The 72,089-nt window shown below is 45.4% G+C and overlaps 1 long non-coding RNA gene across 1 annotated transcript; it reads left to right on the top strand.

Moving 5' to 3' along the window:
* Nucleotides 1-24,357: 24,357 nt before the first annotated feature.
* Nucleotides 24,358-35,626, top strand: LOC137368679 (uncharacterized). The gene is made up of 2 exons (XR_010974802.1): nucleotides 24,358-24,466; nucleotides 35,102-35,626. It is a non-coding gene; the product is annotated as an uncharacterized lncRNA (long non-coding RNA).
* The last annotated feature ends 36,463 nt before the right edge of the window (nucleotides 35,627-72,089 follow it).

The following is a 72,089-nucleotide window of genomic DNA, read 5'->3' on the forward strand; positions in this document are numbered from 1 at the left end:
AGGCTGTTCAAACTCAATGGATCAGTCTGGCTTGGATTTGAATCCAGGGCTCAATGGTGAAAGACCAATGCATGACCACTGCACCATGCGATTCCCCAATAGATTTCAATATTTACTGCATGTAATGCAAAGGGAAACACATGCCATTTTTGGGACTTACATAATTGTATAATGCTGTCCCTCAGTGCATTTAGACTGCGCAAGGCCTGACATGAGTCTGAAGGGAGTCTCACTCTGCTTGGTTCTAATGTCAAGTGAGTCTGTATTTACACTGTAACTATGGTGTCTGTATGAAGCTACCTGCTTCTTCCAAAGTTGTAGTATGATTGCACGCACTCTTAACAGTGGTGGGGATCTAATACTGCTTCTTTTTAATGCAATCGATGGTACACTTTTAGACTGATTTAAAATGAGATATTGCATGTTCTCCATTTTTCTCCAAATTTGTTGCAGTAGAAAGAAATATTTGCTCTGTATCACTGTCTTGGGGAAAGTAGAGCTCTTTGCATGCTTGCAAACCAACATGTGCAGAGCTTCACTCACCAGCAACAAACACTGGTTGAATTTTGGTGTTAACAAAATGCTGAAAGGACAATTATCTCTCTATTAACTTTAAAGAGATTACAAATGTAATTTAAAATAGGTTTTACCATGGTTGCACTTATACTATTAGCCAATGTGAATTGAAATGGTGCATGACAATCTGCTTGAGGTGGTTTCAAATTACTTGCCAAGATGATGTACATTCAGTTGAGTGATTTCAGTCCTCAGTCATAAGGCTGAAGCTAAAATCACTCAATGTGGACACAAATGTGGAAGGTAACTGGCCTATTAGATTTTTGGACATCAGTGAAGGATACTGAACCATATTGTCATCCGTAGGGACAAGAATTTTAACAATGTAGAACTCATTCTCAATGCTATCACAGCATGTCAACGGATAATAGTCTTAGGAGATAGTAGTGGATATCCACCAAACTACTTCAAAATGTCAGGAGCAGTATAAGTTTTAATATGATAGAATTGTCGGCGTTTTTCAGCTTGCAGGGGGAACATGAAAATCTGTGAAGAAGCTGAGTGTCATTCTACTCTTTGTATCCACTTCCAAAATGACTTAACTTTAAATTATTTAAAAGTCTACATTAGCTATTTATGGGTTAAGGATGCACCAGATTTAAATAAATAACTGAGGTTTGCAAATTCTACTTGGATGTGCTATATTTACACAGTTTGAAAACTAATCCACTTTGAAATTGAAATTTGAAAATATTGCCCTTGATGTTTTCCTTTCTTAACCCTTCATTCATCAGATTGCTGCAAACTTCTGCTGGGGTCATAATTGAGCAGAGCCACTGTGTCTCCTCCAACTGCTATGGACTTTCCTCTTTGGAGGGAATTAAACAGGGTTCCTTTAAGGTTGAGTTGGCTACAAGATGACATACGAGATTGGGGCCAAGTCATCCTCTGTGACAGACATGGCAAACCAAACCCAAGCCAGGTAAGTCTACAATACTCCAGGGTGCACCTGATGATCAAGTAACGAGCCCGGTTAATTGATGGAATTCAAAGTGCAGCATCTGTCTCTAGGGTCTGTATTGTTCTCACTTAGCTCCAATAAGTCTTTCGCCAATATCATAACCAGTATAATGATCCTGGTTGGACAAGCAGTGGGAAGCTTGCCAGTGCTTTGTTGTGCTCCAGCAATGTTTTCCACACACACATATCCACGCACACATTGTGGCGGAGAATCTTAAGCCTTGACTTTTGGTAACGTACAAAAGTCCTCTGGACTTAAATATGTTGTGACAGAAATCTTCATTTGAGTCGTTTTAAACAGGCTCCAGAAGCTGGCTTGAGCGTGTCCACCCTGAGGCATAGTGTGGCTTTTGAGCAGAGAGATCCACCATTGACATGCTGTTCTCCCTTCGTCAGCTACAGGAGAAATGCCGTGAACAACAGATGCCCCTCTACGTTGCTTTCATTGATCTCACCAAAGCCTTTGACCTCGTCAGCAGACGTGATCTCTTCAGACTACTAGCAAAGATCGGATGTCCACCAAAGCTACTAAGTATCATCACCTCATTCCATGACAATATGAAAGGCACAATTCAGCATAGCGGCGCCTCATCAGACCCCTTTCCTATCCTGAGTGGCGTGAAACAGGGCTGTGTTCTCGCACCTACACTGTTTGGGATCTTCTTCTCGCTGCTGCGCTCACATGCGTTCAAATCTTCAGAAGAAGGAATTTTCCTCCACACAAGATCAGATGGCAGGTTGTTCAACCTTGCCCGTCTAAGAGCGAAAACCAAAGTACGGAAAGCCCTCATCAGGGAACTCCTCTTTGCTGACGATGCTGCATTAATATCCCACACAGAAGAGTGTCTGCAGAGACTCATCGACAGGATTGCGGCTGCCTGCAACGAATTTGGCCTAACCATCAGCCTCAAGAAAATGAACATCATGGGACAGGACATCAGAAATGCTCCATCCATCAATATCGGCGACCACGCTCTGGAAGTGGTTCAAGAGTTCACCTACCTAGGCTCAACTATCACCAGTAACCTGTCTCTCGATGCAGAAATCAACAAGCGCATGGGAAAGGCGTCTGCTGCTAAGTCCAGACTGGCCAAGAGTGTGTGGGTAAATAGTGAACTGACACAGAACACAAAAATCCGAGTGTATCAAGCCTGTGTCCTCAGTACCTTGCTTTACGGCAGCGAGGCCTGGACAACGTATGTCAGCCAAGAGCGACGTCTCAATTCATTCCATCTTCGCTGCCTCCGGAGAATCCTTGGCATCAGGTGGCAGGACCGTATCTCCAATACAGAAGTCCTCGAGGCAGCCAACATCCCCTACTGAGCCAGCGGCGCTTGAGATGGCTTGGCCATGTGAGACGCATGGAAGATGGCAGGATCCCCAAAGACACATTGTACAGCGAGCCCGTCACTGGTATCAGACCCACTGGCCGTCCATGTCTCCGCTTTAAAGACGTCTGCAAACCCAACATGAAGTCCTGTGACTTGATCACAAGTCGTGGGAGTCAGTTGCCAGTGATCGCCAGAGCTGACGGACAGCCATAAAGGCGGGGCTAAAGAGTGGCGAGTCGAAGAGACAGCAGTTGGCAGGAAAAAAGACAGAGGCGCAAAGGAAGAGCCAACTGTGTAACAGCCCCGACAACCAATTTTATCTGCAGAACCTGTGGAAGAGTCTGTCACTCTAGAATTGGCCTTTATAGTCACTCCAGGTGCTGCTTCACAAACCACTGACCACCTCCAGGTGCTTACCCATTGTCTCTCGAGACAAGGAGGCCAAAGAAGAAGAAGACGGAAATCACACCTGCCAAATGGAAAGATATTAATTTTGTCATAAGGGACACTGCTTGAAACATTTTACTGGATATTACAAATGACTTTTAAAAAAAAAGAAAAGTAGAACTGAACAGCTAAAAGATGGCCGCACATTTGCATTCTGAGAAGACAAGGACTAGCTGAGAGACAGTTGAATAGAGAACAATGGGACTGCTCACTGATTCAATTCGTGAGATGAGTTTTGTCAATAGTGATGATCAAAAGACATCGACAGCCTTTGACTTTGTAAGAGACAAAATTCCAGCCCCCACCAAGTATGTCTGATAGACTGAAATTACAACAAACCTCCAAGAAGTTGCTGTGTCAAACAGAGATGGTCACATAACTTACCTGCTGGTAAGATTGGAGCTTTTGAATTGTGCCTCACAGAAAGAAAACAGACTGCAACTGGACTGGCAGAAGAAAAGTGTCTCTCTCTCTCTCTGTCTCCCTCTCCAGCAAAGTCTCAGGGAAACCACTGTGGCAGCTTAAACTTCAAGACTGCAGAACTTTACAGATGACAACTTAAATGACAGAAAAGCCTCGCTTCGGCCTTCTGGTACCAGAGAAGCAAGCCGGGAATTATGCACATGGCCCCAGCAAGGACTCCAAACCTTAACTTCAATTGAGGACATTGTACCAAGAACATTAAGAACCGTATTTGTATTCCATTTATAACAAACTCGACTTCAACACCCCCCCAACTCTTTCTCCCCCTCTGTGCCTATCTGTGTGTGTATGTCTCTTGTATGCCTGTGAGCATGGATGTTTCGTGTATTTTAATAATTTTAACTTGATTAGAGTGATAAGGCTAATAAACTTACATCTTTCTTATTTAAACTCAAGAAAATCTGTCTGATTGGTCACCTTATACTCAGACACCAGACCAAGAGGGACAGCTGGCATCCTTCCATATCTTCTTTTTTTTCTTCAAGAATTAGCAAGTATTTGGCCAAAGTATTCTTTTCTTTGTCTTCTTTTTGTAACAGAGCTTTCAGAGAGAATTTCTTTATATTTTGCAGTGTGTGTGTGTGTGTTTGTGTGGGGGGGAGGGATTTTAAAAGGGAGCTTTCATATTTCATCTGTGTGTTAATGCTTTGCTTTGTTACTGGATAAGTCTTTATAATAAGAATACGTTTTATAATAAACTGATAATGTTGTTGTTTATTAAAGAAACCTAGTTGGTGTATTTTATTCTGGGATAAAGAGTAGAGCTTATGATTAACTGCATCGGTAATTGTGTAAACATTTAAATATATGTTGTGACCTGTGGATAAGTGGAACTAGAAAAGACAGTGCACTCCTCCCACCTTAGCTGTAACATATATTTGGGGGCTCTGTGCAGGATAACCCAGAAGCCAACAATGTGCAATTGTAAGTGGAGAAACAATAATTGAAAAGTGGTAAAGGATAAACTAGGTTTCTTGTGCATTAGTGTAAAGTTTACATTACCAGAATGTCTTATTCAGTTGCTATGACCTTTCTAGAGAAGAAGGACTTATCCCTGAGTGATCTGAGAAACCTAACCAAGGTTAAGCCAATATCATTGGCAGCAAAATTGGAGTTAGAGTTAAAACCAGAAGCTAAAAGAAGGCGTAATTGAAGTAATAGCACAGGATTTGAAATTGGAAGAAGAAAAAGGTGAGCCAGATGATAGAGCAGTTGAATTAGCTAAAATTCAGTTGCAGATGAGGCAGCTTGAACTTGACAAAGAAAAAGAAATGAAATTGTAAAAACTTGAGCTTGAGCAGGAAAAAGAATTGGGAAAACTTAAGCTGGAGCAGGAAAGAGAACAGACAATTAAAAAACTTGAACTTGACAGAGAGGAAATGGCAAAAGAGAAAAGCATTTCAAAGAGAAAGAGAAGAAAGGGAATTCAAAGTTAAAAAGCTGGAAATAAGTCAAAAGGGTGGCCTTGGCTCCAAGGAAAATTCTGGTGAGGAAAGATCTGACTCCAACAAAAGACACAGTGGAGAGCTGTTTAAATTTTTGCAAGCCCTCCCAAAGTTTGAGGAAAGGGATGTAGCGGAATTTTTTATTTCTTTTGAAAAAAATAACCAGACAGATGAAGTGGCCGAAGGAAAGCTGGACGCTGCTTATGCAAAGTAGATGGATGGGCAGAGCTCATGACATTTATGCCATGATTTCTGAGGCGGCTTCTGCAGATTAAGAGATGGAAAAAAAAGGCTATTCTCGCTGCTTATGAGTTAATCCCTGAAGCAAAAAGGCAGAAAGTTCAGAACCTCCGGAGACAGCCTGAGCAGACTTATATAGAATTTGAGAGGGTAAAGCAAATTAATTTTGATCATTGGATGCAGACACCAATGGTAGAGGCCATGTATGACGACCTTAGCAATTTAATTCTCTTGGAAGAATTTAAAAATTCTCTCCCTCCATTCGTAAGAACCCATGTAGAGAACCAGAGCATTTCAAAAGCCAGACAAGCAGCTGAAATTGCTGACAATTACGAGCTTGTTTACAAGCTCAAACACTTTGTCCATCACCCCACAAACCCAAGAAGGTTAGAGAGTGGGAGGGTGAAAGGAAGGCCAAGTAGCCGGGGGCAAAAAGGCACAGCTGGGAATGCCGCAGGATTTCCTCCTCAGGGCAGAAAGGAAGATGCTAAGGGTGGAAGTGAGGGCCGCAAGACTAAGTGTTACCATTGTCACAAGGTGGGAAACCTTAGTGCAAAATGCTGGAAGTTGCAGGGATAAACCATGGGACTTATTGGGGTGCACAAAGCCAATGCAGAGAAAGGGACCCTGACTGAGAGTACAACAGACCAGGCTGTAGCTCTGACTGCAGCTATAAGGCCAAGTACAAAAACCACTGTGAGTGCAGGGGTCATGAATAAGATACCTGAGAGTTATAGGGAATTCTTATGAAAACGAAAAGTAACTCCTTATCCCTCAAGTGAGGCAGGTAAGCCTATAGTCATACTTAATGATACAAGAGTCATTCAAACTCTTTGCTGGTGAAAGGTATAACTTTTCCACCAGAGAGCGCACTGAATGCCAAGGTTTTAGTGAATGGCATCAGTGTGGAGTATATACCCGTACCTTTGTATCAGGTGCACCTAGAGTGTGACCCAATGTCTGGAACGGTAACTGTAGGAGTTGTCCATAGTATGCTTGTAAATTGGAGTTGACCTACTCCTGGGGAATGATTTGGCTGGAGCAAAGGTAGTAGCTTCTCCAGTAGCCATGGAAAAACCAAGTGAAGTTAAAGAGACAGAATAGTTGCAGGAAAAGGTTCCAGGAATTTTTCCTTCATGTGTAGTGACCTGAGCAATGGCTAAACATGTTCCATTGTCAGAAGTAAAAGTGGCACCACAGAAAGATAGCCGAATATTGGAAACTTTCTTTCAGGATTTTGATAATCCAAAGAAAATGTTCAATAAATCTTCACTTATCAAGGCCCAGCAAGCCAATCCAGAATTAAATAAAATGGCACAATCGGCTCTAACTGAAGCTAAGGCAAAGAGAGTTCAAGAAGGCTACTATATTAAAAGTGGGACTCTGATGAGGAAGTGGAGACCTCCTCACAGACCTGCAGACAAAGAATGGACAGTTGTTCACCATATAGTGGTACCACCCAAGTATCGCTGGGAAATATTAAGGATAGCCTAAGAAATTCCTATAGCGGGACATGTGGGGCTCCAAAGACCCAATCACTATAGGTCGACATTTTTACTGGCTAGGTCTTTCCAAGGACGTGGTGCAGTTTTGTAAAATGTGCCATATGTGTCAGATTGTGGGAAAACCACAAACTGCCATAATACCGGCACCTCTAATTCCCATACCCATTTTGGAGAACCATTTAGTAGGGTGTTGGTAGACTGTGTAGGACCTTTACCGAAAACAAAATCAGGACATCAATATAAACTCATTATCATGGATTTGGCGACTCGGTTCCCAGAGGCCCTTGAGAACAATTTCTGCTAAGGTAATGGTAGAGACGTTAACCCAGTTCTTCATTAGGTATGGATTACCGATTGAGATTCAGTCAGATCAAGGTTCCAATTTTATATCTAAAATTTTCCAGGAAGATGTCAATAATTTGAGTATAACACAGTTAAAGTTTTCAGCATACCAGCACTTTAGAACGGTACCATCGGACCCTCAAAACGCTGATCAGGGCATACTGTCATGAATATCCCCATGATTGGGATAAAGGGTTGGAATTTCTTTTGTTTGCCATTAGGGATTCACCTAATGAGTCTTCCAGTTTTAGTCATTTTAATTTAGTTGATGGACGTGAGATAAGAAGTCCTATAAAACTAATGAAAGAAAAATTTTTAGAACAGAGGGACAAATCTTCTGTCTTCCGGGAGTGGCTCACGAGAGCCTGCAAAGTGGTTCAGGAACACCTGAAAGCTTCCCAAACAACCATGAAGAAATGGGCAGACAAGCATGCCAAGAACCGAACATTTCAACTAGGGGATGAAGTGTTAGTATTACTGCCTTTACAGGGTGAACTAAAAGACTGCTTAGGTTGGGAAAAAGAACCCGACCCGAACCCGACCGATCCACAGCAGATCTGAGCCCAACCGGGCCCAAGTCTCTCCAATTTTGCCCCAAGCCCGATCCAACCCGAGCCTGACTCGACTCGACTCAACCTGAGGCAGACCCGACCATCCCTTTACTTACCTTCCGACTTGAAAGCTCCACATAGCTGCAACGCATGCGTGATGATGTCATAGTGACATTACTCGCTCACTGCGCAGACTCCGTTTCGTCCTGGACTCCCAGCTCAGGTAAGTTTTTTATTTTTAACACTTACCGGCTGAGCAATTACCGTGTGTGTGCGGCCTGACCCAACCCGAGCTGACCCGGACTCGGCCCGATCCGGCCCGAGCCCGAAAGCCGGACCTGGAAGAGGGGCCCGACCCGACCCAAACCCGACACATGTCTTCAGGTCCCATCGGGTTCAGGTCGGGTAGCAGGCCTTTAGGGTGAACCACTGATAGCATGGTTCAGTGGTCCATATAAAGTGGTCAAAAGAACTGATAAAGTAAATTATTTGATTGACACCCCAGATTGCCAGAAAAAGCATTGGTTGTGTCATATCAATATTTTGAAAAAATATCATCGCCGGGAGGAGGATAAGCAAGCACAGGTATGTCAAGTAATAGCAACAGTGAAGGATGAAAGGGATAGTGAGGATGAGGCAGAAGAAGACCTAGACAATTCTCAAATTGAACCTCCTACTATCCGGTTAGCGAATACTGAATTGTTAGCGAGATTGGACACTATGTTTTCATTTTTAGATGCAGAACAATGAGAAGGCTACTCATGGCATTTAAACGAATCTGTAGGGACAAGCCAGGATGTACAACCTTAGCCACACATGATGTGGATGTAGGGTTATTCTTTCCTATAAAACAGCATCCTTATTGCTTAAGTCCTAAGAAACAGGCACAGGTAAAAGCAGAAATCCGATACATGCTGGAAAACCGCCTAATTGAACCCAGTTAAAGCAGCTAGAGTTCCCCAGCCATGTTAGTGCCTAAACCTGATGGTTCAACTAGACTCTGCCTAGAGTACAGAAAGGTTAATGCAGTAACAAAGGCAGACTCCTACCCAATTCCTTGCCTGGAAGACTGTATTGACAGAACCGGTAGTGCCACGTTTTTTACAAAAATAGATTTGTTGAACGGATACTGGCAGGTTCATTTAACACCCCGAGCTAAAGAAATATCAGCCTTTGTCACACCAGATGGTCTTTTCCAATGCTGACTGATGCTATTTGGGCTAAAAAATGCCCCAGCAACTTTTAATTGACTAATGAACCAAGTGGTAGCCAGTGTTCCTAATTGTGTGGTATACCTTGATGATGTACTTGTATACAATGACAGTTGGAAGGAACACTTGGAACAACTAGAAGCTCTGTTTAGAAAATTACAATCAGCTGATTTAGTGATAAACTTTGTCAAAATTTAATTTGCAAAAGCTAGAGTCACCTACCTCGCACAGAGAGTAGGGCAAGGACAAGTTTTACCAAGAACAGCAAAAGCACAATCATTGGTGGAGTTCCCTACCCCATGACTAAGTGAGAACTCATGAGATTTTTGGGTATGTGTGGTTTCTACTGAAAGTTCATACCAAATTTTAGTACTATAGCTGCTCCACTGATGGATTTGCTACAAAAAAGAAAGCCAAAGTAGTGTGGTCAGGAGAGTGCCAAGCATCTTTTGAAAGCCATTTTGATTAATGAACCAGTGTTGGCTGCTCTAAATTTCACTAAGCCCTTCAAGGTAGCAATTGATGCTCGTGATCTGGGGGTTGGTGCAGTCCTGTTACAAGACGATGAATCAGGCATAGAAAGGCCAGTGGGATTCATTTCCAAAAAGCTAAATCAACACGAAAAAAAGATATTCAACAGTGGAAAAAGAAATTCTGAGCTTATTGCAAGCTCTTAAGCATTTTGAGGTCTATGTCCGGCATGACTTCAGTGGCGCACTGTCATATACTGATCATAACCCCCTAGTCATGTGGAAAAATTCAAAAACAAGAATGCCAGACTATTCCGATGGAGTTTACTATTGCAACCATATCATTTAAAGATTATCCACATTACAAGAAAAAATGATGTAATTGCGAATGCTTTGTCCGGGATTTAACTTTGCTTTGAGTTATCTGAGTACAAAGATGGTACAAAGCAGCATTGTATTAGCTACAGGTAAAGAGTGAATGAGATTGAGTTTGTAAATGTGTTTTAGTTTTTTTTCATCTTCTACATTCCGCCAAGGATGGAGGTGTTACAAAAGTGCTTTCATTTTTGTTTAATTTTTTTCAGGACTCATTTAAATGTTGGAAATGGATTCAATTTTGGAAGGCTGAAGATTTCCTAGATGCTGGACTTTGCTTAGTTGTTGACAGTTCACTGAAAAGACAACTATATGCGTTTGAAAACAACCTTTACTGGCTATCACATGCCTTATGATAAATAAACAACAGAAATCTTGGTGACCGGGGGAAGATGTTTGCAGAGAAGTGACATGTTAAGATTTTTGAGGGCCAGGTGCTTCTGACTGGCTGTTTGTGGTTTCGCTTCTGAGATATTATTTTGCTTCAGTTGGCATGTTGACAGCGTTTGAAAAGCAGTTGAAGATCAAGCTGCCAAGAAAGAAAACCCAGCTCATCTTTCCTGCACCTGTCTAAGAGACACTGAGAGGTCCAGTGTATCAGCTCCTCTTTCCTCCTGTCTTTGGAAAAACCCTGCGAAACCAGAGTGTGATAGCGGAAGCCCCTGATGCCACATATCTCCTGGAAGGCCAAACAGACTATTTCTCGACATCTCAAGAATGAACTGCTTCTGAAAAATCCCAGTGACCCGTCACCATATAGCCAGATGCCAGACCAAAAGGGACAACTGACATCCTTCCATATCTTCTCTTTTTCTTTCAAGAATTAGCAAGTATTAAGCCAAAGTATTCTTTTTTTTTGTCTTCTTTTTGTAACAGAGCTCTGTAGAGAGAATTTCTTTTTTTTTAATGTGTGTGAGTTTGTGGGTGGGGAATTTTAAAAGGGAACTTTTATATTTCAATCTAAAGGCCTGCTCAGGTCAGGAAAAAGAACCCGACTCGAACCCGACCAAACCACAGCGGACCCGAGCCTGACCCAGCCCGAGTCCCTCCAGTTTTGCCCCAAGCCTGACCCAACCCGAGCCCGACCCCGACTCGACCCGACCCAACCCGATCTCGACCCGACCATCCCTTTACTTACCTTCCAACTCGGAACCTCCAGAAAGAAGCAGCGCATGCGTGATGATGTCATAGTGACGTCACTCGCTCACTGCTCAAACTCCATTTCATCCCGGACTCCCAGCTCAGGTAAATTTTTTAATTTCAATACTTACCAGCAAACCAATTACTGTGTTTGTCCGACCCGGACTCAGCCCAACCCAACCCAACCCGGACTCAGCCCGACTCAAGCCCGACATTTGTTATCGGGTCCTGTCGGGTTCGGGTCAGGTAGCAGGCCTTTATTTCAATGTGTGTGTTAATGCTTTGCTTCGTTACTGGATAAGTCTTATTTTATAATAAACTGATAATTTTGTTGTTTATTAGAGAAACCTGGTTGGTGTATTTTATTCTGGGATGAAGAGTAGAGTATATGATTGACCGCATCGGTAACTGGGTAAACATTTAAATATATGTCGTGACCTGTGGAGAAGTGGAACATAGAAAAGACAGTGCACTCCTCCCACCTCGGTCATAAGAGTACTTTCTGCCTGACAACTAGTTTCTATTTTTCTCTCTGCCTCCAAGTCACTGCTAATACTCTCTGCAGCCAACCACCAGAAGATGTTAAGGATTACCCAGTTAAAACTCTATGATTTCTGCCCACCCACTCCCCCTACCCACCGCCACCTTTGTTGAAAGAAGATGTCACAGCCACAGTTCAACACCTCCCACTTGACACAGTTCAGGTGTTTAACTGAGCAAAGTGAAGATTAAACCTAAGACTCAGCCTCCTTTTTTTGTATTTTGGCAAAATGAATTATATTGTTTTTGTATAAGTTTAGGAATACAGTACCTGCTACTGATTATTCTTAATAGTGTTTAGTCTTAATGTAAAATATACATGTCCCCACATTGTTAGTCATAACTGTAGCCAGATTAGAATGCATTGGAAATTCAGTAGGATTTGCTTATCGTATGCCACTAATGGAGGAAACTAATTTTTAAGTTAAATCAATTCATAAATTACAATCCCATACAAAGGAATAATCTTGCTTTTAGTCAGACAATTAATCTGTTAAAGATTATAACTGAGAAATTCCTCAAGGCTTTTCCTGCTCTACTGTAATTATTTTGCCAAAAATGCAGCTAAAACCCCGTTTTCCCTGTAAATGAGGTTTCCACATCACTTGTAGCAAAGTAATATTAGTAATCTCCTGGCCTGTTGTAAAATGAAGTTGTAACAACCCAAAATCTCCTTTTGAGAATCAAATTCATCACATTGAATGACAATCAGTGTTTAGAGTTAAATTGCTATTTACTCCTGCTCTCCTTTTAACAAAGACATTCTTTGCAGATTTGGAATCAAAGCTTTCCTCCAGTGAAATATCAAAGGTTCATGTGTAATTGAATATTATGTAGGATTGCAGTGTGCTAATTCCGCATTGATCCAAGGTTTGGCCTCAGCATCTACCGGGCAAAACTTTAAACATGGTTTTTGTTTTTTATTTTTATTTTGGAAATCCATGCATGAGGGAAAAAATGATTGCAGTGCTGTGTATAAAATGTATATGAGAGACTGCATGTAGATGTTCTACAGACACTCATATTGACACAATTATATCCACAAAACAAGAAATTACTATTGTTCTTATGTAAATAAATGTTCAGTTGATGACTTATACGAACATACGAATTAGGAGCAGGAGTAGGTGACTCAGCCCCTCGAGCCTGCTCCGCCATTCAATAAGTTCATGGCTGAATGGATTTCTCCACATTACCACCTACCCCCGATAACCTTTCACCCCCTTGCTTATCAAGAATCAACTCTGCATGAAAATGTTATTGTACAGCACTGAGCTAGTCAAGCTTTCATTTTCATTAGATATCTGAAATATTGAACTGTTTATCATGTACTTTTCAGTACTTTATTAATTCAACTATCTTGAAAACAATGGCAGTAAATCTATAGAGGGAAATTGCACTATGAATATAGTGCAAAAAAGCGAAAGTGCTTCAGTCACCCGATTCACACCCCACCTGATTTTCTATTCCATTGTAGTCAATTTAATGGAATAGAAAATCAGCCCTCATTAATGTCTCTTTTGCACTGATAGGGCTGGATTTTATGGAGCCAGCGGAGTCCCAACGCGGGCCCAAAAGATGAGGGGAACCTGCCTCGGCACTCTGGAGACCACCCTACCTGGCTCTGTTTAACAGTGCTTCGCCAATTAGTTGCCTGGCGCTGGGGTCCTCATCCCTTTAAGGACGGGGATTTCACCTTGAAGAGCTGCCAACCAATCAGAGGGCCAGCAGCTCAGACGTATTGGCTGCACCACTGGGAGCGATGGCCACTGCTGATAGTACAAGAGGCTCAGGACCAGTGCTAGAGCCCCAGACCCCAGGTAAATATGACAGGGTTGCCGGGCCCAGTCCAGCAGGCCCCAGCCAGGGAGCAGGGTGGTCATTGAGGGCAGGGGGTATGTGAGCGGAGGGCAGCCTTTGCCTTCGGGGGCCCTGACCTTGGAGGAGGTTCCCCCCTGTCATGTTCGCATGGAGGCTGCCTTGTTTTACTCATTAGCCCATCAGCCGCTGGTAAAATAACAGCAATGGTAGGAAGAGGCACTTAAATGGCCATTAATTGGTCGCTTCTGGGCAAGAAGGTTGTCTTTGGCCTTTCCTGCCCCTGACAAAATCACACGGCGTCGGGAAGACAACAGGCACTGCAGCTGCTACCTTCCCTCACTATTTTATGGGCCTCTCCCTTCCCATCCTGTCTCCCAAGGGCCCATAAAATTCAGTCCATGATGTTGAATTTCGTAACCGAATGATCAGAAAGGTATTTATCTTTTGCTTTTCTCTTTCTCTTTTCTATCTTTTGTATGTAATATGTAGAAAGGAAGTTAGATATTTTTAGTAGAAAAACACGTTTTAATATTGTATGTGTGGCAGACAATGACAGAAAATATATTCATTTTCTTTGACAAATTTGTTTTGGAGATAAGGGGTTAATATTTAAAATTATTTACCCAAAAGATTACGTTGGGGAAGAAAAACATTGTCTATATTTTATTGTATGTATAAATTTAAAGCTGGTGATTTTATCAAACTATCATTATAAATGTCAGTAGAATAATTTCTCTTTACAAATAAAGCCAAATATCACCCAAATCCTCTACTCTTGATCAATAGGAATGCCAGTGGGTAGAATGGCAATTGAATTTTGATTTGGCTCTTAAACACTCAAGGTTTATGACCTCCTAAACTGAACTGTGAATTCTAATCCCCAGCGCTTGGTAACTCAGCCAGTAGGAGGTGCTCTTACCACAAAATAAGGCAGCTGACAAAATTCATTGTACAAAAAAATTGGTTGGCAGATGTGAGTGCCAGCTACCACAACAGTTTAAATATGTAACCCGAGCTGTATGAAGTGAGTGAGTGCCTTGACGCACTGTTATCCTGGGGCAGAACAGTGAGAGTGTTAGTCACTTTCACAAAAGAAACTTGTCTGCCTTTCCTTAAATGGTATGTCCTCTTGCCTTTTGGGAGGAAAATGGATGTATTGCCTGAGGGGGTTCTAAAATATGAGATTTGACACATGGTTTTGAGGAATTCTATAACTGATGCTGTAGTTAAACAAAGCAAACTTTTTGTGATTTATAGAATGAAATGGTTGATAAAGTGAGTAATAAGAATGATTATACTTGCACTGATAATGTAAATGATGATTCTGCACAAATAATTGTGGCTATGGCCCAATCAATGATAGTGGTATTTTACTGTGGATTGTGACTTTGGAATTTGACAATGGAACTTTCTGAGAAAATATAAGACTCCCAAGAAAAGAAACTAGTGAGATAATTGATTACACAACTTTGTTCTCTAGTTTATAAGTGGTGGTTATCATCATAAGTTCTAAATGATTAGCTGTTGATGATAGATGCATTGAACTAGGGGAATATTGAAAATTGCTGATCTGTGCTTTTTCTGCTTTCACTCTTACAGTGCACAATGTTTCGCTTGTTACATGCCTTGGAGCAAAAACCCAATGTAAACTAGCATTTAACTTTAACTAGGATGTCCTGTATAAATATGTTTAACAAATATATACAAACAACAATCAAGTTGAATCAGGCAAGTGAATGTGTAAGGCAAGTAAAAGCAGATAAAGAGTCAGTCTGCTTAATGAATAACAACATCTTCTGAAATGTAATTGCTTTGTACCAGATTGTCCTGGTTCACAGACTACATACTATAAATTGGATGTCTTTCTGGACTGTTCACTGACCCATTTATCAATGTCTTACTCCAGGGTAGATTAATCACATTGAAATAAGACTCACCTTCTTGAAGCATCCAAAACTTCTGTCACATTTTCTATTCCATACTCAATTCTATCAAATATTATATTGGCATTAATCCTTTGGACACTGCATTCTGATCAGCTGAAAGCGAATGTGAAGTGAATGGTATGGTTTATTTTTGATTTCTTAGTAAGAAAATATGGGAATTGATGTAATGAATTGTTATTTCATGGTGGAGAATTAATTGATTACTTTGTCAGTAGTAACTCCTTCTGATGCTTAGAACATTTTTTGCATCCATTCAGGCCTTATCATTACTTTTCAATTTACAGCTTCTGGGCAAGAAGGTCGTCTTTGGCCTTTCCTGCCCCTGACAGTAAGGTGGTGGTCAGAATTTCAAATGTTAGCAACCAGCCGAGAGAGACTGAATGTCCATCAAGTGCCAGAAGGATTTTGCTGTATATAGCAGGAACTGGAAAGGAAGGAGGGGTTAGGCATAAGCAGCAAGAGATAGAGGTAGCAGAGATTCTTACAGTTGGAGCCTTCCTTTTATTGCCGGTCACATAATTGGGGCAGTCACTAAATATCCTTTTTTCAGGTCTTAATGAGCCTAGCACACAGTTGTGTATGCAGGCTCACAGCACTTTTGCTGTTCAATCTACAGGGGATTTAAACATGTTGCAGGCTTCTGTGCTGGAAACATGGGAGTACCCACCCATGATCACATTATGATCACATTGTATATAGAAGAAAGCTCTCCCACCTAAAACTTGTGCTCAAAAACCTAGTAGTTAATTACACATCACAGTACATAGCATAATGCAAATCGGAACTTCATGAAAATTATTCCAATTTTACAAGTCAGTATTAAAGGACCTAATTCTTTTTGTCCCATCTGTGTCTAATTTACATAACAGTATTGCCATTAATTAGAGTATAAGATTGAATATATAATATCTTAGATGATGGAAATGTGATAAGTAGACATTCGTCTTATTGAAACCCTCCACAAAGGATCTCTGTAGGAAGTGCATTTAGCCTCATTGGTCCTTGCCTTCCTGGTGGATGTCATGAAAAGTTATTTTCTTTTTGCTAATGACACTGACCTCTGCAGAATAGTTAACTCCCCAGCCGGAGAATAAGTAGCGAATGAATTGCTGTTGGCAGATGTAGATAGAACAAAACAACAATCTACATAAGATATATTAACTTCAGTGTTGAAAAGATCAAATTAGAAACTGCTGAGAAAAGTATTGACAATGATGCTCCTTTGTCTCCTTTGCACTATAGGTTGTCTTTGACAGCAAGCGCGTAAAGGATATTACTGCCTCTAACAACACTAATGTAAAAAGAACCCAGTAGGAGGTTTAGCCAAGTTCTTTCAGTAGAGATTGTGACTGGTGTCAAAGCTAAATAATTTCCTCTGGAAGCTTTTGAAGTAGAGTGCACTGCCTTGGCTGCGAGTAATGGATGGATTTAGATCTTAGCCCAGCATTTCAACACTGGCATCTATTCGTCAATGTGGAAAATTGCCCAGGTATGTCCTGTGCAAAAAAGGACAAATCCAAACAGGCCAATTACCATCCTAGCAGTCTACTTCCGATCATCAGCAAAGTGATGGAACAGGTCATCGACAGTGCTATCAAGCGGCACTTGCTCAGCAATAACCTGCTCACTGATGTTCAGTTTGGGTTCTGCCAGGGCCACTCAGCTCCTGACCTCATTACAGCCTTGGTCCAAACATGGACAAAAGAGCTGAACTCCAGAGGTGAGGTGAGAGTGATTGCCCTTGACATCAAGGCAGCATTTGACTGAGTATGGCGTAAAGGAGCCTGAGCAAAACTGGAGTCAATGGGAATCAGGGGAGTCATACCTGGCACAAAGGAAGATCATCATCATGGAAATCATAGGAAATATACGGCACAGAAAGAGGCCACTTGGCCCATTGTGTCTGTGCCTGCCGAAAATCGATCCACCCATTCTAATCCCACCTTCCAGCATTTGGTCCTAGCCCTGCAGATTATGACTCTTGAGGTGCATATCCAGACTCCTTTTGAATGAGTTGAGGGTTTCTGCCTCAACTACCCTTTCAGGTACTGAGTTCCACCACCACCCTCTGGGTGAAAAAAGGTTTTCTCATCTCCCCTCTAATTTTTCTACCAATCTCTTTAAATCTATGCACCCTAGTCATTGACCGCTCCGCTAAGGTAAATAGGCCCTTCACCTCCACTCTATCCAGGCCCCTCAAAATTTTGTACATTTCAATCAGATCTCCCCTCAGACTTCTTTGTTCCAAGGAGAACAACCCCAGCCTATCCAATTTTTCCTCATAGCTGCATTTTTCCAGTCCTGGCAACATCCTCATAAATCTCCTCTGTGCCTTCTCTAGTGCAATTACATCCTTTCTGTAATGAGGTGACCAGAACTGCACACAGTACTCAAGATGTGGCCTAACAAATGAGATATGCAGTTCCAGCATAACCTCCTTGCTCTTATATTCTATACCTCGGCTAATAAAGGATAGGATTCCATATACCTTCTTAACCACCTTATCGGCGTGTCCTGCCACCTTCAAGGATCTGCGGACATTCACTCCAAGGTCCCTCACATCCTCTACACTTCTCAGTATTTTCCCATTAATCTTGTAGTCCTTTGCCTTGTTTGACCTCCCCAAATGCATCACCTCACACTTCTCCGGGTTGAATTCCATTTGTCACTTTTCTGCCCATCTGACCAGACCATCAGTATCCTCATGCAGCCTACAGCTATCCTCGTCACTAGCTACCAGACGGCCAATATTTGTGTCGTCTGCAAATTTCTTGATCATGCCCCCTACATTTACGTAAATCATTAATATATACCACAAATAGCAGGGGATCCAGTCCTGAGCCCTGCGGAGCGCCACTGGAAACAGCCCTCCAGTTGCAAAAAACCCCGTCAACAATTACCCTTTGTTTCCTGCCACTAAGCCAATTTTGTATTCACCTTGTTGCATTTCCCTGGATCCCATGGGATTTTTTTTTAACCAGATGGTTCTGGTTATTGGTGGTCAACCACCTCAGTCCCAGGACATCACTGCAGGAGTTCCTCAGGGCAGTGTCCTAGGCCTAACCATCTTCAGCTGCTTCATCAATGACCTTCCCGCCATCATAAGGTCAGAAGTGGGGATGTTTGTTGATGATTGCACAATGTTCAGCACCTTTCATGACTCCTCAGATACTGAAGCAGCCTATGTCCATATGCAGCAAGACCTGGACAACATCCAGGCTTGGACTGATAAGTGACAAGTAACATTCACGCCACACAAGTGCCAGGCAATGACCATCTCAAACAAGAGAGAATTTAACCATCTTCCCTTGACGTTCAATGGCATTACCATTACTAAATCCTCCACTACCAATATCCTGGGGTTCAACATTGACCAGAAACTGAACTGGACCAGCCACATAAATGCTGTGTCTACAAAAGCAGGTCAGCGGCTGGGAATTCTTTGGCAAGTAACTCACCTCCTGTCTCCCCAAAGCCTGTTCATCATCTACAAAGCATAAGTCAGGAGTGTGATGGAATACTCTCCACTTGCCTGGATGGATGCAGCTCCAACAACACTCAAGAAGCTCAACACCATCCAGGACAAAGCAGCCTGCTTGATTGGCACCCCATCCACCACCTTCAACATTCCCTCCCTCCACCACCGATGCACAGTGGCAACAATGTGTACCATCTACAAGATGCTCCACAGCAACTCACCAAGACTTCTTCGACTGCACCTTCCAAACCTGTGACCTCTACCACCTAGCAGGACTAGGACAGCAGATGCATGGGAACACCACCACCTGCAAGTTCCCCTCCAAGCCACACACCATCCTGATTTGGAATAATACTGCTGTTCCTTCACTGTCGCTGGGTCAAAATCCTGGAACTCCCTTCCTAACAGCATTGTGGTTGTACCTACACCCCAAGGACTGCAGTGGTTCAAGAAGGCAGCTCACCACCACCTTCTCAAGGGCAATTAGAGTTGGGCAATAAATGCTGGCCTAGCCAGTGATGCCCACATCCCAGAAACTAATATTTAAAAAAATCATCACTGCTGACCTGTAAGGACCATCATTTGACATAAGGGAAGGTCTGAGCCAGATTAACAAACTTGAAGAGACAACTTTGTACCAAATTCATTTTCTAAGTTTTCTAAGTCCACTGTGCACTTGCAAATCTGATGCATGCACAGTTGCTTAGAATTTTCCAAATCTAGCCCACATTAAAAAAAAAGGTGCAGTTGAGCAATTAAAGAAGCTGGAAGTCTTTGGAAATCTCAAAATACCAAGAAAATATTGCCACTTTGTCTCCTGCTCAGCTCCTTAACATTACAGATACCAGCACCCGTCCAATTAGGCTTACCCCTTGTAACATTAAGATGCAGCTGAGTGCATGGGGCAGAGCAAAGGTATGGATGCTGCAAACATCCTGGCACTCGTTCTGTGGCCCCAGAGCTCCCACTGACCTTCACCCCAACCCCCTGTCAGGCAGTTCCAGTGCAGTTATGACACTATACCCAACAATGTGGAAAATTGCCCAGTTATGCTCATTTTAACAAAAAAAGTAAATTTAGCACAGCCACATATTGTTTTATCAACCTCTTCCTAATCATTAGCAAAGTGATGCAATGAGTAATGAATACTGCCATCAAGCATCACCTGCTCATAAAAAGCTGCTCATAGACAATCAGTTTGGATTCTGCTCAGCTCGGGATCTCATCACAACCTGATCCAGCTATGAATGCAAGAGCTGAATGCCAGAGGAAACATGTGAGTAACTGCCCTTGACATCAAGACAGTGCTTAACTAAATATGGCACCAAGGAGCCAAAACTGAGGTCAATAGAAGTCAATGGGAAAACGTTGCAGTTGCTGAAGTCATATCTAACACAAAGGAAACTGGTTACGGTTGCCAGAGCCCAAACATCGCAGTGCCAGGACATTTCTGCAGAAGCTCCTCTGGGAATTGTTATTGGATCAACAATTCATTGAATCATAGAATCTTACAGCATAGAAGAAGGCCATTTGGCCCATCATGCCTGTGCTGGCTTCTTGTGAGAACAATCCAGTTAGTCGTACTCCCTTGCTCTTTCTCCATGGCTCTGAAATATTCTCCCTTTCAAGTATTTATTCAATTCCCTTTGGAAATTTACTATTGAATCTGCTTCCACTACCTTTTCAGTCAGTGCTTCAGAATTGCTTCAAAAGTGACCATTCTTCCACCATAAGGTCAAGAGTGGGGCAGTTTGCTAACAATACTTAAGTGTTCAGCTCCATTCACAACTTCTTCAATCATAAAACAGGTCATGCCAGTCTACAGCTAAACAATATCCAGGTTTGAGCTAGTAAGTGGCAGGAATCATTTTCGTGTTACATAAATCTCCACTGAAAGAAAACCCTACCATCTCTCTCTAACCTTCAGCCATTGCTGAGTCTGTCAGCATCTTGGGGATCGCCATTGTTCAGGAACTTAACTGGATCAGCCATATCAGCACTGCGGCTACAAGAGCAGAACAGAGGTTGGATACTCTACAATGAGTAGCTCCCCTCCTGACTCCTCAAAGCCTCCCCACCATCTATAAGTTTCAGTCAGCAGTGTGATGGAATACTCACTGCTCTCCTGGATATATAAAGCCCAACAACATTCAGGACAGAGCAATCTCCTTGATATTGACAGTTTTACAACTGAACTTAATATCCGACTCTTCCATTCCCAGCACTATGGCTGTAGTATTTACAATCTACGGGATGTACTGCAGCAATTCACCAAGCTCGGCAGCACCAATCAGCCCCTCTACCACTGAGAAGAACATAGAGAAGATTGTCATGGTGATGTCATCTTCTGCAAATTCCCTTTCGAGTCACATATCACCATAACTTGGACAAATATTACTATTGCTTCATTGTCGCTGGATTAAATTCCTAGAATTCCTTATCAAACGATGGGCTAGATTTTGTTGTGCCCCCACCGGGAGTGGCAGCAGGTGTGGAAAATGGCAGCCACCCTGAACAGGACCCGTACCGCCGCAATTCTGCGTCGGGTGACCACTTAGGATATTAGCATATTCACGGCAGCCGCGCTCCCACCCCCAACCCACCACAATCATGTGGCGGAGGTGGCATTGACGACACCGTACTTGGTGTCAGCTGACGTGCGAGCAGGTGCTGGCCCCATTTTTAAAAGGCTGCCAGCCCTGCAGACAGTTGAATAAAATGCAGTGGTGACCCTTCCTCCACTTCCCTATATACAATCTGCAGCGGTGACCCCACCCCAACTTCCCTATATACAAAATGCAGCGGTGACCCCACCCCAACTTCCCTACATACAAAATGCAGTGGTGACCCCTCCTCCACTTCCCTATATACAAACTGCAGCGGTGACCCCACCCCAACTTCCGTACATACAAAATGCAGTGGTGACCCCTCCTCCACTTCCCTGTATACAAACTGCAGCGGTGACCCCACCCCAACTTCCCTATATACAAAATGCAGTGGTGACCCCTCCCCCACATCCCTAAACACAAACTGCAATGGTGACCCCTCCTCCACTTCCCTATATACAAAATGCAGCGGTGACCCCTCCCCCAAATCCCTAAACACAAACTGCAGTGGTGACCCTTCCTCCACTTCCCTATATACAAAATGCAGCGGTGACCCCACCCCAACTTCCCTACATACAAAATGCAGTGGTGACCCCTCCTCCACTTCCCTATATACAAAATGCAGCGGAGACCCCTCCCCCACATCCCTAAACACAAACTGCAGCAGTGACCCCCTCCCCCACATTCCTAAACACAAACTGCAGCAGTGACCCCCCTCCCCCACTTCCCTATATACAAACTGCAGCGGTGACCCCTCCCCCACTTCCCTATACACAAACTGCAGCAGTGACCCCCTCCCCCACATTCCTAAACACAAACTGCAGCAGTGACCCCCCTCCCCCACTTCCCTATATACAAACTGCAACGGTGACCCCTCCCCCACTTCCCTATATACAAACTGCAGTGGTGACCCCTCCCCTCTTCCCTATATACAAATGGCAGTGGTGACCCCTCCCCCTCTATTCTATACACAAACTGCCGTGGTGAGCCCTCCCCCTCTTCCCTATATACAAATGGCAGTGGTGACCCTTCCTCCTCTTCCCCAAATACAAACTGCAATGGTGACCCCTCCCCCTTTTCCCTATACACAAACTGCAGTGGTGACCCCTCCCCCTTTTCCCTATACACAAACTGCAGTGGTGACCCCTCCCCCTCTTCCCGATATACAAACTGAAGTGGTGACCCCTCCCCCATGTCCCTATATACAAACTGCGGTGGTGACCCCTGCCCCCTCTTCCCTCTATACAAACTGCGGTGGTGACCCCTGCCCCCCTTCCCTATACACAAACTGCAGTGGTGACCCCTCCACCTCTTCCCTATACACAAACTGCAGTGGTGACCCCTTCCCCTCTTCCCTATATACAAACTGCAGTGGTGACCCCTCCCCCTCTTCCTTATACACAAACTGCAGTGGTGACCCTTCCTCCTCTTCCCTCTATACAAACTACAGTGGTGACCCCTTCCCCTCTTCCCTATATACAAACTGCAGTGGTGACCCCTCACCCTCTTCCTTATACACAAACTGCATTGGTGACCCCTCCCCCTCTTCCCGATATACAAACTGAAGTGGTGACCCCTCCCCCATGTCCCTATATACAAACTGCGGTGGTGACCCCTGCCCCCTCTTCCCTCTATACAAACTGCGGTGGTGACCCCTGCCCCCCTTCCCTATACACAAACTGCAGTGGTGACCCCTTCCCCTCTTCCCTATATACAAACTGCAGTGGTGACCCCTCCCCCTCTTCCTTATACACAAACTGCAGTGGTGACCCTTCCTCCTCTTCCCTCTATACAAACTACAGTGGTGACCCCTTCCCCTCTTCCCTATATACAAACTGCAGTGGTGACCCCTCACCCTCTTCCTTATACACAAACTGCATTGGTGACCCCTCCCCCTCTTCCTTATACACAAACTGCAGTGGTGACCCTTCCTCCTCTTCCCTCTATACAAACTGCAGTGGTGACCCCCTCCACCTCTTCCCTATTTACAAACTGCAGTGGTGACTCCTCCCCCTCTTCCCTATATACAAACTGCAGTGGTGACTCCTCCCCCTCTTCCCTATATACAAACTGCAATGGTGACCCCTCCCCCTCTTCCCTATTTACAAACTGCAGTGGTGACCCCTCCCCCTCTTCCTTATACACAAACTGCAGTGGTGACCCCTCCCCCTCTTCCCTATACACAAACTGCAGTGGTGACCCTTCCTCCACTTCCCTCTATACAAACTGCAGTGGTGACCCCTCCCCCTTTTCCCTATTTACAAACTGCAGTGGTGACCCCTCCCCCTCTTCCCTAAACACAAACTGCAGTGGTGACCCTTCCTCCTCTTCCCCAAATACAAACTGCAGTGGTGACCCCTCCCCCTTTTCCTTATACACAAACTGCAGTGGTGATCTCTCCCCCTTTTCCCTATATACAAACTGCAGTGGTGATCTCTCCCCCTCTTCCTTATACACAAACTGCAGTGGTGACCCTTCCTCCTCTTCCCCAAATACAAACTGCAGTGGTGACCCCTCCCCCTCTTCCCTATTTACAAACTGCAGTGGTGACCCCTCCCCCTCTTCCCTAAACACAAACTGCAGTGGTGACCCTTCCTCCTCTTCCCCAAATACAAACTGCAGTGGTGACCCCTTCCCCTCTTCCCTATTTACAAACTGCAGTGGTGACCCCTCCCCCTCTTCCCTATTTACAAACTGCAGTGGTGACCCCTCCCCCTCTTCCCTATTTACAAACTGCAGTGGTGACCCCTTCCCCTCTTCCCTATTTACAAACTGCAGTGGTGACCCCTCCCCCTCTTCCCCAAATACAAACTGCAGTGGTGACCCCTCCCCCTCTTCCCTATTTACAAACTGCAGCGGTGACCCCTCCCCCACTTCCTTATATGCAAAATGCGGCGGTGACCACTCCCCCACTTCCCTCTGCACAAACTGCCTCACATCGCACTGAAGATCAGGAACAAATGGATAGATTGCGTCAGGTGACATGGTAATGTATGCAGGTCGGTGTTTTAAATATTTATACCTGGGTCCTGTCGCAGAGCAGTAGAAGGGACGCCACGGAGCTTCCCCGCTGCCAGGAATATCAGGCCCAGCAACCCGGGCGTTGGGTTCCATGGCAGCCGCTGCCGCTCCAATTCTCCAGCACCCCATTTCCCCTCCCCCCACCGCCACAGAACCTGACGTCAGGCTGAGCACAAGGTCCGGCCCTATAATGGAAGAATCAGTGCTTCAAGGACTGCGGTGGTTCAAGAAGGCCCAGCACCATTCATATTGTTAAATATTCTCTGATGTTCAACATCACGGGTCAGTCCTCTCTGGACACTTTGGGGGAATTTTCTCAGGCAATGGGAGGCGGGTTGGCTTGTGTGTGGGGGACTAAATCTCCTAGAAGTGATGTCAGGTCGGGATCCCGACATCATTCCTCCCACTCCGGCTTTCACTGGGGTGGGATTGAAAGTGAATGGGGAACCCCCTTGGATCTGTCAGGTAAGTAATTAAGGTATTTAAAAAACCAATTAGGAACTGTTTAATCCCTCACTTCTGGATTTCTAGGACATCTGTTTCCCGACCTGTCAGTAACTTGCCAGAGTCACCGATGCAGTGCAAAGTAGGAAGAACTTCTTCAGTGAAACTAACAAGCTGGGAAGTCTTTGATCAGTTACACTGAAGAGTTCCAGCTATGGACAGGTGACAAGCTGCTTTTCAAAGCACTTCTCTGGAAGTTGATTGCCAACGTCTTGGAAGGCACTTTAACTGTCTAGCACCTCACTCACTTGCAGCTGCACTTCCCTGATGCCAGCCTTCACCACAGCATGGGAGCAGCTTATGCAGCTGCACCTTGCATCTCTGATGAGGGACAAGAGGCGAAGCAACACCACCAACAACAGCAGCAGCACCAGCTTCCTTCTCCTCAGCCTATTGCCCCTCCACGGGGTAGAGGGATGGACAGCAAGATCCAGCTCGAAGGAGACGAGACCCCCAACACAGTGTCTATAGGCAGAGGATCAGCTCTCTCGATGTGTCTGAGTACCAGGGCATCATGCAACTCAGGTTCTCAAGGCAGGTCACTGCTGACATCTGCAGCCTCCTGGAACAAGGCCTCCTTCCCAGTAGAGCAGGTGGGCACACATTGCTAGTGGCCAATAAGGTATCTGTTACTGGACGACCACTCACCCCCCACGCAATCCCCTGGGTTTCTGCCTCGCTCCAAGTTGTCTGCTCTCTTCTCCTGCAAGGAGAGAAAGCAGAGAGGTGAGAATGTTAGCAATGGTTTGTTTAGCAGCAAATGTCCTGCATGGGTGGCACAGTGGTTAGCACTGTAGCCTCACAGCTCCAGTGACCTGGGTTTGATTCTGGGTACTGCCTGTGTGGAGTTTGCAAGTTCTCCCTGTGACTGTGTGCGTTTTTGCCGGGTGCTCCAGTTTCCTCCCACAGCCAAAGACTTGCAGGTTGATAGGTAAATTGGCCATTCTAAATTGCTCCTAGTATAGGTAGGTGGTCGGGGAATTGAGGGAAGGTGGGGATGTGGTAGGAATATGGGATTTATGTAGGATTAGTATAAATGGGTGGTTAATGGTCAGCACAGACTCGGTGGGCTGAAGGGCCTGTTTCAGTGCTGTATCTCTAAATAAAATAAATAAATGAGTTTGTACATTTTCAGTTCTAGCGGGCATGGATCCCCAGAACACAATGGCTCCTAATTTGGCACTGAATTGACAATCTCATTCAGAAAGGTAACAAGGAAGGCTGGTGTGGGAAATGGAAAATTGCACTCTGATCCAACCCTTTTGAGGGTTGTGCTGAGGCACTTTGGGAAGAGTAGATGGAGTTTCCTCGGCATCCAACTTTGTTATATCTGACCTGGGATTTTAATGCTGATACTAGATTTTTCAACACAATAGTCATTCATCTTGAACAGCACAACATTCACCAAAAAAAAGGAAAGGAAAAAATTTGTCTTCATTTTTTTTAACCCTTGTCATGCTAGACCCCAACTGCTAAGAATGAGGCACATTAATTTTGTCATATGAACATCGATTTGAAAACTGTTGCTTAAGTGAAGAAAGGACTTGTTCAAAAGATCATCAGGCCCCTGGCTGGAAAGACATTTGCTTATCAACAGACAGTGCTGGTGGAGACAAAGGTGTTACTTCCCTTATCCAATTTAACCCACAATGACTTTGAGATTGTGTGTAAGAAGAGACATTCTAGGGTCAGCTAAGACCAGAGAATCCACAAATAGATGTGGTTAGACCAGATGGTCATGTGACTAACCTGCTTGGCAACCTGGTTTTCTGAATTGTACAAACAGTTTGAACTGAGAGTGTCTGTTTGCTCCTGGGCTGTAAAGACCTCTCCTGGCTGGCTCACCACAGTCTCTCCTGTCTGCTCCCATCTCTTTCTCACGGAACTGCAAATCCACCGAAGGCACGTGAACCCCAAGAGAGAAAAGTCTCCTACAGTGAATAAGGTTTAAGAAGAATACTGGGCCCCAACGAAAAGAAAGATATACCTACAATCAAGGACTCTACAGTGAGCTCGAAGATCTGTAACAAAAACCCTCTTCAGAGATTGACTCAAAATTTTCCACTTTATTTCTTCTGCGCTGTTCTGTCTCTATCTACATGTGTGTATCACATCTGCATGCTAGCGTGGGCGCGCCGTTTATCTGTAGGCATTAATCGAATTCGAGTTTAAGTTGAAGTTTAATAAATTTCAACCTTTCTTCTTTAAACCTAAGAAAACCTGTTTGTGCTGGTTTTGTTGCCTTATAATTGGAAAGCAGTGAACAAGGATTCAGCAAGGGGGAGCTAAAAACACGATGTGTTTAATATTAAACCCTGTTATGCTAAGACCAGGTGAAGGCTGAAAGGGAACCATAGACCCCTTTCTCACCTGGTCGTAACACCCTCCATGAGCTCCAGTGATATGGGAGCAGTCACTTAAATTCTTTACTCTTCCGGTGCCATTCTTTCCTGTTGCTCCAGTGCAATTGTGCTGACGGCAGTGCAAAAACATAGACAGGAATATTTCAATAATAAGAATTGAAATATTTATCTAATAGTGCTTTCTTGTAGTTAGGAATCACTAAGGCCGACACAATGGGCTGACTTTTGCCAGGGTGGCGGGGGCCCCAATGACACCTGAAAGCTGGGAGCAACCCCGCCTCTGCCATTTTTGGGACCCCTGGCCACATTTTAGACCCAGTTGGCAACTAATTAGTTTCTGTCAGAGCTCCTGTTCCTTTAAGGGATGAGAGCCCACCTCCAAGCTCTGCCGGACAATTGGAGGGCTAGCAGTGCTTCAGTCTCAGGAGTGCCACCAACAGCAGTGGCTGCTGGAACTGCACCTAACTGAGGTGGGTGTGGAGGTTGGGGGTTTGTGAAGACAGGGGGGTTGGTGGGGGATTATTGCCACGGAGGCGGCCATTGCCGCCGGGGTGAGGGGGGGGCCTCTCTGTGAGCCACAGGGTGCCTAATGAGGAAGGCCCCCCCCACTGAGACCGCAGGAAGGCTGCCAGGGTTCAGCAGGCTGTCTGCCCACAGGGCAGAGAGCACACCCACTACTGATAAAATACCAGCGGCAGTGGAAAAGGCCCTTACTTGGTGACTTAAGTGGCTCAATTGGCCTCTGGGCAGGAGGGCCGTCCTTCACCTTCCCCACCGCTGATAAAATGCCTTGGCAGTGGGAAGGCGACAAGCACTCCACCCACTGCCTTTTCTCGCCATTTTATGCGCCCCGCCCCCCTTCCCCATCTCCCAGCCTGTCCCTAGAGAGCTGGTAAAATCCAGCCCTATATGTGCACAGTCTCAATAACTAAGCTGCTGATGACACTGTGGGACTCAATCGAAAGAGGTGGTACATCTGTCTAGGACTGCAGTACCTTTTGAAGAAAAATGCCTTCAATTCCACTACCTAATCTTCCATAAATGCAAGTACTTTTTTCCTTTGTCTTTCACAATGCCACAAATAAACTAGAAAACAAGACTCGAGAGGTCAAATTGTCTCCTTCTGTGTCATCATGACTCGATGACTGATAATATAAACACATCAGTGGGAAATAACTCTAACTGCTGATTGACAGAAAACAATGACTTTTCATTTTGTTGCTCACTCATGGCTGGTACTTTGGGTTCTTTCCCTTCTGGAACTATATGATGGGCTATAGCAAAAAATTTTATGTCACACAATTGGGTTTTAGCCAGTTAGTGCATTCTTAAACTTTGAACATGGCTATTATATCAGTAGTTACTGTGGGTTTTAAAATATAGTACATGCTGTGCCTTGTAAAGTATTTAGTAGATACCACAGTAATTGAAGTCCATCATTTTCTTGCATCACATTTATCCCAATATAGGCTTCAGTTAACGTGCAGTGGATGGACAGAAATAAAGGCATAAAGTACTATCCAGCCAGTTTTCCTTTGTGGTGCAGACAGGCGGGCAGTGGGTGCCCAATGACAGGCTCAGCAGCAGGCCCGATGGAATTTTATGGTCAGGCCTCAGTTAAAAACAGGAGACATGCGGCCAGCACTAATCACACCACTTGTAATCAGTGCACCATTTGGGACAATAGGATCTCCAGCAGGCCTGCCACTTTTTAAAGCCAGCCTGCAACTCTTACAGGAAAGGTGACATTTTCAGTGATGAGCAGGCAGAGCACTACGGAGGCAGCAGGAAAAATGATAACTCTTATTTTCAGATACTGCCATGGAGGTCTTCAGGGAATGAGTAAGGAATAGGAAGGAGGTCCCAAGATGGATGACAAATGCCCCAGAAAATTAGCCAGCAGTGGAGAGATGTGGCTAGGCAGATTAATGCAGCAGCATACATCCTAGGACCTGGCTACAGTACTGGAAGAAATTTAATGGCCTTATCATCACTGTCAAGGTAAGATTCCCCTGCGCATCTTTCTAAAACTCTTCATTGCCTTGTGGCACCAGACTTCAACCCCAAAACTAGCAATCCTTCCCTCCTCCACTTCACAAGCCTCTCCTCCAAGTGAGCAGGAGCAGAGGCAAGTGGAGAGGATGGCACTGGTAAATACTCACCAGGGGACAAGATGATGTCCTAGTTCTGCCAAAGAGGACAGAAACGCAGGGATTAGGGGCCCAGCCTTTAAAAGAAACATGCTGGTTTCCCTTCCTATGCTCCACTGGCATGAGGCTCTGAGGGGAATGACTGGAGGCCTAGCATATGCTGCTGCCCTAAGGGATGGCAATATCATGCTGACTCCTGTGTAGCTGAATCCGTATCATCCTGGTCACTACCATCTTCCTCCTTCTCTGCTACCCCTCGCTGTGATAGATCTGCAAGAAAGGAAGGTAGAAGGCAAGAATGGGTAAGTGTCATGCCGATGGGGTTAAAGAGATGGAGAAGTGGGTGGAGGGTTATGGCTGAGTGGTGCTTCACAGGGATGCCCAGGGTGATAATGCAAGTACTCAGTCAGTAACCTGGAGGCTTCTGACCACAGCAAGGCTACGTGCATGATCACGAGCTGCCTGGCATTCTCCTTATATGGAACAAGGGGCTTGCAAAGGAGGATATCTGCTCCAGTGGCCTGTCTTTGCCACAAGTTTTACCCATAGTTTTAATATACTGGGAAAGAATTATGAATATTAAAGTGCCAGAAATGGGGACATTGAAGGCAGGATGAACAGATGCCTGGGTGTGGGTGCCACCAAGTTACAAAAATTATTACTTGTGTCACCTAGAGAGAGGTGGCACTGGCACTGACTGACAACTTGCCTCAAGCTTACACTGAGCGAAATCCAAATGAACTCTTTTTATTCATTCTTGGGATGTGGGCATCGCTGGCAAGACCAGCATTTATTGTCCATCCCTAATTGCCCTTAAGAAGGTGGTGGCCATAGAGTCATAGTCATAACATCACAGAAGGAGGCCATTCAGCCCATTGAGTCCATGCTGGCTTTTTGTAGAGCAATCCAGGCAGTCCCATTCCCCCGCTCTATCCTGTAGCCCTGAAAGTTTATTTCCCCCAAGTGCCCATCCAATTTTCTTTTGAAATCATTCATCGTCTCTGCTTCCACCATCATTGTAGGCAGTGAATTCCACTTGTTGCATAAAAATGTTCCTCCTCACATCCCCCTGCATCCCTTCCTCTATACCTTAAATTTGTGCCCCTAGTCCTTGTACAATCAGCTGGTGGGAATGAGCTGTCTTCTTGAACCACTGCCATCCATGTGGCGTACGTATACCTACAATGCTGTTAGAGAGGGTTTACCAGGATTGTAAGTAGCTGAAGCCCAAGCACTGATCCTTTCAGCACCTCACTAGTAACAGCCTGCCAATTTATTCCTAATCTTTGTTTTTTGTTTTTTAAACAATCCACTGTCGATGTGAATATTTTACCCCGAAACTCATGAGCCTCTATCTTGTGCAACAACTGTTTATGTGGCACGTTATCAAATGTTTTGAAAATCCAAATATACTCCATCTACTGTTTCCCCTTTACCCATCCTGATGTTACAACCTCAAAAACTCTTACTGATTTGTTAAACATGATTTCCCTCTCATAAAACTATGTTGACTCTGCCTAATCCTATTATGATTTGCTAAGTAAAAGCAAAATACTGCAGATGCTGGAAATCTGAAACAAAACAAAAAGTGCTGGAAATACTCAGCAGGTCTGGCAGCATCTGTGGAGAGAGAAGCAAAGTTAATGTTTCAGGTCTATGACCTTTCATCAGAACTCTGATGAAAGGTCACAGACCTGAAACATTAACTTATGATTTGCTAAGTACCTGGTTACCACTTCCTTAAAAATGGATTCCATCATTTTCCTGATGACTGATGTCAAGCTAACTGGCCTGTGGTTCCCTGTTTTCTCCCTCTTATCTTGAATAGCTGTGTTAACTTCCAATCCACTGGGACCATTCCAGAATCTAGGAAGTTTTGGAAGACCATAACCAATACATCCACTATCGATCCAGCCACCTCTTTTGGAACACTAGAATGAAGGGCATCAGGTCCAGGCAATTTGTCAGCTTTTGATCACATTCATTTCTCCAGTACCTTTTCTTCACTAATGTTAATTACTTTAAGTTCCTCCGTCTCATTAGACCTTTGGTTCCCTGATATTTCTGCTATGCGTTTGGAGTCTTCTACTGTAAAGACAGACCCAAAGGATGGAATCTTACCAAATCCCAGGTTGTCCCACCGCCGGGACTGAAAGCGGGACCCAAGCCCATCTAAGTGAACGGCAGAATCCCAGGCGGGATTTTACTGGTGGCGGCCATTAAGAGGCCGCCATCAGGACCGCCTGCTTGCCCATCAGAGTGGTTGCCTCAGCAGTGCCACTGATATGTTGAGGCACCCTCAAACGCCAGGTAAGATTTTTTTACTGTGCCAGTGCCAGGCAGGCAGGACCTGGCGATTGGAGGGATGAACCCTCCAGGGCAAGAGCGGAGCCAGGGAGGTGGCCATTGCCGCTAGATATACCCGCTGCATGGGCCATGGATCGGCCATTAAGGAAGGAACCCCCTCCCCCCACTGGGACCCCACTGGGAGGCAGCCATGGTTTATCTGGTAGTCCCCCCATGCAGCGAGGACCTGTCCCAATACAAGTAAAATGCCGGCAGGGGCAGGAAGTGGCCATTAATTGGTTTAATTGGCAGCCTGCCTCTGATTAGTGGGCAGCCACACCGCTGACTTTCCCGCCATTGAGAATATCCCATAGAGATGGGAAGATGTTGCGCTCCCCTCCCGAAGCCTTCTGTCACCATTTTACAAGGCCTCCTGCCTCTCATCCCATCTCCATAGGCTGGTAAAATTCAGCCCATGTATTTGCTTACCGTCTCTGTTTAAGGCTGTGGATGGAGTGCCAATCAAGCCATCTGTTTTGTCCTGGATGGTGTTGAGCTTCCTGATTGTTGTCGGAGCTGCACTCATTGAGGCAAGTGGGAATGTTCCATCACAGTCTTGACTTGTGCCTTGTCAATGATAGAGAGGCTTTGGAGAGTCAGGAGGTGAGTCAATCGCCATATTATTCCCATCCTATGACCTGCTCTTGTAGATACAGTATTTATATGACTGGTCCAGTTAAGTTTCTGATCAATGGAGACCCACAGGATATTGCTGATGAGGGATTTGGCGAACTACCCCAGGAAACTTCCATGCAGCTCCCTCTCAATGACAAAGCTAACACTATTTTAAAGGAGCAACAACATTGCAGATTACACGAAATTCAGGGCTTGTAATGAAAATGATTAGTTGAGTAATATAATGTTTGAAAGCATTCAATTTAAGTTTCTGTAACTTGCAAGAGTTTTTGATGCAATTGTTTACGATGCTGATTTTTGTTTGCCATCTTGCTAAGCAACCAAAACATATAAGGGGCCATTTGAACCAGGTGCAGTTAAAATTGATGCGAAAACTTACAGACCGTCATCCCATTCTGTTTCTGCTGTCTTCCAATTCAGCCAGCTTTTCTCAGCAAGCAAAAAGGCTCCAATGATATCAGTGGCCTCCTATTGTCCAAAATTCTGCTCCAGCCAGTGCCGAGCAGGCTATGAACCAGGGCCTTGCAGATGAAGTGCAGTAGCTAATATACGTACATATGAATTAGGAGCAGGAGTAGGCCAATCGGCCCCTCGAGCCTGCTCCACTATTCAATAAGTTCATGGCTGAACTGATTTCTCCACATTACCACCTACCCCCCATAACCTTTCAACCCCTTGCTTATCAAGAATCTCTCTACCTCTGCCTTAAACATATTCAAAGACTTTGTTTCCACAGGAAGAGGAAGAGAGTTCCAAAGACTCACAACCATGTGAGAGAAAAAAATTATCCTCATCTCAGGCGACCCCTTATTTTTAAACAGTGACCCCTGGTTCTAGATTCTCCCACAAGGGGAAACATCCTTTTCACATCCAGCCTGTTAAGACCCCTCAGGATCTTATATGTTTCAATCAAGTCGCCTCTTGCTCTTCTCAATTCTAGCGATACAAACCTAGCCTGTCCAACCTTTCCTCATAAGATCGCCTGCCCATTCCAGGTATCAGTCTAGTAAACCTTCTTTGAACTGCTTCCAATGCATTTACATCCTTCCTTAAATAAGGTGACCAGTACTGTGCACAGTACTCCAGATGTGGTCTCACCAATGCTCTGTATAGCTGAAGCATAACCTCTCTACTTTTGTATTCAATTCCCCTCATGATAAATGATAACATTCTATTAGCTTTCCTAATTATGTGCTATATCTACATATTAACCTTTTGCGATTCGTGCACTAGGACACCCAGATCCCTCTGCATCGCAGAGCTCTGCAGTCTCTCACCATTTAGATAATGTGCTTCTTTGTTATTCTTCCTGCCAAAATGGACAACTTTGCATTTTCCCCACATTATGCTCCATCTGTCAGATTTTTGCCCACTCACTTAATCCATTTGTAGCCTCCTTATGTCCTATTCACAACCTACTTTCCTACCTATCTTTGTTGCATCAGCAAATTTAGCAGCCATCCCTTCGGTCCCTTTGTATAAATTGTAAAAAGTTGAGGCCCTGGCACATATATCTTGCCAACCAGAAAATGACCCATTTATGCCTACTCTCTCTTTCCTGTTAGCTAGCTAATCTTCTATCCATGCCAATATGTTATCCCCTACACCATGAGCTTTTATTTTTTACAATAACCTTTGATATGGCACCTTATCTAATGCCTTCTGGAAATCTAAGCACAATACATCCATCGGTTCCCCTTGATCCACAGCACATGTAACTCCCTCAAAGAACTCCAATAAATTGGTTAAACATGATTTCCCTTTAACAAAACCATGTTTACTCTGCCTGATTACCTTGATTTTTTTCTAAGTGCCCTGCTATAATGTCTTTAATAATAGCTTCTAACATTTTCCGTAAGACAGATGTTAAGCTAACTGGCCTGCAGTTTCCTGCTTTCTATCTCACTTTTTAAATAAAGGAGTTACATTCACTATTTTCCAGTCTAGCGGAACCTTCCCTGAATCTAGGGAATTTTGGAAAATTAAAACTAATGCATCAGCTATCTCACTACCCACTTCTTTTAAGACCCTAGGATGACGTCCATCAGGACCGGGGGACTTGTAAGCCCACAGCTCCAACAACAACAATATGGCCCAAGCTTCATGCTGCCAAGGTCAGGGTGGTATGGAGCTCAGCTTGGTTCCTGCTCACATGATTTCTGTTCTGCGTTAATATCAGGCCTAAAGTGTCTGAACTTGGTCAAATGTAATGCACTAACTACCCAGTCTGCTATATGTAAATTAATTAGCTTTAAGATTTTACATTTCATTGTTTTCACTTCAGTGATTGTGAAATGAATGCTGGAGAGTTCTAGATAGGGAGGGAACAAATAAGGTCAGTTGCTGTGCTCTTTGCAGTTGCTTACACGTGGTAGCTATCTGGTGTACTCCACATGTGATGTGCTTGGGAGAAAGTAATCTTCACCTAGTTTACGCTAGTGCCTGCCTTTCTTTTCTGTGATGTCAACCAAAAATTGAAAACAGCAGGGTTAACCCACTGGAAGCTTCAGTACAATAGCTACACCATGTCAAAATTTGAATCAGGTGGATCTTTGCTTTGAACAGAAATGGTCATTTTTTTTTGTGTAATTTCATGGTTTCTGTTCTTTTACAGTGTCTATGCTTTAAAGACGTCTGCAAACGCAACATGAAATCCTGTGACATTGATCACAAGTCGTGGGAGTCAGTTGCCAGCGTTTGCCAGAGCTGGCGAGCGGCCATAAAGACGGGGCTAAAATATGGCGAGTCGAAGAGACTTAGTAGTTGGCAGGAAAAAAGACAGAGGCGCAAGGGGAGAGCCAACTGTGCAGCAGCCCCGACAAACAAATTTCTCTGCAGCACCTGTGGAAGAGCCTGTCACTCCAGAATTGGCCTTTATAGCCACTCCAGGCGCTGCTTCACAAACCACTGACCACCTCCAGGCGCGTATCCATTGTCTCTCGAGATAAGGAGGCCAAAGAAGACCGTGTCAGTCCCTAACTGCTTAACAGCAAGATGTTGTAATGCATTAAGAAACTTAAATGCAAATTCAAAGGTCATTGTGAATAATATGTATCAGGTTTTTCGAGTTTTACCAAATTCTAAAACTATATAGCGCATATATTTAATGGAACAGTTAAATAAATGACTATTGAATGACTATTGACCAGTGAGGGTTTGGTAGTATTAGACGGATGTTCTGGAATTTCCTATTCAATAAATTTGTAAGGTGGGGCTGGTTAGGGAGAGTTTTTATGGCTTTTATCTTCTTGAAAGTTTTATCGATGACTTTGCAACTGATAAAAAATAAAGAAGGAGTCCATGATACCATAAGTTATCCATGGTCGGTTGGGAAAGGGTTATCGATGGAATGAAAAATCTGTCTCATTTTATAGGGCTAAAAGTGTGATTGGGTTCACAGGTCATGATGATCCAATAATTGGAGGAGTGTAAAGTTGGTTGAGTAGGCCTTAGACTTGTTGTTAACCCAATTTGCAGAGCATTTCTGTCACAGAAAGTGACTTTGCTTTTTACATAGTGCCATCATTAAGGCCTTCTAAAATAAGTCAACCTTTAGTTCTTCATATTTTTGATAGGTGATCACCCATTTAAAATAGGCAGTGCAGTAAAGCTACCTGCATCCGTTTTGGATACAGCACTCTTCCCCAACTATTATCCCCCTAATGCAGAAGCCCGATCTTAACTTGGGCAGGTATCAGGCAGGCAGAAACAAGGCAAGTGGGAAGCCCAGGTATCAATTCAATATAATTGAGAGGCTGCCTACCTCATTATGAGTTAAATGAAGCACCTAGTCACATGAGACAGCTACTTCCAGTGCTGCTGGTCCCATTCCTGGAAAGCATGATGTAGCAAAAGTGAACAAATTTCCACTCCTCTATCACCCCAACATCCATCCCATGGCACCTTTCCATGCAGGTGTAGCAGATGCAACACCTGCACTTTTATCTCCTTCTCCTCAACATCCAAAGTTCCAAACACTCCTTCCAGATGAAACAGTGATTTACGTGTAGTTCTTTCAATTTATTACACCGTATTGTGCTGCAGAACTAGCCGCGCCCCTAGCCTAGCTGTTCCAGTAGAGCTACAACACTGGAAAATTGTCCAGGTATTTCCTGTCCACAAAAAGCAGGACAAATCCAACCTGGCCAATTACCACCCTATCGGTCTACTCTCGATCATCAGCAAAGTGAAGGAAGGGATCATTGACAGTGCTGTCAAGCGGCACTTGCTCAGCAATAACCTGCTCACTGACACTTAGTTTGGGTTCCGCGAGGGCCATTCAGCTCCTGACCTCATTACAGCTGCGGTTCAAACAAGGACAAAAGAGCTGAACTCCAGAGGTGAGGTAAGAGTGATTGCTCTTGACATCAAGGCAGCATTTGACTGAGTATGGAATCAAGGACCCCTAGCAAAACTGGAGTCAATGGGAATCAGGGGGGAAAACTCTCCATTGGTTGGAGTCATACCTAGCACAAAGGAAGATGGTTATGGCTGTTGGAGGCCAATCATCTCAGTCCCAGGACATCACTGCAGGAGTTATTCAGGGTCATGTCCTAGACCCAACCATCTTCAGCTGCTTCATCAATGGCCTTCCCTCCATCATAAGGTCAGAAATAGGGACGCTTATTGATGATTGCACAATGTTCAGCACCATTTGCAACTCTTCAGATACTGAAGCAGCCTGTGTCCACATGGAGCAAGACCTGGCCAACATTCAGGCTTGGGCTGATAAGTGGCAAGTAACATTCGGGCCACACAAGTGCCAGGCAATGACTATCTCAAACAAGAGCAAATCTGACCATCTCCTCTTGATGTTCAATGGCATTACGATTGCTGAATTCCCCCACTATCAACATCCTGTGGGTTACCATTGACCAGAAACTGAACTGGACCAGCCACATAAATACTGTGGCTACAAGAGCAGGTCAGAGGCTGGGAATTTTGCAGCGAGTAATTCACCTCCTGACTCCCCAATGCCTTTCCACCATCTCATCATTGGCTGTCCCTCTCTTCAAGGATGACTTCTACTCAAGGTTGTTAGTTTCTGCCATGGGTCTTCAGGTGACTAAACAGGCCGACTCTTGACTTGCAGATGTTTGAGCACGTGGGGCAGGATGTCCCATGAGGCAGTGGGATCCTGAGTACAGGATTTGCTTCTTTTCCTTTCCTTCTCTGTCGCCGTACTGCCTCATCATTAAGGCATTTGGACTCAAAGCATGATGCAGCTGATGGACAAGTTGTAGCCATTTTGAACGATTGGTAGCAAGCTCCTTCCAGTCATCAATGTCAATGCTGCCAGAGCTTCAGAGTGTCTTTGAAGGGTTTTCTTTGTCCTCCCCTGGAACACTGGCTATTTGAGAGTTGAGAAAGTAGGACCTGGCGGGGGAGACAGTTTTCAGCCAGACACTGTGTCCAGTCCATCGAAGTTGGTTTTGCAGGAGTTTTGCCTGAATGCTTGTGGAGCTGGATTCAAGAAGGACACTAGTGTTTGTTTGACAATCCTCTCATTGAATTCGGAGGATGCAATGGAGGCACTGCTGATGGAATTTCCCTAGCGCTCTTATGTGTCACTGATACACAGTCCAGGTCTCTGTAGTACAGGAGTGTGGTGACAACAACTGCTGTGTACACGAGGACTTTTGTTAACTTGCGACACTCCTTGTTGTCATACCCTTGCTGCTGTAGTTTGTAGAAGGCTGAGCTGGTGCAGCTGATCCGGTATTGGATCTCGTCGTCGATAGTGATCTTTTGAGATAGGTGGCTGCCAAGGTATGGAAAGTGCTCAACATATTCCAGAGTCTCTCCTTCAACATATATGGGAAATGGCACTGCAACAACTCATCAAGGCTCCTTCGATAACACCTTCCAAAGCCGTGACCTCTACCACCTAGAAGGACAAGGGCAGCAAATGCTCGGGAACACCACCACCTGCAAGTTCCCCTCCAAGCCACACACTGGGCTGGATTTTGTTCCCAGCCCAACGTCAGGTTTTGTGGCAGGAGGGGTCAGAGAATCGGAGTGGCACCGGAGCCCGGTGACAGGATTGCCGGTTCCAATCTTCCCGGTGGCGACGAGGCTCCATGGCAGCACCTCCACCGCTCTGCGACGGGATCCTACTTTAATATTTACAATACCTCTCTGCATAAATTTAAATTTAATTCCCTGTGATCTTACCTTCGGTTCCCAGTCTTAAGCACGTTGTGTGGCACTCATGTGCCTTCACTTTCCTGTCCAGGAGAAGCTGGTGCCAGCGAGGTGGGGAAAGGGTCAACTCTTCATTATTTAGTGAATGGGGGTGGAAGGGGGTCAACTCTGCATTATGTTGTATTTTTTGCAGTGCTGGCAACCTTTTGAAAATGGCGTCAGGACCTGCTCCTGCATCAGGCAATGCTGTGAATGGCATTGCCAATGCCACTCCACCACAAGATTGGGGTGGGAGGCCGCAGTCAACATGTTAAGTGGCCGCACAGCACCCGTGCGGGGTGGCCACCATTTTCTGCACCCGTCACCGCTCTTGGCGGCAGGACAACAAAATCGAGACCACCATCCTGACTTGGAAATATATGGCCATTCCTTTACTGTCACTAGGCCAAAATCCTGGAACTCCCTTCCTGACAGCACTGTTGGCGTACCTACTTCTCAAGGACTGCAGCAGTTCAAGAAGGTAGCTCATCACCACCTTCTGTCTGCTCTGTACTGGCCAGACCAAATACAGATTGGAACACCTCTGTTCAGACTGTAAGCATGACCCTGAGCTTCTGGTTGCCTGTCATTTTAAATTCTCCACCTTGATCTCATGCAAACCTCTCTATCCTCAGCCTTCTGCCGTGTTCCAATGAAGCTCAACATAAGCTTGAGGAATAGCACCTCATTTTCCAATTAGACACTTTACAGCCTTCCCATCTCAACATTGAGCTCAACAATTTCGAACGTAATCTCCTTTATCTTTGCAGTTTTCAGTTTTTCTTTAGTTTTTCTCTTTCTTTTCATTTTGAACGGCAGCTGTTCATCATCCTGCCATTCCCATGTCCTCCAGACATGTCATTTGTTTCTTTACTTGGCCCATTACCACACCGTTTTGCCCTGCATCACCAACTCTTTTGTCATTTACTCTACTGTCTTCCCCCTAACACAGACCTTCCCTTTTGTACTTTTTCCACTCTCAGCCCTTTCACTTGTTTAAAAAGTAATATGTTTCTAACTTTTCCAGTTCTGATGAAAGGTTATCGACCTGAAATGTTATCTCTGGTCAGGATTTTGTCGGGGCAGAAGTGACTCCAATGACAGGCCAGAAAGCCGGGGCAACCCCGCCTCAGCCTTTTCTGGGAGCTCTGACCAGATTTTATGTCTATTAGGCAGCTAATGAGCTGCCGTTGAGGCTCCCATCCCTTTAAGGGACGAGATCCCGCCTCCAAGCACTGCCGGCCAATCGGAGGGCTTAGAAGCTCTTCAGTCCCACCAGCACCAGTGGGAGCCACTGCTGGGATTGCACACAGCCCAGAGAAGCAGAACGGACACTGCTCTCGGACCAAGGTAAGTGGGGTCGGGGGTGCCGGGGCTTGTCAAGCAGGTTGGTGAGGGCAAGGGGGGAGCTGTTGCCCTCGAGGTGGCCATGGCTGCGCGGAGGGCCCTCCCTGGACCACAGATTGCTGGATCAGGAGGGCCTCCCCACCTCCCAAGCCCACAGTGAGATCACCAGGGTTTACTTAGCATTCTCCCCAGCTGGCAGGGGGCCCACCTGCTACTGGTAAAATGCCAATGGAGGCAGGAAGAGGCTCTTAATTGGCCACTTAAGGGTCTCAATTAGCCTCTGGGCAGGAGGGCCATCTGTCACCTTCCCTGCCACATGGCAAAATGTCATGGAGGTGGGAAGGTGACAGGCATGCCATCCCCCCTCACCCAACCTCCCAAACTTTTCATCCACCACCCCTCTCATCTTCCAGCCCACTCCTTGAGACCCCATAAAATCCTGGCCTTTATTTCTCTCATCACAGATGCTGCCTGCCCTGCTGAGTATCTCCAACACCTTCTGTTTTTATAACTAATTTCCATTCAGCTGGAACTCCCTCCCAATTTCCATTAATAAATGCTTGGTTTATGTTGCATCAATGGGAAGCCAACAGCGGAAAATCCAGGCCTAAATATCATCTGCAACTCAAATGAAAATCCTGTTTCTTTGAGAGTCTGTATACAGAGAATACTGTAAATATTTACATGTATCATTCAAGTGAATTTCCGTTGGGTTTCTCCCGATCTCCACTGTAACTTTAGCAGAAGATGGGCAGAAATTCCAAAGGAACAGCTTTATGCCATTTTCCCAGTGTTTCCACCAATCCTTCACTGAAGTTACAGTGGGAGACCAAGAGAACCCCTGTGGAAATGTTATCCCCATATATCTATCCACCATGCTTTGTAATGGTTAAGGGCTATCCTGTTTAACCTCAGTCAATATGTAACAACATTTAAGGACATTAATAAATCAAGAGAAGATTTGAAATATTGATTGGTGATTTCTTGACTTCAGTCATTAGAACCATAGAATCAAAGAATGGTTACCACACAGAAGGAGGCCATTTGGCCCGTCGAGTCCATGCCGGCTCTCTGCAAGAGCAATCCAGCTAGTCCAACTCCCCCGCCCTTTCCCTGTAGCCCTGAAAATTTATTCCCTTCAAGTACGTGTCTAATTCCCTTCTGAAAGCCACAATTGAATCTACCTTGACCACTCTTTCAGGCAGTCCATTCCAGATCCCAACCACTCGCTGCATAAAAAAGTTTTACCTCATGTTGCCGTTAGTTCTTTTGCTAGTCACCTTAAAGCTGTGTTCTCTGGTACTCGTTCCTCCCGTCAATAGGAACAGTTTCTTTTTATCTGCTCTGTCCAGACCCCTCATGATTTTGAACACCTCTATCAAATTTCCTCTCAACCTTTTCTGCTCTAAGGAGAGTAACTCCAGCTTCTCCAATGTGTCCATGTAACTGAAGATCCTCATCCCTGGAACAATTCTTGTAAATCGTTGCTACACCATAAAAGCTTTAACTACTTTAATTTATTTCTATGAAATAGCCTGCATGCTGTTATCCCCAATGAATATAAGAGATAAGTAGCTGTCGTGCATTAGAATTTAAATCTCATTGGGCTTCACCGAGATTCAATTTTTTAGAATTTATAACACTTTTTTTTATCAATTTTCTTTCTGAATTTAAGAAGATGGCCAGAATTTTACGCCCTGTGCCCCACGGAGGACTGCCCCCAAAGCCCCAACCACCTCTCAACGCACAACACATCCCTCGTCCCCCTCACTGACACCATCCCCCACCCCCCCACCCACCCCTTGCCTTGCAGGGCCCAACCGATTGTCTCTGGTGAGGCCCTAAAAACGTACCTTTTTCTGGGGCTGTCTTTCCGCTTCATCCTGAAGCTGGGTGTAGTCCCAGCAATGGCCACCGCTCCCGGTGGCACTGCTGGGACTAAGAGCTGCCGTCCCACTCATTGGCTGGCAACACCATTGGGTGGGAATTCTTGCCTCAAGGAGTTGGAAGTCCCGCCAAGACCAATTAAGGTCCTGGGGAGCGAAAAATCCCGGCCTGGCTCCCCAGGCCCGGTGGAGGCAGGTTTGCCACCAACCTTTCAGCCGGTGGACGGGGCCACCCCCACCCAATGAAAAATTCCAGCCGATGTTTTTAGCTGAAGTTACAATGGGAAGTCATATTAAGTAGACCCTGTTGAAAATAACATTTTATCATTCTTAACTTACCCTATGTTGATGGGTCAGATGGACCAGTTGTGGGCAAATTGTCTATCTGTGTGTTGCACATTCTATATAATTCCATGTAAAAACCCAGAAACACTGCCTGTCTATGTACTGCAACTGTGACATTTTGTTCCTAATGATGTAATTTGCAGCATATTCATTACTTCACCAGTTTTCAGCAGAACAACTTTAAAGCTTACATCTGTGGCCAAAACATTTTGTTAGCTAAGCTAACTTGAATACAAGGTTTGGAAAATGTTGCTAATCTATGAATTATTCCTCAGTTATTAGTTTTGCTACATTTTAATAAAAACAATCATCCCCCCTTCCCCTGTGACTTGGATAAGCCACGATAATGATAGTACAGGCTCACATCTGAAGAGTGACTGCTTGAGTAAGGGACCAGAAAATCCTGATGCGTATGGATCAGTATTCCAGTGTAGGCCATTGTCTCCAGGATAGGTGAGGAAAAAATCGGGGGATGTGGAGAAACCTTTAAAACATGAGCAGCTCTTTAAATTGGGTGAGAAAAGACAAATAAATAAATATAAATAGAGGCACAGAGTGCTAAAGGCAGGAAGTTATGCTAAACCTATATAAAATACTAGTTCGACCACCGCTGGAATATTACGTCCAATTCTGGGCACCACATTTTAGGAAGAACATGAAGCCTTTGCAGAGGGTTCAGAAGAGATTTACTAGAATGGTTCTAGGGATGAGTGATTACATTTAAGTGGATAGACTGGAGAAGCTGGGGCTGGACTTGCTCTCCATAGAGCAGAGCAGGCTAAGAGAAGATTTGATAGAGTTGTTTAAATTCATGATGGGCTTAGATAAAGTAAATAAAGAGAAACTGTTTCCAATGGCTCAAGGATCAATAACCAGAGCACAGAGATTTAAGGTGATTTGCAAAAGAATCAGAGGCGACATGAGGAAAACTTTTTTATGCACTGAGCGATTAGGATTTAGAATGCACTGTCTGATAGGGCAGTGGATGCCAATTCAATTCACAGAATCACAGAATTGTTACAGTGCAGTAGGCGGCCATTCGGCCCATCGTGTCCGCACTGGCTCTCCGAAAGAGCAATTGTAGCCTTCAGAAGGAAACTGGATAAATACCTGAAGGAGAAAAAATTGCAGTGATATGGGGAAAGAGAGGGGACTAGCTGGATTGCTCTTTGCTCTTCTGTGCTGTACTATTTTATGATTCTATGAACTCATTCAGACTGATTCTCATAGCATATATATCCAGGTACTACTTCATTTTTGTTATATAGTATGCTTCAATAGAAAACTGCTTTTCCATGAATTTATTCAGTAACACACTAACTGCTGGAGACGTGCTATGCCTGTAAGGGCAGGATTATCCACAATTTGCTTGCTGTAACCCATTTGCAACTGGAGAAATTCTGCAAACCACCGAGAGAAACGTATTGCTGCATTCTTGCCTGTTGACATCGTGGCCTCCTGGTTCAAAGATCGTCTGGGGAGAGGGTTAAAAGTAAATATTTTTGTGTAATCCTTTTTTTGGGGTGCTCTGGAACCCACACCGCCGCCCTGCAACCCCCCCACTTCTCCCAATTCTCAGGTCCAATATAGCAATTGAATATCAGATGCTCGCCAATGGTATACAGTAGCATTTCAGTCTTACAGCAACAATACAAATTTGGATCTGTGGAACTGCACTTGGGGGAGGGAGAAAGGCACTTGATCTATGCTAATTCCCATTTACAAATGGGAATATGTAGGCAGTGCTCCTAAAATGCTGATAGCCCAAGTCAAAAGCAGATGGTAGGCAAGCATATCATTTGGTTTGGTTTGCTGGCGTTCATAGAGAAGGAGAAGCAACACAAAGAATAATGTATACTTAGCAGAACCTTCCTGGATCTTTCAAACTGTATCACCGAAAATATTCCAAACCTGTTGTGATGGAAATCACATGCCAAATGGAAAAGTATTAATTTCATCATATGAAACTCTGCTTGAGAACCTATTACTGGACACTACAAATAACTTTTTAAAAAAAGCAGAATTGAACAGCTAAAAATTTGCATTTGAGAAGACAAAGGCTCGCTGAGAGACAGAAGTAAATTACCTAGTTTATTTGGAACACTGGGGTTGCTCCCTGATTCAATTAGCCAAATTGGTTTTGTCAATAGTGGTGATCAAAAGATATCGACAGCCTTTGACTTTGAACAAGGGTTCTCCAGGGTGGTAAGCTAAAATCTTCTTCTTTGGCCTCCTTGTCTCGAGAGACAATGGGTAAGTGCCTGGAGGTGGTCAGTGGTTTGTGAAGCAGCACCTGGACTGGCTATAAAGGCCAATTCTAGAGTGACAGACTCTTCCACAGGTGCTGCAGATAAAATTGGTTATCGGGGCTGTTACACAGTTGCCTCTCTCCTTGCGCTTCTGTCTTTTTCCTGCCAACTGCTAAGTCTCTTCGACTCGCCATTCTTTAGCCCCGCCTTTATGGCTGTCTGCCAGCTCTGACGATCACTGGCAACTGACTCCCACGACTTGTGGTCAATGTCACAGGACTACATATCACGTTTGCAAACGTCTTTAAAGCGGAGACATGGACGGCCAGTGGGTCTGATATCAGTGACGGGCTCGCTGTACAACGTGTCCTTGGGGATCCTGCCATCTTCCATGTGGCTCACATGGCCAAGCCATCTCAAGCGCCGCTGGCTCAGTAGGGTGTGTATGCTGAGGATGTTGACCGCCTCGAGGACTTCTGCATTGGAGATACGGTCCTGCCACCTGATGCCAAGGATTCTCCGGAGGCAGCAAAGATGGAATGAATTGAGACGTCGCTCTTGGCTGACATACATTGTCCAGGCCTCACTGCAGTAGAGCAAGGTACTGAGGACACAGGTTTGATACACTCAGACTTTTGTGTTCCGTGTCAGTGCGCCATTTTCCCACATTCTCTTGGCCAGTCTGGACATAGCAGTGGATGCCTTTCCCATGCTTTTGTTGATTTCTGCATCAAGAGACAGGTTACTGGTGATAGTTGAGCCTAGGTAGGTGAACTCTTGACCCACTTCCAGAGCGTGGTCGCCGATATTGATGGATGGAGCATTTCTGACATCCTGTCCCATGATGTTCGTTTTCTTGAGGCTGATGCTTAGGCCAAATTCGTTGCATACACTCTTCTGTGTGGGATGTTACTGCAGCATCGTCAGCAAAGAGGAGTTCCCTGATGAGGACCTTCCGTACTTTGGGCTTCGCACTTAGACGGGCAAGGTTGAACAACCTGCCATCTGGTGTTGTGTGGAGGAAAATTCCTTCTTCTGAAGACTGTTAAAAAGATAAACTCTGTTGCAGCCAAACGAGAGAAGGGGCGAGAGGGGAGCCTGAGACCCCTTCCTCACCTGGTCGTAACACCTGTTCATGTTTTGTGGTGTGGTCTCTATGCTCTCTTACTTCTAAACTTTTCTTGGACATATTGCTCTTTTAATGTATAATAAAGAAAGGAAAAGTACTCGCTGTTTCATCAGTGCCTCTTTTGCCTTCTGAAATTCAGGTAACCTTCTTTTGGGAGAAGTACAACAACATTAAGTTATAGGTAAAAGCAAAATACTGCGGATGCTGGAAATCACTGCGGATGCTGGAAATCTTTTTTCCGAAGAAGGGTCATTGACCCGAAACGTTAACTCTGCTTCTCTTTCCACAGATGCTGCCAGACCTGCTGAGTGATTCCAGCATTTCTTGTTTTTTATTAAGTTATAGGTATCTGGGACAGCACTTTGCTCAACAATCCCACCAAAATAAAGTAGAAAATAGAGGAATATTTGACAGCAAGAAACTGCAGCCTCCCACCCTGAGCTCCATTTCTCTTTCTCCCACATTGACTGGGTTCACTGCCTTTCCCACAGAGAACATTTAAATGTCAGTGAGGGAGGTGGGGTCTTGCTTCCCATCCCAGTTCCTTCCCTTCCGTCCCTCTTATTCCCTGGGACAACCTGATGAAACTTGGCAGTAGGCCCAGGTGGTAATGGTAGTCCTACTGCAGCACCGCTCCAATTTCCTTTTTGGCAGCATCAGAGAGGTGGAGGAAAGTCTCACTCCCACCGCTTTGCCTCATAAAACAAAATCCGGCCCCTTTGTCTATTGCTTGAAGTTGCATTTTAAGTGGTAATTTTGAGGCTCTGATCCCTGTGTAGAACCTCACTAAATGCAAATGCAGTGAGAAATACAAATAAAGCATTTGTGAAAGTTCTACAGTACAAGTCAAGCACTACAAAATTAGCTCTGTAGGTCTTCTCTGGGCCCTATTCTGAATGCTTTGAACTGAATCTTAATGTATATCATAGTATTCTCAGTACCAAGAGTAAATTTTAAAAATAGCATTTTTGTCACTGAATGAGACAATGTTGAACAATGCAATTGAGAACACCAGAGCTTAATAACACCAGGGTTTAATAATGATGATATTTGAAGAGGTTAGATACAATTTAAAACAGACTTCAATGCACTCTCAAGAAAAAGGACTTTTTTTATATTGCTTGTGAAAATTCTTCACTCCAGGAAGCACCCTAGAGGGAGTCGGAACAGCATAAACACAGAGGCCTAATTTACAGTGACCACTGAATCATTCGTTACTTATTTAGCATTTTTAATTTGTTTGAATGTGTAAGAAGATCTGTAGTTGAATCAGACCGCCAATTACTGATTCCCAGCTTCCTGCCTCAGTTAACTCTTAACAGTTCCATTTTTCTCATGAACCCTTATAATTACTGCACAAGAAAACACAAAGGATTCATATAAACTCAAGCTAATGCCTCCAGATGTGCTTCCAATGAGATTAAATTGCTGTATTATTTAGTGTATTCTGGTTTTCTGTTTCCAGTTCAGACTAGTTATAATACCATCACGTTGTTGGGCATTTGACAGCCTAATGACACATTTTACAGTTTTTAATTAATTTTATTCATAGAAAAGTCAATCTGTTTCTTATCAGTCCTGCACCGCATTGCACTGCATCTTGTGGGACTAAAATGTGCAGAAGTTTGGGCTAATTACGCGGAGCAAAATCCATTTCTTTCACACAAAGATCAGTTCAGTTAAATTCCCACACAGTTATATTTGAACTACAGGAAATTATACTGGTTAACTTGATATTTTTGCATCACATAGATTTTACATTTTCTACATTCATGCCTAAAATCATTTACACTTTGTTGGAAATGTAATAATGGCAGGATTCAATCAAGTAACATTTCACAACCAGTAACAATTCAATGAATTAATTAGAAATAATTTTCTGATTTTGCACTCCCTGTGGGAAGCTCATCTGCCAAGAACATATATCAGAAATTTGGCTGTGAGCTGGACAGAATTTTCTGAGTAAAAATGGTTACAAAATTGTAGGCAATGCACACTCAAATTTGCTTTGTGCCCCCTCAGCAGGCAAGGCTGCTGACGTGTCAGCATATATTCAGAAAATTACTGTCATCGTGTGTTAATGTCACACAGTGGGAGCATTCTTATCTCTGAGTCAGAAAGGTGTGGATCAATAGCCCTCCACTGGTCACATGGTGCTCCATCCACACTGTGAGTAGTCTGAAGGATCTGATGGAATGCACATTACCGTCTAATTAATGTTCTCTCTCTTGCAGGCCAAAGACAAGAGCAGACAGCTCCAGTGATGGGAGGACAGCCATGGCACCTCTGAGGAGGAGGAGGGAGCCTCAGAGGGGTACCATCACATCATTCCCCTGCACTCTCCGCCAGGGCAGATACTTTCACCTTGCTGGGTAAACGCTTGGTGAGCACAGCACAGACCATGCCCACGCAGCTGACAGAGGCTGTGATCGCCAAGGGCATTGACACTTGGAGGACTGTGGGAGGCCAGGGTGATGCTGAGTCTCAGGTTGATGACATGCCTCTGGCGTCGTCAGCAAGGTGGCAGATGCTGCATCTACAGCGTCAGGTGTGGGAACATCTGGCAGAGCTTCCAGAGGCTATGACCACCCTGGCATTGACGATGGAGGAGTCCATCCAGGCCATGAGTGCTGCCATGTCCCTGGCATGTGGCTTCCTCCATTGAGATATAGGCGACCCTCATGGACAGCCGTATCCAAAAGACCACCCAGTGGTGGCCAGTGATGCACACGGACCTACAGGCCATCGTCACCTTCATGCGCTTTGTGCAGCAATGGCTGTGGGTGTGGGTGTGGGGTGGGTGGGGCGGAGTGGGGGGCGCAGTGTTGGTGAGGCAACTGGAGTCACCACAGAGTCCTTGGCCTCCTTGGGTCAGCAGGGAGGTACGTGTGCTTTGGAAGGACAGACGAGCGGCTGCGTAATGCATCTGGGGGCTCCTCTCAGACGCTCCTGATGTGGACAGCGACTCATCAGCTCCTCTGTCTATGACAACAGCACCTCACTTAGTCACGATGACAGCGGAGGGTCTTGTACTTTTGTAGGAGGCCCTCCAAGCCTCAGGCAGCCACAGGACAACGGTCAAGGTCATCCAAAGCCACGGGGCAGCAAGGTCAGCAGCCTGCCTCGATCTCAGCTGACAGCGCAGGGGGAGAACCACATAGGAGCATGGGTAAGAGATTTAAGAAGAGCACTAGCTGCACTTGGGGTTCACGGGTTACTATTTTGTTAAAGCATGCTGCCCTGCAATTTTTTTGCTCTCCAATAAATGTGTAATGTGGCAAGGCAAGAGTTATCCTTCCATTTCTTTCGGGCCACGAGGACTTCAGGAATACCCTGGCTCCGTTAGAGAATGATGGGTGGGACCTCACCATGTGAGATCGTCGCATTCCCCATGCCGCAGTGTAATATCTTACTGGGTGCAAGTCAATGATAAAGTCAATGAAGGAAGCGGCAACAGGGCTGCAGAAAGGAGGAGCTTTATTCAATTGTGTGGATCTGTTGGTAAGGGCCATCTGAAACCTGCCTGTATTAGCGCATCCCAAACCTCCCTTGTGGGTATCTCATTGCTCTTGGCTTGTGGTCCTTGGGGTTCTTCATCATGCATTGCCTGGTCAGCATCTTCCTCCACATCCTTATCATTGGAGGAGGCATCACACTTCACAATATCATTGTTCAACATCTCTCCCCTCCATAGCGCCAGGTAGTGCAGAGCACAGCGGACCAGCATGATACATGAGACACTGGCTGGGGCAAACTGAAGAGTGCCACCAGGTCAATCTAGGTGTCTGAACTGCATCTTCAGAAGGCCTATGGCCTACCTGATGGCTATTCAGGTTGTCCTGTGGCAGCTGTTGTCCCTCTCCTCTGCATCAGTGTCACCCAGTATCCTTCCTTAAAGGTGCGTGGGGGAGCATGAAAAGGTCTGGTACCTGGGACTGCCTTAGTATGTTGGCATCATGGCTGCTTCCCAGGAACCATGCACACACCTGAAGGATCCATTTGCGGTGCTTGCAGACCAGTTGGACATTGAATGAGTGGAAGTCCTTTCTGCTGATGGAGGCTGCTGCCTAGTCCATGGGAGCCTTGATGCATGCAGTCACTGAGATCCTTCACCTGGGGGAATCCAGCGATGGCCTCAAACCCTATAGCCCTCTCAGCTTGACATTTGAGATCAGTTCAAAAGCGCAGGTATTGGCTGACCCTCTTGAACATGGCACTGGTGACCATCTTGATGCAGCGATAAGCTGCAGACTTGGAGATGCCACACATGTCTCCTGTGAGTCCCTGGAATGATCCTGAGGCATAGAAATTCAGTGCCACGGTGACCTTAAGTACCACTGACATTGGGTGGCCACCACTTCCCATGCGGCTGTGACCGTCCTTTATCATGTCACATACCTCTGTGACGGCCTCTCTGGAGAGCCGCAGTCTTTGGCAACACTGCTGCTCCAGCATTTGTCGGTAGCTGAGCTTCAGGTGGCAGACGCTCTCTGAAGATAAACCTCTTTTGAGCACAGGGGGTCCTCTGTGCCCCCCTCCTATGTCCCCACCCTGAGGCCAGCACTCTTGTTGGTCCTGAGGTTGCTGCTGTCCCACTGCCTATGGCTGCAGCTCTCTCCCTCACTGATTCTCCTCCTCACAGGAAGTCCCAAAGCCTAAATGAATGAGACACATGCTAAGTAGCTGCACTCAGCTTCCAGGGCCCCTTACCTCTTCCCCTACCTCTCTGCCCCTCCCCCAACCCACTTTATCGACACAAGTACCATTTCCGAAATGGCACTCTGACGTTATGACTCCACAGTGCTGGCAACTTTTCCTCACTCCTGACTGACAACACCAATGCCTGTGCTGTTCCACCCTCTCTGCCATCTGGAACCAGCACTGACCTTCCTTTAATTCACTGCTTCGTTATACCTGGTGAGGCTCTGAAGCCCCGTGGTTCCTGTGTACTCTTTGAAAAATCTGCAAAACCCAATAAAATTGCACAGGCTTAATTGCCTTCCCATGCTGTTTGAGTGCGAGATCCTTCTGCCATGCCGGCCGCCTTTCGGAATATCCGGTTGTGACGTAAACAGGTCAGGCTTCTGTCCAAACATCTTCTGTCTCTCAGCCCGTCCCCACAGGACCAGGAAAATCCAGCCCAATGTTTCCTCAGAGGAGCTTATTCCTTCTGATATTATATCATGTGCACATGGCATCAGGGGAATATAGTGGCTATGTTACTGGACTAGTAATCCAGAGGACTGGACTAATAATCTGGAGACATGGGTTCAAATCCCACCATGGCATTGTGAAATATAAATGCACTTAATTAAATCTGGAATAAAAAACTGGTATTAAAAACTACCAGATTGTTGTAAAACCCCATCTGGTTCACTAATGCCCTTTAGGGTGGGAAACCTGTTGTCCTTACCCAATTTGGCCTATATGTGACTCCAGCCTCACAGCAGTGTCATTTACTCTTAGCTTACCCCAGAAATAGCATAGCAAGGCCCTCAGTGGCATCAAAACTGCTACAAAAACTATAATCCACATGAGCTGCAACAGTTCTAGAAGCAATTAAGGATATCCACATCCTATGAATGAATAACACAAGAGAAAGCACAGATAACAAGCCCTTTAGTGGGCCCTGTCAGAGAATTTGGTGGTATCTCATCTGGTGAATAGCACAGTACAAGTGAGCATGAACAGGGATTGATGGCAGAGACAGCTGTGGAGAGTCCATAAGAGAGGGTGCAGTACTCTCCAAACTCTGATCAACTGCACAGCAATACAGAACCCAGAGCACCATCAATGAAAAGGAGAATGATAGCAGGTCAGTAACAAATGTGTGAGGAACTGGCAATCCTGCCAGGCATACTTTCCACAACGTCATGGAGTAGTCCAGAGAGGAACGTTGCAGATTTTTTAGCCAATTGGACTGGGTTTTATCTGTTTTACCATCTCTCTCAGAAATTACATGATTCCAGGTGGATAGGGAATATCTGTATTATTATGCACTCCCTGATTTGAGCAGTGGGCGGCTGGGAGGTTTCCACAATTGTATTAGAGGCCAAAGGTGGCTCTTATCTCAGTGAAGCAGCTGTCACAGAGCACCAGGCATTGTTTGGGTTGTGAGCATGGAATCCATCATAGTCCACAATTCGATTCTCACTTTCTTGTATTTCTTCTTCCATGAAGCCTTTGAAATCCTCCACGTTGTCACTATTGATTTCCATCTCAAATGCAGCACCCAGCGCATATTACCACAAGTTTCTGATGCAGTTAATTATCACTTTTTGCCAGGCACGTCTGCATATGTAGATTCCCTCTTTCACACTGAGTTTCTGCAGGCAAGTTGTCAAGACACCTTACTCTCCACAATTCTCTTGATCCTCCTCAGAGACTGAAGCAGTTCGTGTAGAAATGCAGCAAGACCTGGACAATATCCAGGCTTGGGCTGATAAGTGGCAAGTAACATTTGCACCACACAAGTGCCAGGCAATGGCCATCTCTAACAAGAGAGAATCTACCCATCTCCCCTTGACATTCAATGGCATTACAATCACTAAATCCCCCACTATCAACATCCTGGGGGTTACCATTGACCAGAAACTGAACTGGAGTAGCCATATAAATAACGTGGCTACAAGAGCAGGTCAGAGGCTAGGAATCTTGTGGGCAAGTAACTCACCCCTAAAGCCTGTCCACCATCTGCAAGGCACAAGTCAGGAGTGTGATGGAATACCCTCCACTTGCCTGGATGGGTGCAGCTCCAACAACACTCAAGAAGCTCGACACCATCCAGGACAAAGCAGCCTGCTTGATTGGCAACCTGTCCACAAACATTCACTCCCTCCACCACCAACGCACCAAGGTTCCTTAGACAGCACCTTATAAACCCACAACCTCTACCACCTAGAAGGACAAAGACAGCAAATGCATGGGAACACCACCAGCTGCAAGTTCCCCTTCAAGCCACACACCATCCTAACTTGGAACTATATCACCGTTCCTTCACTGTTGCTGGGTCAAAATCCTGGAACTCCCTTCCTAACAGCACAGTGGGTGTGCCTATCCCTCATGGACAGCAGCAGTTCAAGAAGGAAGCTCACCACCACCTTCTCAAGGGCAGTTAGGGATCGGCAATAAATGCTGGCCTTGTCAGCAATGTCCATATCCCATGAACGAATAAAAAAAAAATTAGCTCTCTTCTGTTTGAAGATTGATAGTAACCTTTCAGGTGAAGCAACAATTTACGTGTACTTCTTTCAATTTAGTATCCTTTATTCACTGCTCACAATGCGGTCTCCTCTACTATGGGGAGACCAAATGTAGATTGGGTGACTGCTTTGCGGAACACCTCTGCTCAGTTCAAAAGCATGGTCCCGAGCTTCTGGTTGCATGCCATTTGAACACGCCCCTCTGCTCTCATGCCAACATTTCTGTCTTTGACCTGCTCCAGTGTTCCAGTGAACATCAACGCAAGCTCAAGGAGCAGCACCTGATCTTTTGATTAGGTACTGTACAGCCTTGCGGACTGAACATTGAGTTCAATAACTTCAATAACTGGCCCTTTTTTTTAATATTTTAGTTTTTAAACATGTGCCTGCTTTTCATGTAGTCAGAGCTGCTCATTACTCTGCTATTAACACTTTCTCTGGACTCCACAAACATTAACACACTTTTTGCCTTTGTCCCAGGCCAGCTTTGTTATTTAATCTCTCCTGCCCTCTGCCCTATTACACACCTTCCCCTTTGTTCTCTCCCCCACCCCTCCCTCCCCTTCACTTGCTTCAAGCCTAATTCTTTTCTAACCTTTACCAGTTCTAATGAAAGGTCACAAACCTGAAACGTTAACTTTGCTTCTCTCTCTCCACAGGTGCTGCCAGATCTGCTGAGTATTTCCAGCACTTTTTGTTTTTTATTTCAGATTTCCAGCATCTGCAGTATTTTGCTTTTATTATATAAGATTGATATTATGCCTTGGTCAAGGGTTTGAATTTTCGAAGGTTTTATTTGACAGATAGATGATGTTCCCATCTCATGTTACCAAGTTCTCTGGGGATTAGGTGTGCAGGACAGTTGTCAAGCAGCAGGATGTCTTTCTTCAATAGCTTGTTCTGTCTGATATATTTTCTGACATTTGGTACGAATTCATGATGGAACCAGTCTTTGAAAATTGATGAAGTAATCCAGGCTTTAGCGCTACTTGAGTATTGGCACGGCAGTGACTGCAGGTTCAGATGATGGAATCAGCGTGGTTTGGCTAACTTTCCATTGACGAGCGGAGTCAACTTATGTAGACCAGTTTGTGGCAGCAAAAGAGGACTGTCAAACTTGTCTTCATCTGTTTAAATCCAGGTGTTTTGTTGGTGTCGTTTCTTGTCGATAGTGTCTTCTCTGGTAATATTTTGTAGTACAGGGCCATGTCATCGTAGTTGTAGAATTGTTCTTCAGTGTATCCTTTTTTATGTAAAATCTTCTTTAATTTAGCAGGAAATGATGTTGCTGCTGGATCGTCCACAGTTCTACTTTTATAGTAACTTATGAAAAGACATGCCGGTTCTTGAATCTTGCGAACCATCTTTTATTGGCTCCAAACTCGACTGGGTGCTAGTATTTTCATTCATTTGCTGGCAAAACGTCTTAGTCTGCGGTTGAATAACATGATTAGATATGGGTACGCCTTCAGTTCTCTGCCGGGTGAACCATGTGCAGACGGCTTTGTTGAAAGGTGTGTTGTCGGCATTTTGAGCTTTCTTTCTTGCTTGGCCATCTTCATCCATCTCCATCAACATCCTTCTCAACTTCATCTCATCTTTAAGCTGCCCACAAAGCATTGAGTCAGCAATTCCCATTATTTTCAAAATGGATGCTTGCATAGTGCCTTCCTTGATCTGGGCGATGGTTTTCAGCTTCTCGGCAATGATTTAAGATTTTCCCTTTCGGCATTCAGTACAGATGATTTTGCGTTGATTGTTGCATGGGTGCAGATGTTCCCATGCTAAATTTGACCTGTATTTATACAGAGAAAATGGCATTCAATTACAATGGGAAAATTTCACTGGTTAAGCCCTTGAATTAGTCACAAGGTTGCCATCTCATTGGCTGGTTCTAAATGTGACCTGTGTAAGATTTTTGTGAGTTTAGGTGGATTGTTGACTAACTTGTAACCCAAAAGGTACAAACCCTGGCTTCTTAATCAAAGAACAAAGAACAAAGAAAATTACAGCACAGGAACAGGCCCTTCGGCCCTCCAAGCCTGCGCCGATCCAGATCCTCTATCTAAGCATGTTGCCTATTTTCGAAGGGTCTGTATCTCTTTGCTTCTTGCCCATTCATGTATCTGTCTAGATACATCTTAAAAGACACTATCGTGCCCGCGTCTACCACCTCCGCTGGCAACGCTTTCCAGGCACCCACCACCCTCTGCGTAAAGAACTTTCCACGCATATCCCCCCCTAAACCTTTCCCCTCTCACTTTGAACTCGTGACCCCTAGTAATTGAATCCCCCACTCTGGGAAAAAGCTTCTTGCTATCCACCCTGTCTATACCTCTCATGATTTTGTACACCTCAATCAGGTCCCCCCTCAACCTCCGTCTTTCTAATGAAAATAATCCTAATCTACTCAACCTCTCTTCATAGCTAGTGCCCTCCATACCAGGCAACATCCTGGTGAACCTCCTCTGCACCCTCTCCAAACCATCTACATCCTTTTGGTAATGTGGCGACCAGAACTGAACGCAGTATTCCAAATGTGGCCGAACCAAAGTCTTATACAACTGTAACATGACCTGCCAACTCTTGTACTCAATACCCCGTCCGATGAAGGAAAGCATGCCGTATGCCTTCTTGACCACTCTATTGACCTGCGTTGCCACCTTCAGGGAACAATGGACCTGAACACCCAAATCTCTCTGTACATCAATTTTCCCCAGGACTTTTCCATTTACTGTATAGTTCACTCTTGAATTGGATCTTCCAAAATGCATCACCTCGCATTTGCCCTGATTGAACTCCATCTGCCATTTCTCTGCCCAACTCTCCAATCTATCTATATTCTGCTGTATTCTTTGACAGTCCCCTTCACTATCTGCTACTCCACCAATCTTAGTGTCGTCTTCAAACTTGCTAATCAGACCACCTATACTTTCCTCCAAATCATTTATGTATATCACAAACAACAGTGGTCCCAGCACGGATCCCTGTGGAACACCACTGGTCACACGTCTCCATTTTGAGAAACTCCCTTCCACTACTACTCTCTGTCTCCTGTTGCCCAGCCAGTTCTTTATCCATCTAGCTAGTACACCCTGGACCCCATGTGACTTCACGTTCTCCATCAGCCTACCATGGGGAACCTTGTCAAACGCCTTACTGAAGTCCATGTATATGACATCTACAGCCCTTCCCTCATCAATCAACTTTGTCGCTTCCTCAAAGAATTCTATTAAGTTGGTAAGACATGACCTTCCCTGCACAAAACCATGTTGCCTATCACTGATAAGCTCATTTTCTTCCAAATGGGAATAGATCCTATCCCTCAGTATCTTCTCCAGCAGCTTCCCTACCACTGACGTCAGGCTCACAGGTCTATAATTACCTGGATTATCCCTGCTACCCTTCTTAAACAAGGGGACAACATTAGCAATTCTCCAGTCCTCCGGGACCTCACCCGTGTTTAAGGATGCTGCAAAGATATCTGTTAAGGCCCCAGCTATTTCCTCTCTCGCTTCCCACAGTAACCTGGGATAGATCCCATCCGGACCTGGGGACTTGTCCACCTTAATGCCTTTTAGAATACCCAACACTTCCTCCCTCCTTATGCCGACTTGACCTAGAGTAATCAAACATCTGTCCCTAACCTCAACATCCGTCATGCCCCTCTCCTCGGTGAATACCGATGCAAAGTACTCGTTTAAAATCTCACCCATTTTCTCTGACTCCACGCATAACTTTCCTCCTTTGTCCTTGAGTGGGCCAATCCTTTCTCTAGTTACCCTCTTGCTCCTTATATATGAATAAAAGGCTTTGGGATTTTCCTTAACCCTGTTTGCCAAAGATATTTCATGACCCCTTTTAGCCCTCTTAATTCCTCGTTTCAGATTGGTCCTACATTCCCGATATTCTTTCAAAGCTTCGTCTTTCTTCAGCCTCCTAGACCTTATGTATGCTTCCTTTTTCCTCTTAGCTAGTCTCACAATTTCACCTGTCATCCATGGTTCCCGAATCTTGCCATTTCTATCCCTCATTTTCACAGGAACATGCCTCTCCTGCACGCTAATCATCCTCTCTTTAAAAGCCTCCCACATATCAAATGTGGATTTACCTTCAAACAGCTGCTCCCAATCTACATTCCCCAGCTCCTGCCGAATTTTGGTATAGTTGGCCTTCCCCCAATTTAGCACTCTTCCTTTAGGACCACTCTCGTCTTTGTCCATGAGTATTCTAAAACTTACGGAATTGTGATCACTATTCCCAAAGTAGTCCCCTACTGAAACTTCAACCACCTGGCCGGGCTCATTCCCCAACACCAGGTCCAGTATGGCCCCTTCCCGAGTTGGACTATTTACATACTGCTCTAGAAAACCCTCCTGGATGCTCCTTACAAATTCTGCTCCATCTAGACCTCTAACACTAAGTGAATCCCAGTCAATGCTGGGAAAATTAAAATCTCCTATCACCACCACCCTGTTGCTCCTACATCTTTCCATAATCTGTTTACATATTTGTACCTCTATCTCATGCTCGCTGTTGGGAGGCCTGTAGTACATCCCCAACATTGTTACCGCACCCTTCCTATTTCTGAGTTCTGCCCATATTGCCTCACTGCTCGAGTCCTCCATAGTGCCCTCCTTCAGCACAGCTGTGATATCCTCTTTGACCAGTAATGCAACTCCTCCACCCCTTTTACCTCCCTCTCTATCCCGCCTGAAGCATCGATATCCTGGGATATTTAGTTGCCAATCATGCCCTTCCCTCAACCAAGTCTCAGTAATAGCAATAACATCATACTCCCAGGTACTAATCCAAACCCTAAGTTCATCTGCCTTACCTACTACACTTCTTGCATTAAAACAAATGCACCTCAGACCACCAGTCCCTTTGCGTACATCATCTGCTCCCTGCCTACTCTTTCCCTTAGTCACGCTGACTTCATTATCTAGTTCCTTACAGGGTTTAGTTACTACCTCCTTACTGTCCACTGACCTCCTCATTTGGTTCCCATCCCCCTGCCACATTAGTTTAAACCCTCCCCAACAGCGTTAGCAAAAGCACCCCCAAGGACATTGGTTCCAGTCCGGCCCAGGTGTAGACCGTCCAATTTGTAATCGTCCCACCTCCCCCAGAACCGGTCCCAATGTCCCAAAAATCTGAACCCCTCCCTCCTGCACCATCTCTCAAGCCACGCATTCATCCTGACTATTCTTTCATTTCTACTCTGACTATCACGTGGCACTGGTAGCAATCCTGAGATTACTACCTTTGAGGTCCTACTTTTTAACTTGGCTCCTAACTCCCTAAATTCTTCTTGTAGGACCTCATCCCGTTTTTTACCTATATCATTGGTGCCTATGTGCACAACGACAACTGGCTGTTCACCCTCCCCCTTCAGAATGTTCTGCAGCCGATCTGAGACATCCCTGACCCGTGCACCTGGGAGGCAACATACCATTCGGGAGTCTCGCTTTCGACCACAGAACCGCCTATCTACTCCCCTTACAATTGAATCCCCTATGACTATAGCCCTTCCACTCTTTTTCCCACCCTTCTGAACAGCAGAGCCAGCCACGGTGCCATGAACCTGGCTACTGCTGCCTTCCCCTGGGTGAGCCATCTCCCTCAACAGTATCCAAAACGGTATACCTGTTTTGGAGGGAGATGACCGCAGGGGACACCTGCACTGCCTTCCTGCTCTTTCTCTGCCTTTTGGTCACCCATTCCCTTTCTCCCTCAGCAATGCTAATCTGCGGTGTGACCAATTCGCTAGACGTGCTATCCACGACCTCCTCAGCATCGCGAATGCTCCAAAGTGAGTCCATCCGCAGCTCCAGAGCCGTCATGCGGTCTAACAAGAGCTGCAGCTGGACACACTTCCAGCACGTGAAGGAGTCAGCATAGCACGGGTCTGAGATCTCCTGCCATTTTTAATCTTAAGCTTAACTTAGACAAATGAAAAAGGAACAAAAAGTTTTTATCAATCTCACGATAAAAAAAAAAGAGAAATAGAAAAAGCCTTAGCTTATCTACACACCACCGAGTCCTTTTTTTTTTGGTTAGAGAGGAGGCTGTCAGAAACAGCCCAAATATATAGGTTTTTACTTACCCAGCAGCCCCCTGGTCCGCCGAAAACAAAAGGAAAATTAAGTTTAAATTGAAACTGACCTTCCCAGCTGATCACTTGCTCAGCACTCTCTGCTTCCGAATAAGCTGCTGCAATGAAAGGCAAGTTATTTTAAACTGCCCAAATATATAGGTTTTTACTTACCCAGCAGCCCCCTGGTCCGCCGAAAACAAAAGGAAAATTAAGTTTAAATTAATCAAGATAGAGAGTTTATTAAGTACAGCAAGAATATACAAGCAATACTTAACCAACACCGGTAGTTATACAGCAGGATACAGGGTGTCTTCGGTCTTTGCCACTGCTGTGGTTCTGTCTTCTTTCTTGAAGTGTTTTTTTTGTTTCCAAAAATATACTTTATTCATAAAACTCTGTAAAAATTACTTTACAACACAGTTCAAAACAGCACCAAGTTAACATTCCAAAAAGTGCAAAGGAAATCAGTTTTCTTCAATACAGGAGTGAGTTGCCTCACAATCCTTCCATTCCATTTTACATGCCATGTACATTTTACAGCAAACCCATATTTGGTGCAAACAGCCCGAGGGGTTTCCCATGGCTCCAGTCCCTCAGTTCACTTTGATGGGAGGCCCTTACACAGTGGTCCCCATTGAGCCTTTGCAGCTGTTGCCCCAAGCTTTAGTGCGTCCCTCAGCACGTAGTCCTGGACCTTGGAATGTGCCAGTCTGCAACACTCAGTCGTGGACAACTCTTTTCGCTGGAAGACCAGCAAGTTTCGGGCAAGTTCGTTTCTTGAATCAGTGCGCGTCAAGTTATCCCAGCATCTGCCATTTATGGCCCTCTCTGAGGGCTCCTTCCTTCCACATTAGGTTATAGTCCACCTTTCCCTTTGTTTGGTCAGGTTTAACCTCACCTTCTGTACATTGTCTCTTCTTGATTAGTTTATAGTAATCAGATTACAGCAGATATGACCCTACCCTCTGCAGACAGCTTGATGGCCCAGTCATTGTCACACAATGGGGAATGTTTGCTGTCAATTCAAGTCTTAAATGGTCTCTGAATATCTTTATTTGCATTGTCATCCTTCGTGAGGCCTATCAAGTCAATCTCTTACTGTGACTGAATCTGCCTTGAAATGCAGAATGGGCATCTGGTTTCATAGCAACGCTACTTCTGGTATGGTTGTGAAAAAAAACACTGTCTTCCACCTTCTCCCCACTACAGTATACCAATATACATTTCATTTTTAACAACATGATTCTAAACACAAAGTCCACAACTTAATTCCAATCTAATACATTGATATATATATATATATATATATATATATGTAAAGCCAAGAGAGTGTGGGAAAATGGTGCACTGACACAGAACACAAAAGTCCGAGTGTATCAGGCCTGTGTCCTCAGTACCTTGCTCTATGGCAGCGAGGCCTGGACAACATATGTCAGCCAAGAGCGACGTCTCAATTCATTCCATCTTCGCTGCCTCCGGGGAATACTTGGCATCAGGTGGCAGGACCGTATCTCCAACACAGAAGTCCTCGAGGCGGCCAACATGCCCAGCTTGTACACACTACTGAGTCAGCGGCGCTTGAGATGGTTTGGCCATGTGAGCCGCATGGAAGATGGCAGGATCCCCAAAGACACATTGTACAGCGAGCTCGCCACTGGTATCAGACCCACCGGCCGTCCACGTCTCCGCTTTAAAGACGCCTGCAAACGCGACATGAAATCCTGTGAAATTAATCACAAATCGTGGGAGTCAGTTGCCAGCGTTCGCCAGAGCTGGCGGGCAGCCATAAAGACAGGGCTAAAATGTGGCGAGTCGAAGAGACTTAGTAGTTGGCAGGAAAAAAGATAGAGGCGCAAGGGGAGAGCCAACTGTGCAACAGCCCTGACAAACAAATTTCTCTGCAGCACCTGTGGAAGAGCCTGTCGCTCTAGAATTGGCCTTTATAGCCACTCCAGGCGCTGCTTCACAAACCACTGACCACCTCCAGGCGCTTACCCATTGTCTCTTGATATAAGGAGGCCAAAGAAAAGTATAACTATTCCTGAGTATAACCGCAACATCATTTGAAATCATTCTAATTTAAAACATCGCATCCAATGTGAGTTTTATCAGACCATAACTTCTTTAAAATCATCCAACAGATAAAACGTGGCAGATGTTAACCCTTTAGTTCCTACAGTCCTTGAGGGTGAAATACGGGATGGTATTGATCCCTCATAAATTATCTCTTAAGGAGGACATATCCTTTCATGGTCTCCTGTCCAATTGGAGCAGGCTCGACAGGCCATACGGTCAACTCGTGATCCAATTTCTTATGTTCCAGAAACAGTATTTCCACAAACCACCCTTTTTCTTTCCACATTTTCTTCTGATTAATTTATAATCTTGAATACTAAGCACACATCCTCGAGATTTTTAGCCAGGCTGCCAGTATGGCTACTATTCCCACATGGCTATTTGTACTTAGAGCTCACCAATATTATTCACCACATTTTGTGGGTTTACATACATGCATTACAAACCCATCTTTGTGTTCCTCGTAGTCCTTCTTAGTATGCTCCTATCTAATATGGTACTACTTCCATGTCTACTCCTATGCAACAATCTCATTCCTTTATGTCTAGTTCACGACGTAACAACTTTTGCAGCTGTGCAAGGGGACAGGAGAAAGATTCCTGGGACTTTGGCACCGCTTCTGGGGGAGATAGAACATCTTCATTCTGGGCAGATTGCACCTGAACAGAGCTGGATGTAATGTCCTTGCACGGCGATATGCTAGTTCTATTTGGGAGGATGTAATCTAACCTATTATGTGTGTGAGAACCAGCAAATAACATCAGAGGGGAAAACATGGTGCACAAGAATTGGGAGGAACAGATAGCACTAGAGTAGGAAATAGTAAGGCATTAGGTGTGGTCAGAGTAAGAGCGAATGTCCAATTCTCATTTTCTTTATCATTCCCCTGAATTGTCTCAAGGCACACACCAAAATCAGAATTATCTCCAATTGAGCAATTACCAGACATGGGAAATGATCCTGATCCAAGATGGTATTTCAATGCTTAACCCTACGTCCCATCAGTGGCTGTCATCCCCTATCTCAGGGATTTTCTTTTTAATCTCCCATGTTGTTGTTGCAGGACATAAAATTGCTTGTTGCATGTGTTGATTCTTTGGAATAGGTCAGTCAGATGTTTGGGAAAAGGGAGAATGTCATAACCGAATCGATTGACATATTGATGTAACTGCTCCTTGAGGTCATCGTTAACAATGATAGTTAGTTTCTCACAGTTTTCATCTGATTAATGTGGCACCATTTAAGTTTAGGGTCGGGTCAACTTCTTATCCGTGGAATGCGGATCAAATAAACAGCCAGATTTAATTTGTCCACAATGTTAAATGGACCTTTCCATGTTGGTTCAAAGGAATGTTCCTTCGGACTATAACTTTGAATCATTACCTTGTCACCAAACTGATATTCAAAAGGTTGGACCCTTTTGTCAAATTGCTTCTTAAATTATTCCTTCAACACTCCTGAATTCCTAGCCACAGTCTGAATAATCTCACTCATGTAATCTACCAAATTGTCCAATAACTTTTCATTGCATGGTTGCAGGGTTAGTGGAGTCGTGCATGTCAAAGACAGGTGCCCTGGAATCCTCATCAGCCTACCGGTCATTGCCTGGTATGGTGAAGTTCCAGTGGTCCTATGTGGAGTTGATCTAATAGCCATTAGGCAAAGCGGAACCATGTTAACCCATTAAGTTGGGTGTTCTGCACAAAATTTAGAAAGCATTGTTTTCAGTGTTCTGTTACCCTTTCCATAATCCTTGATGCTTGTGGATGATGAGAAATGTACAATTTATGTTTAATGTCCAACAATTTTTGTCAGGAGGAAAAACTTTCGCCGTAGAATGCGAACACTGATCACTATCCACTTGTCGGGGCAGTCCCCACCTGCAGAAGACCTCACTCAATAGGGTTTTGGCAGCAGTCAGAGCTGTATTACTGCTGAATTAATCAACTACTACGAGGATATAAGAGCAGTTATGCGGTTATATGCTTAAAGGCCCAATGAAGTGAATCTAAATGTGTATCCAAGGACCCTCAGGGGTGGTTACGAACGTAAAAAAGTGCAATAGGTATGTGGAGGGGAGTTTATCTGAAGGCATGAAAAGCATCAAGAGGTTCTTCATCCACAAAGGTGTTCAGAGGGCGAGAGAGAGACAGAGGGAAATGTCCCGACTCCAGAAAAGTATGCAAAATCTGCTCCGGTTGCAGTCAATGGGGGTCGAGGTCAAGGAGGACCTCCAAGAGGTGAAGAGCCAGCAGGCCTCGCTCTTTGCCAAGGAGGCCTCCAAGATCATCTTCCGGTCCAGAGTCCGCTCCATCAAGCAGGATGAGACGTGCTCGCGTTACTTCTTCCAAAAGGTACACAGAGAGAGCTCTGTTATCAGCAGCCTGAAGGAAGAAGATGGCTTGGCAACGTCTTCGCAGTCTGACATACTAAGGATCAGCAAATCCTTTTATGCTGGGCTGTATGACGCGAAGCCCACAGACAGCAGAGCCTCCCAGTCCTTCCTGTCATCTATCACAGAGGTCTTAGATGACAGCATGAGGGAGAGACTGGACAAGCCGCTAACTCTGAACGAGCTGACAAAGGCCGTCGAGTCCTTCGAGACGAGTAAAACTCCCGGAAGCGACGGCTTACCGGTCGAGTTGTACTCGGCCCTGTAGGACTGGGTCGGCCCGGACCTGCTTGAAGTATACGAGAGTATGCTCCTGGCCGGCAGCATGTCAGAATCCATGAGGAAAGGCATCATCACCTTCATTTACAAGCGGAAGGGGGAGAGGGCAGAAATCAGAAATTGGCGGCCCATCTCACTGCTTAATGTTGACTACAAGATTCTGTCCAAAGTCATAGCCAGTCGAGTCAAGTCTGCTCTGGAGTTGGTGATCCACCCTGACCAGACCTGCACTGTACCAGGCAGGAAGATCTCTGATAGTCTCGCGCTACTCAGGGATACGATCGCCTACGTACGGGACAGGAGGGTGGACACCTGCCTCATCAGCCTGGACCAGGAGAAGGCTTTTGACAGGATATCGCACACCTACATGATGGACGTGCTTTCCAAAATGGGGTTTGGGGAGGGAATCTGCAATTGGATCAAACTGCTCTACGCAAACATCAGTAGCGCAATCTCAATCAATGGGTGGGAATCGGAAGGTTTCCCGATCAAATCTGGAGTCAGACAGGGCTGTCCTCTCTCCCCGGTCTTGTTTGTTTGCTGTATTGAACCCTTTGCTGAGTCTATTAGGAAGGATGCGAGCATAAGAGGGGTGACAATCCCAGGCAGTGGAGGTACTCAGGTTAAAACCTCCCTGTACATGGATGACGTCGCCGTCTTCTGCTCGGATCCGCTGTCCGTGCGCAGACTGATGAGCATCTGCGACCAGTTCGAACTGGCCTCGGGAGCCAAAGTTAACCACGGCAAGAGCGAGGCCATGTTCTTTGGGAACTGGGCAGACCAATCCTTTGTCCCCTTCACCGTCAGGTCAGACTACCTGAAGGTGCTGGGGATATGGTTCGGAAGGGCCGGGTCGTGCACCAAAACCTGGGAGGAGCGAGTAGCCAAGGTACAACAAAAGTTGAGCATGTGGGGGCAGCGATCTCTCTCCATTGTGGGTAAGAACCTGGTCATCAGGTGCGAGGCGCTCACGTTGTTGCTCTACATGGCGCAGATCTGGCCCATACCCCACTCCTGCGCTGTGGCAGTCACCCGAGCCATTTTCCGCTTCATCTGGGAATCTAAAATGGACTGGGTCCGGAGGGATACGATGTTCAAATCTCTGGACAAGGGCGGGAAAAATGTACCCAACGTGGCCCTCATCCTGATGACCACCTTCGTGTGCGGTTGCATCAAACTGTGTGTAGACCTCCAGTACGCAAACTCCAAGTGTCACTACGTGCTGAGGTTCTATCTGTCCCCGGTGTTGCGAAGGATGGGCCTGGTCACATTGCCGCGGAACACTCCATGCAGTTGGGCCGTGCCATACCACCTATCCTTCGTGGAGCAGTTTCTGCGGGAAAACACCTTTGACCACCGGTCCATCAGGCAGTGGTCTGCACGGAATGTCCTCAAAGCCCTACGGGAAAAGGAGACAGTGGATCCTGTCGGATGGTTCCCCGAGCAGACCACCAAAGTCATTTGGCAGAATGCCTCATCACCAGAACTCTCAAACAAGCACCAAGACGTAGCTTGGCTGGTGGTGAGAAGGGCCCTCCCCGTCAGATCCTTCATGCACACCCGAAGTCTCGCCCCCTCCGCACAATGCCCCCGCTGTGGCTGTGGTGGGGAAGAGATGGTTGCCCACCTCCTTCTGGAATGTGTCTTTGCAAAGCAGGTGTGGAAAGAGATGCAGTGGTTTTTGTCGCGGTTCATCCCAAGCAGCTCTGTAACACAGGAGTCTGTGCTCTACGGGCTGTTCCCAGGGACGCACACCAAGACAAATATCAACTGCAGCTGGAGGACTATCAATTCGGTGAAAGACGCCCTTTGGTCTGCCCGAAACTTGCTGGTCTTCCAGCGCAAAGAGTTGTCCACCACCGAATGTTGCAGACTGGCACATTCCAAGGTCCAGGACTACGTGCTGAGGGACGCATTAAAGCTTGGGGCAGCCACAGCAAAGGCTCAATGGGGAAAGACCACAGTGTAAGGTCCCCCCACCAAGCTGAACGGAGGGGCTGGATCCATGGGAAACCCCGCGAACTGTATCGGGAAAATTTTGTGTGCTGTAAATGTAAAAATGTATATGGCATGAAAATGAAATGGAAGGGTTGTGAGGCAACTCATGATTGTATAGAAGGAAACTACTCACCTTTGCACTGTTTGTATTTTTTGACTTGATGCTGTTTTAAACTGTTTGGGAATGTAATTTTTACAGATTTTTATGAATAAAGTATATTTTGAAAATAAAAAAAATTAAAATGGAAAGCATCTGTTAATGTACCATTCAACATGTGAGATTATGTTCCGCCACCATCCAACCTTTAAGAGTTTGGGTAAGGTAGTTAAAACGGAACAGTGTCCACCAGTGGGATGAGAATGGAAGAGGTACATCATCTCATCACAAAGGGAGGGGAAAATGCAAACAACCCACTCACCCCGGGTGTTTTTAGCCATAAGGAGGGGAGTAGAGCCCTCATCTTGCAAGCTGGTCTACGCAGCCAAAGATAAGGGGGCTGGCAAGGGCTTTCCCTGTTAGTGCCACTCTATGATTTGGGAGGAGGGTGGGTGTGGTTTCTGGAGGTCGGTTAAATCAAGCGGGGCAGTAGGCAATATATATATAAAGTATAACTATTCCCCAGCATAACCACAACATCATTTGAAATCATTCTAATTTAAAACATAGCATCTCATGTGAGTTTTATCAGACCATAACTTATATAAATTCATCCAACAGATAAAACATGGCAGATGTTAACCCTTTAGTTCCTACACATGGAATTAAAAAGTTTGACAACAAAGTTTCATTTTATTGCATTGCTTATTGGGTGGTGACAAATTTAAATGAAAATTTTGAGGTCCCAGACAGACTTGCTTAATATCAAGTTCCACGCTATAGCAGACCGCGTTATAGCAGGGCCCCAGTGTATTTTCCAGCAGCAGTTCTCTTGCAGTGTTATGTTTGTGCCTGAAGCTCCTTCATGTGCAGCCATTAGAAGGTGTCTTAAGGAAGCAGGCTCACTGCGACTCTTCGGAGAAGCAGTGAAAACTATGATCACGCTTTGCAACCCAGTAGTGTTGGGCACAGGTTGAGAGGTGCTACTATTTTATTTAATTGCAAGCCAAATTGCCTCAGTTAGGTTCTAGATACATACATTCAAGCATACAAACATACAAATTAGGAGCAGGAGTTGGCCATTCAGCCCCTCGAGCCTGCTCCGCCATTCAATAAGCTCGACTCCACATTCCCACCTACCGTCGATAACCTTTCACCCCCTTGCTTATCAAGATTCTGTCTATCTCTGCCTTAAAAATATTTAAAGACTCTGCTTCTGCTGCCTTTTGAGGAAGAGAGTTCCAAAGACTCACAACCCTCTGAGAGAAAAAATTTCTCCTCAGCTCTGTCTTAAATGGGCGACCCCTCATTTTTAAATAGTGACCCCTAGTTCTAGATTCTCCCACAAGGGGAAACATCCTTTCCTCATCCACCCTGTCAAGACCCCTCAGGATCTTAGATGTTTTAATCAAGTTGCCTCTTACTCTTCTAAACTCCAGCAGATACAAGCCTAGCCTGTCCAATCTTTCCTCATAAGACAGCCCTCCCATTCCAGATATCAGTCTAATAAACCTTCTCTGAACTGCTTCCAATGCATTTACATCCTTCCTTAAATAAGGAGACCAATACTGTACAAAGTACTCTAGATGTGGTCTCACCAATGCCCTGTATAACTGAAGCATAACCTCCATGCTTGTGTATTCAATTCCCCTTGCAATAAACAATAACATTCTATTAGCTTTCCTAATTACTTGCTGAACCTGAGCTTTGTAGGGAGGGTGAAACTGAGTGGATAGCAGCAGCAGCAATCAGGGGCAAAGTCAAACTTGGCTAGCACAGCGGAGGTATTCAGCCTGAGTATCCTTTCTCACTTGGTACTTGCATGTTTAGAGCAAGGCAGTGCGAGACCCAGAGAACTGAGTGCAGCTATTTGCCATGGGCCTCAGTCACTCAGGCTTTGAGGCATCCAGTGGGGAGGAGCATTAGAGTGGCAAAGAGCTGGAGCCACAGGCAGTGGGGCAGCAGCTCCCAGAGGGGTACCAGGATCATGAGCCTGGAGGGGGGGAGCAGGGAGGTGGAGGGTGCAGAGAGGAATGCAACCAACCTCTTGAGTGCAGATGACAATACCCACCAGAGAGGATCTACCATTTGAAGCTTAACTTCCTGCAAATTTTGCAGCAGCGGTGTTGCCGAAGAATGTGCCTCTCCAGGAAGGCGGTCACTGAGCTGCGTGTCATGATGAAGGAGGAGCTGAGCCCTATGGGAAGGGGCAGCCACCCAATGCCTGTCACGTTGAAGCTCACCATGGTGCTGAATTTCTATGCCTCAGGATCATTCCAAGGATTTTCAAGAGATATCTGTGGAATTTCCTAGTCTACAGCTCATCGCTACATCAAGATGGTCACCAATGTCACGTTCAAGAGGACCAGCCAACATGTGTGGTTCCACACCAATCCGGACAGTAAGGTTGAGAGGGCTACAGGATTTTAGGCCATCATTGGATTCCCACAGGTGTAGGGTGTCATCTTGAGAGACAATGGGTAAGCGTCTGGAGGTGGTTAGAGGTGTGTGGAGCAGCGCCTGGAGTGGCTATAAAGGCCAATTCTAGAGTGACAGGCTCTTCCATAGGTGCTGCAGAAAAATTTGTTTGTCGGGGCTGTTACACAGTTGGCTCTCCCCTTGCGCTTCTGTCTTTTTTCCTGCCAACTGCGAAGTCTCTTCGACTCGCCACACTTTAGCCCCGCCTTTATGGCTGCCCGCCAGCTCTGGCGAACGCTGGCAACTGACTCCCACGACTTGTGATCAATGTCACAGGACTTCATGTCGCGTTTGCAGACGTCTTTAAAGCGGAGACATGGACGGCCGATGGGTCTGATACCAGTGGCGAGCTCGCTGTGCAATGTGTCTTTGGGGATCCTGCCATCTTCCATGCGGCTCACATGGCCAAGTCATCTCAAGCGCCGCTGACTCAGTAGTGTGTATAAGCTGGGCATGTTGGCCGCCTCGAGGAATTCTGTGTTGGAGATACGATCCTGCCATCTGATGCCAAGTATTCTCCGGAGGCAGCAAAGATGGAATGAATTGAGACGTCGTTCTTGGCTGACATACGTTGTTCAGGCCTCGCTGCCATAGAGCAAGGTGCTGAGGACACAGGCTTGATACACTCGGACTTTTGTGTTCCGTGTCAGTGCGCCATTTTCCCACACTCTCTTGGCCAGTCTGGACAGAGCAGTGGAAGCCTTTCCCATGCGCTTGTTGATTTCTGCATCTAGAGACAGGTTACTGGTGATAGTTGAGCCGATGACACGAAGGTTGCTGGAGCTGTGGATAGTGTGGAAGGCTGTTGTAGGTTGCAACGGGACATTGACAGGATGCAGAGCTGGGCTGAGAAGTGGCAGATGGAGTTCAACCTGGAAAAGTGTGAAGTGATTCATTTTGGAAGGTCGAATTTGAATGCAGAATACAGGCTCAAAGACAGGATTCTTGGTAGTGTGGAGGAACAGAGGGATCTTGGGGTCCATGTCCATAGATCGCTCAAAGTTGCCACCCAAGTTGATAGGGTTGTTAAGAAGGCGTATGGTGTGTTGGCTTTCATTAACATGGGATTGGGTTCAAGAGCCACGAGTTTATGCTGCAGCTCTATAAGTTCGACCACACTTGGAATATTGTGTTCAGTAATGGTCGCCTCATTATAGGAAGGATGTGGAAGCTTTAGAGAGGGTGCAGAGGAGATTTACCAGGATGCTGCCTGGACTGGAGGGCATGTCCGACGAAGAAAGTTGAGGGAGCTGGGGCTTTTCTCATTGGAGCGAAGAAGGATGAGAGGTGACTTGATAGAGGGGTACAAGATGATGAGAGGCATAGATAGAGCGGATAGCCAGAGACTTTTTCCCAGGGTGGAAAGGGCTATCACCAGGGGGCATAATTTTAAGGTGATTGGAGGAAGGTTTCGGGGAGATGTCAGAGGTAGGTTCTTTACACAGAGAGTGGTGGGTGCGTGGAATGCGCTGCCAGCAGTGGTAGTAGAAGCAGATACATTAGGGGCATTTAAGCGACTCTTGGATAGGTACATGGATGATAGTAGAATGAAGGGTAGGTAGTTAGTTTGATCTTAGAGTAGGTTAAAGGTTCGGCACAACATTGTGGGCCGAAGGGCCGGCACTGTGCTGTACTGTTCTATGTTCTATGTTCTATGTTCTAGGTAGGTGAACTCTTGAACCACTTCCAGAGCGTGGTCGCCGATATTGATGGATGGAGCATTTCTGACGTCCTGTCCCATGATGTTCGTTTTCTTGAGGCTGATGGTTAGGCCAAATTCGTTGCAGGCAGCCGCAAACCTGCCGATGAGACTCTGCAGACACTCTTCAGTGTGAGATGTTAAAGCAGCATCGTCAGCAAAGAGGAGTCCCCTGATGAGGACTTTCCGTACTTTGGACTTCGCTCTTAGACGGGCAAGGTTGAACAACCTGCCCCCTGATCTTGTGTGGAGGAAAATGCCTTCTTCTGAAGACTTGAACACATGTGAGAGCAGCAGGGAGAAGAAAATCCCAAAAAGTGTGGGTGCGAGAACACAGCCCTGTTTCACGCCACTCAGGATAGGAAAGGGGTCTGATGAGGTGCCGCTATGTTGAATTGTGCCTTTCATATTGTCATGGAATGAGGTGATGATACTTAGTAGCTTTGGTGGACATCCAATCTTTTCTAGTCGTCTGAAGAGACCACGTCTGCTGACGAGGTCAAAGGCTTTGGTGAGATCAATGAAAGCAATGTAGAGGGGCATCTGTTGTTCGCGGCATTTCTCCTGTATCTGACGAAGGGAGAACAGCATGTCAATGGTCGATCTCTCTGCACGAAAGCCACACTGTGCCTCAGGGTAGATGCGCTCGGCCAGCTTCTGGAGCCTGTTTAAACCTACTCGAGCAAAGACTTTACCCACTATGCTGAGCAGGGAGATTCCACGGTAGTTGTTGCAGTCACCGCGATCACCTTTGTTTTTATAGAGGGTGATGATATTGGCATCGCGCATGTCCTGGGGTACTGCTCCCTCATCCCAGCACAGGCAAAGCAGTTCATGTAGTACTGAGAGTATAGCAGGCTTGGCACTCTTGATTATTTCAGGGGTAACGCTGTCCTTTCCAGGGGCTTTTCCGCTGGCTCGAGAATCAATGGCATCACTGAGTTCCGATTTTGTTGGCTGTACGTCCAGCTCATCCATGACTGGTCGAGGCTGGGCTGCATTGAGGGCAGTGTCAGTGACAACATTCTCCCTGGAGTACAGTTCTAGGTAGTGCTCAACCCAGCGGTCCATTTGCTTGCGTTGGTCAGTGATTATGTCCCCTGATTTAGATTTGAGGGGGGCAATCTTCTTGATGGTTGGCCCAAAAGCTCTCTTAATGCCATCATACATTCCTCTGATGTTTCCGGTGTCTCAGGCCAGCTGAATATGACTGCATAGGTGTTGCCAGTAGTCATTTGCGCAGCGTCTGGCTGTTCTTTGTGCAGTGCTTCTGGCTGCTTTAAGTGCTACGGATGTTAACTCGCTGGGGGCTTTCTTGTAGTTCATCAACTACATACATTTGGCTACTAAGGCCGACACTGACCAGACAACAGCCTTTATCAACTAGAAAGGCTTCCACTCTCTCAATGTTCAACTGGTCTGTGACCATATGAACATACAAACACACGAATTAGGAGCAGGTGTAGGCCGCTCGGCCCTTCAAGCTTGCTCTGCCATTCAATAAGTCCATGGCTGAGCTGATTACTCCACATTTCCACCTACCCCCGATAGCTTTCCACCCCCTTGCTTATCAAGAATCTATCTACCTCTGCCTTAAACATATTCGAAGACTCTGCTTCCACCGCCTTTTGAGGAAGAGATTCCAAAGACTCACAACACTCTGAGAGAAAAACTTCTCGTCATTTCTGTCTTAAATGGGCAACCCCTTATTTTTAAACAGTGACCCCTAGTTCTAGATTCTTCCACAAGGGGAAACCTCCTTTCCATATCCACCCTGTCAAGATCCCTCAGGATCTTATATGTTTCAATCAAGTCGCCTCTTACTCTTCTAAATTCCAGTGGATACAAGCCTAGCCTGTCCAATCTTTCCTCGTAAGACAGCCTGCCCATTCCAGGTATTAGTCTAATTAACCTTCTCTGTACTGCCTCCAATGCATTTACATCCTTCCTTAAATAAGGAGACCAGTACTGTACACAATACTCAAGATGTGGTCTCACCAATGCCCCGTGTAGCTGAAGCATAACCTTCCTACTTTTATATTCAATTCCCCTTGTGATAAATTATAACATTCTATTAACTTTCCTGATTACTTGCTGTACCTGCATACTAACCTTTTGCGATTCATGCACTAGGACACCCTC

The sequence above is a fragment of the Heterodontus francisci genome, chromosome 4 (genome assembly GCF_036365525.1).
Source record: "Heterodontus francisci isolate sHetFra1 chromosome 4, sHetFra1.hap1, whole genome shotgun sequence".
Taxonomy (NCBI): domain Eukaryota; kingdom Metazoa; phylum Chordata; class Chondrichthyes; order Heterodontiformes; family Heterodontidae; genus Heterodontus; species Heterodontus francisci.